This window comes from Benincasa hispida, chromosome 8, assembly GCF_027475165.1.
Source record: "Benincasa hispida cultivar pf3 chromosome 8, pf3_genome.v1.1, whole genome shotgun sequence".
Taxonomy (NCBI): domain Eukaryota; kingdom Viridiplantae; phylum Streptophyta; class Magnoliopsida; order Cucurbitales; family Cucurbitaceae; genus Benincasa; species Benincasa hispida.
Window position 1 is genome coordinate 25,684,129 of NC_143485.1, and position 72,089 is coordinate 25,756,217.

Sequence of the window (72,089 nt, forward strand, 5' to 3'; positions counted from 1 at the left end):
TGTCAAAATGTCTATTTTTTGTAGCTATCGCAGGAATCAATCGCATGCGCCGATGCCATACCATTGAAAAGTTGATCGCATGTGTTGACCTTCATGAAGAACAGTTCATCGTATAGAATGCCGCAGCTACAGATTAATAGCCATGATAAGAGGGCGATCACAAGCAGGTGGAATACGTTGATACTTCAAGAAGAAACAAGCATGAACTCATACCTTGGGAGTATCAACAAGATAAGATGATGTTGATATTGCCCATACTGCGACAAAGGTAGCAGTGAGGCAGAACGCAATCATGAACGTTGTCGGCATTTAAGCTCAATAAATAGCACCTTGGACCTTCACTTCAAAGCATCCAAGCTTCTTACTTAAGGCAGATGCTTGCGATCACAGATAAGAGCATGAGCGAGATTTTCTTTGAGGATTCTTCACCTCCACAACCCATTCCAAGTGACAATCAGAGTTTTCACTAGAGATAGAGCTCGAGAGAGACTTCTCCATCGTCCATCCATGGCACCACCAGCAGCCTTGACGCATTTCGGATGAAAAGCAAGAGATTGTTTTCATCTAGCCTTCCATTTCTCCTTTTATCTCTGTATTGTATTACATTTTGGCTTAAGACATTAATACATTTTGTAATCAATGAATATCTTAATTCCTTCAACACCATCTTCTTCATCTTTGTCATCGTTTACCTTCATTGTTTAGTTATCAAAGGCGGTCGCATACTCAATCGTGTAGCCTATGTATAGGACGCATGTAGCAACCCACCATGTGCGTTGTACGAGTATAGTGAGTTAATCCTCTTCGCTTGGTGTGAGGCTGTAGCAACGCTTGTCTATGAGCTGTTGCAATGCTTGTCTATGAGCTGATTAGCCGCAACTAATATCCTAAGAGGGTGATTAGTGGAACACACTAAAGCAAAGTATGCATTGTTCCTAGAGATAGGCACGATCTTATGCTCGACGCAACCATGCATTATAGAGATATAAGCATGCGGCTAGCCACCGAGAGGTGCGCGATGCGTTAGTGTGGCGAGCTGGGATTACTCAGGCGACCTAACATAATGAACATTAGTATATGTTAATGACTTGCATCTCTATCAATTCTCATAGTTAAACTTTCATTACTCAATCTGTTTAGTTAGGAGTAGGAGTAGCACATAATCTTTTACTTTTATCTTTTTACTTTTATTCATTGCCTCAAATGCATTAATTCACAAACATTGAGTTAAAAGTCCTTGTGTTCAACCTCCGATCACCCTGAGAAACTTGCGTTCTCGTTATACTTGGTGAGAAAGCGAGATAACTTGTGGAGGGAATGCATGGTCATCACATACATTCTTAAACGCATATTGCATATTTTCTAGTCCAACGCATGACCATCGACGCATGGAGATCAACGCATAACATAAGTTGCATATTTATTTTCCTCTCCTATTCCAATGCATCAACCATCCATCAACTGTCAAACATTCCACTAAAGACCAACAACTAAACTCTTCTTACCACAGATATATTTTTGTGTCCATCAGATATAACCAATCATGAGTACAATGACCCTTCACAGATGCTCGTAAGTACACCATGCCCAACAAGGTTCTGTTTCTCTTTTCTGATACACCATTTTGCTGAAGTGTACCTGGGGCTGAGAGTTAGGACGCAATCCCATGTACTATCATATAGTTCTAGAATTGGAGGTTCATATATTCTCCACCACAATCAGATCATAGTGTTTTTATCTTCTTACCTAACAAGTTTTCAACTTCAGGCTTATACTCCTTGAACTTGTCAAGGGCTTCAGACTTACATTTCATTAGGTAGAGATACCCGTATCTTGAATAATCATCTATGAAAAAGATGAAATATTCATGCCCACCTCGAGCCTTAACACTCATCGGACCATAGAGGTCTGAATATATAAGCTTAAAGGTTTCCTTGGCTCTATAACCTTTTCCAATAAAAGGTCATTTGGTCATCTTGCCTTCGAGGCATGATTCACACACCAAGAAGGAGTTTTCTTCTAAACTCTTTAGAAGTCCACTTTTCACCTACTGCTCAATCCTATTGAGGTTAATGTGACCTAACCTTATATGCCAAAGATGGGCACTTTCCTTAGGAGAAACCTTTGGTCTTTTAGCTGTTGTTGCCATATTAAACATTTCAGTGTTAAACAAGGCTTTTAAAGTTACTTTCCATCGAACCAAAACCAAACTCCATTCCATTCTTGAAAATAAACACTTTATTCTCAGAAAAGGAGACGATATGACCTTGTTCAATGAGACAAGAAATCGAGATTAAGTTCCTCTTAATATGAGGAACTACGAAAACATTATCCAGTAACAGATAACGTTTCTTGTCCAAAAATAACTTCAACTTGTTTACAGCAACAACTGAAACAACCTCACCAGTACTAACTCGAAGAGTCATCTCTCCCTGTGGCAACGTTTGCCAAGAACTGAATCCTTGGTAAGAGAAACTGACGTGATTAGTAGTACTCGAATCTAGGATCCAGGCAAAATCATCATTCTCTATCAAACACGTCTCCAAGACCAATAAATCCGATTTACTTTCTTTAGACATCCTCCTCTTTTGGAGAGTAGAGGATCAATATCAGAACCTAAATAAGCTCCAAGTTCCATATCAGAGAACACTTTTCTTCTATGAACCTCAACAGAGTCAGCAACATTTGTTTCCTCTTCCTAGAGTTTAACTTGAAAACTGACACTATTGGTAATGTCATCCATCCCTCCGTGCTCAAAAAATAAGAACTAACGTTCAAACAAATCTTGCAACGAGTCCATGATCTCGCATGTAATGACACTCAACCCTTTTGGCCAAAACATCAGGTATGCTAGCCAAAATTGAAGTCGGGCCAATGAATTAGCCTTGATCTAAGACTCATATGCATTATGAACACTCCACGGTGCATCACGGGTCAGAACTTTAGGACATTCCTCAACCATGACAAATTCGAGGTCGTTTACCACAAAATACGTTTTACGAGACTCTTTCCACTGTATGTAGCCTGTCAAATTAAAGGCATTACACGAAAATATAAACGAGTTGCTAAAAAAAAAAACACATTGACCTACGTTAGGTTTTAAGTAAATACCTGTTGAAAAACATTCAACATCCAATAAGGTTTAGCAAAACTAACATGAACCCCATGTGACATTTAGTTTCACAATGACGCTTCAAAGGTTTAGGACAAAAGTCGTCGAAGGGAGGTCAATTATCCCTCCCTTGATAAGAAATTCTCAACCAATCATTAATAACAAAACAAGTCTTGCTCCTATAACGACTAACCATCATTGATTTGGTCAAGAGATCATTAACTTACTTAACAATCTCCCGTAAGTGTGACCCGCTATTTTAGGCTCTAGAGATCCACCCCAAGCAGCCAATCCGAAGGGAAAAATCCGATTGGGGCAAAATCTAAAGCGACCTTATTCATTTCTGGAGTGCATCTTGATCTTGATCAACTGCACCAAACCCATTCGAAAGGGGACGCTCCAAAGGCGCCACGAAGGAGTACAGAATGATCTCAGGGTGTGAACCAATGTTAGAGACCGTAGAACAAGTTGACACACACCTTTCACCCACTTACTATAAACACTCTCTCCGTCACCTTGATATTAACTCATGCAAACACCATCCGAAGGGGGATGCTTCTAGGGCACCACGAGGCCAAGCATGAATCTCACGAAATGAACATTTAGGGAGAAACGTGAGTGGAATCATTGACATATTAGATATATTTCTTCCTCCCACTGAGCATTTTATAACCTAGGGTTTAGATGACTTAGAAAAAACACGGCTAAGAATTTTAACTAAGTGACTTTTTAGGTTTGCCCAAGAGTAACTTTTACCTTGGATAGTTAAACAACTTTTGATCATCGTCCATTAAACTCTTTGACAAAGTCTTTGACCAACTATCACATGCTTGCATAAAATCTAACTCACCTTTCAAGGTAGGTTCCCAGATAAGGGTGTTCCGTTTTCGTCAGCTTAAGTACCCCAGCCTAGATAGAACTTGCCATAGACAAAAGGTCCCTTATAGATAGATTCAATACAATTTTAATCTTTTATGCCAATCAATTTAATCCTATTAAACCGATTTAAAAAAAAATAAACTTAGGTTACTAATCCCATTAGAACCTTTGAACTTAGGTCTATCTCAATCCAATTTTAAAACCCTTTTAAAACATAAGTCCACCCTAAGTCCGCATGCAACTCTTTCTTATCGATTTTAGTTCTAATTTCTATTATAACACTTACAACAGAAACAACTAAAACCAACCACAACACATAGCAAACACTTACGAGGCATTCATAACTTTTACAAACAGCCTAAGTGTCATGCTCCATGCATCATTCATTCATTGCTACCGTTTTATATAACTCTTATACAAACAAGCAACGAACCAAGCAAAAACATGCTTCCATTCACCCTTATACTATAACGCTTATAATATAAAGATGATGCATGAATATGCTTACTGCATGCATAAATATAACTCTTATATTTTCATGATGCATGTCCATGTTTTCATGTAATTTCTTCATACCATATTACAACACTTATAATACATGATGCATTTCACAACCTAAGGTAGGTTTTAAATCTATATGTCAAACACTTTACCATATAAACCACATACATCTCATGTATAATAAACAAAATGTTGATGAACCGGGAAGAATTGCCTCAAAACCCAAAAACCAAAAGCTAACTATTACAAAATAAAGAGTCTCTGGTTCAAACAAGTGAATCAGATCTTGAACCGTCTAATCGAAGTCTGCGTGTCTATGTTGATCGTGGACCAAACAACCCCGTAATTGTCTACGTGAAAGAGTAAACACTTTACTCAATCGTTTACCTACGCTTCCAGAGCTAAACGATCATTTAGCAATGATCGTGTACCTTTTATTATGCGATGAAGCATGAGGTACGCGATCGTGCAGCATGCTCCGCAATGCAAGCCTTATATGATCGTCTAAACGACTACGATGTGATGAAGCACAATCGTCTAAATGATCGCTGAGCGAGCGCCTTCGTATCGTATACCACATGTTCGTGTAGTCAGTAACTATACGATGAACATGCTAACTACACAATCGTTTAACGCGCGCCTTTTTCTAAACGATAAGCATCATAAGCTCCCACTAAGATCGTGTACCTCCAGCATCTACATGATCAAGCAACCAACGTTATGTGATAGAGTAAACGGTTTGCCCCATTGTTTAGCAATAGCTAAACGATCGTTTAGTTAATACTACACGATCATATAGAAAAATCTACACAGTCATTTAGCCAAATACCATGACTGTACAAGAAATTCAAAACAAAAGTGAAATTTGGAATATCAGAACAACCTGGCTCTGATACCAATTGAAGGAATTCGGACATGAGGATTTTCATGAGTAGCGAAATGATCATTCAAAATTTCATTCATATACGAACATTAACAATTACAATCAAGAAACAGAAACAAACAGGCTATGCACAAAACAAAATTACAGCATGCTTTACTAAACGATCAAGGGCAAGAAACACATACCTTTGAAGACTCATCTTCAACACCCTTGATCACAAACACTCGAACAATCAGCAAGGCTGCAAACCTAAATGCTCGAACACTATGACCGCTACACTGCACGATCACAATGACCACGAACTCAGCGATCTCCAAGATCAAGAACAAATAGCAACTACCACACGAACACTGCAAACTCAACGAACGGCCTCCAATAAACCTTGACAATGTCGAGTTGAGTATGACATCACCATAATGGCTACCTTGGTATTCTCGGTGTGGGAACCAAAAGTGTGGGCTCTGTGTGGACTTGGTTAGAGGAAGAGACTAGAGGAATAATCGTGTAAACGATTGAGCAAGTGGGAGATGACAGAGGTCTATTGTATAGACGATGCCCAATCGTTTAACAGAAGTTATGCGATCGTTTAGCTAATCGGCCAGTTGAGTGACTATCGTATCGAAACACTCCACGATCGTCTAGTCTTTCTTCAACTGTTGTTTAGTAAATCTCATTTACTTGACAGCCACCGTGAGCAATTTGTCGCGAATAGCAACTTTCTCTAATCTTTTAATTTCTAAATTTAGGGGAAAAAAATTTATCTCACGGTTATCATGAAACCACCAATAACCTCCCACTCAATTGGTTATTAGAGAAAAAGAGTTAATTATCTAATAATTAATATAATTATAAATACACATGATAACTAACTTACCCTACTATATTTATAACCTATAGTTTCAATATTTCATCTCATGAAACATATAAACCATGACTCTTTTTCTATTTCATGGTACTTAATGTAAATCTCATTTACATTAATCCTTCACTTAATGTATCTCATACATCACACCGATCATATCATATATGATCGAATTACCTCTTGTCAATTTGAACATTTCAAATCAACACCAAGAACTGATCCTCAACTTGAATTCATTGAGCTACCAAGGGGACCTTATGGACCTGTAGCTCGAAGCTCCAACAGTACATGAATATCTGACTAAACTCTTTAGTCATGGGATCCACCATCCGTTAACTACCAGGCACTCCACTAAAGACCGAGAGTTGAACTCTCCTTACTGCAGATATATTATGTGTCCATATCAACCAATCAACAGTGTCATAACCTTTCACAGATCGCTCGTAGGTACAGCTGGGCCAATAATCGTTATACCCCTGTAGTTACATCTAACTCCTTAAGTACCACTGATCCCTCTAATGAACATAAGTCATAGTTCTACTATGACTGAGTTCTCTCTTCCAAAGAAAAGTTGTGGCCATTATGTTCAAGCCCCAGAATCAGCTCTTAAGGAACAATCTATCTACGTATCCCTACTTCGAGGAAGGAGTGAATTTCATCTTGTGTAACTGAGTTCCCAACTCTCAAATCAGACAAGTGCCCAAAAAGGTAGGAATTTTGAGTTGGCAATCTAGCCGCTCTCACCCATACTAATCAAAGGACCGCCCTCAAAGGCAGGAGTTCCCAAAACACTCAAAATTGATGTTATGTCACCTATGGTCGTTTAGGTGAGACGTAAGTCTCCAGTATGAACGACGTTATATACAAAGATGAATCTGTTGGGGTTAATGCCCTAAAGTCTCGTTTCCTATAGTTTGTAAATAGTTTGTACGAACACTTGGGATATATAATATATGATATTTTACTTCACTTCTTGATTTTGATCAGATGAATGTTTTATTTTCTTTACCACAAAATAATAAACTAAAATCCCTGGTTATTTTTACATAACTTAAGCATGTATGTGGTGACATACAAGTGGATCATGTCTTAAGTGATAACCAAAATGGTCTGTAGTATATGGATATAGTAGGGAAACCTTATCTTGGTAACACTACGAATGTGGCCCGCTTTGTGGAATAGTTACAAGTGTTGTAACTTGTCACAGATGGTCTGATTCTGATCATTCGTGTAGAGGACATGCGAGTGGGGGCATCTTATACAAAGAGTTTGTATAAGATCTGACCACGAAGTGTTAATGTCTCGTTATATAACGTCGTTCATGAAAAAAACTTCACTTCACTAGGATGATCATAGGTAACATGACCTCAATCCTGAGTGAGTTGGGAACTCCTGCCATTGAGGGCGGTCCTTTTATTTGCATGGGTGCGAATGGCCAGTCTATTGACTCAAACCTACCACTTTAGGGATTTGTCTGATTTGAGAGCTGGGAACTCAGCTACACGAGATGGAATTCACTCCTTCCCCAAAGCAGGGGTAAGTAGATAGATTGCTTCCTTCAGGGCTGATTCTAGGGCTTAAATGATGTGGCGCCACACCCCTTCTCTTGGCCCAAGAGGTGTTCACACATAGTTGGACTATGTTGTATTGTTCATTAGAGGGATCAGTGGTACTTAAGGAGTGAGATGTAACTACAGGGGCAAAACGATAAATTGGCCCAACTGTACTTACAAGAATCTGTGAACAGCTATCATACTCATGATTGGTTATATCCAATGGACACCGAAATATATCTATGGTAAGAAGAGTTCAACTGTCGATCTTTAGTGGAATGCCTGGCAGTTAATGGATGGTGGATCTCGTGGCTAAAGAGTTTAGTTAGCTATTCATGTATGATGCTTATATTTATGAAGTGGAAATATAGATGCTATGTGTTGATGGAATTGCATTGTGCACTCAAGTTTCCCCAGCGGAATCCAAGTGTAAATTCCTCTGAGTTTCCTGGTAAGTCTAGGGTCGAACACAGGGACTTGTGAAAACAGTATGCGTTGGTAATTTTTATGACAACTTTACGGTAATCAAGTAAATAAATAAGTGTTGGGTTTGTTGTTTGCTTTGATGAAAAAGAAATAAATAAAGGCGGCGGATTTGAGAAAATATAATTGCGTTGATAGATGCAATGAGTATGCGATGAACGGGTTGAGAAGATCTTTAGCTAGTGTTACTTGGGAATGCATCAGACTATGCGATCATGTTACTACCATACACAAAAAGTCAATTTCCAATGTAAATGTGATGCTCCTAAATCTAGGATGCATGTGTTGAATGCAAAATGTCCATAGAGCTCATCCCTAAGTCTCTACTCTTGTCTTATGCGATGATGCAAAATGCATGAAAGCAAGGTGACCGCATACAATCATATCCTATCTCTAGGATGATGCATTGATAACAAATAATGATCATTCTTAAACGCCTATCTCTTATTTATAGGTTCTAATCTGGCTCTTCCGAGTCTAGATTCTAACCTGACCTTCCCAAGTCTAGATCTTGTCCTTAGACTACCCTTCTGAGTATCTCTAATGGACGAATGAAGCATACATAAACAAGATAATCGCAAAGAATTAAGATTCCCTAGTTGTGCTAGCTAAATGCTTCTCAACCCATTCAACTGATTTAACTAGTCATGCGTGAATAATAGAGAGTGAACAGATATAGAGAAAGAAATTCCATTCTCATAAATGAGTCGAGTACAAAATATCAATGGAATTTAAAGGTAAAGAGTCTGGTAGCAATTCCTTGCTAACCGAGGCTTTTTACACTCAAATCTCTATTCTAATCTAAAGATGTTCTCGCTTCCACAGGCGTCAGCCCTCTCTCTATCCTTGGAGATTCTAGTGCTCTCCTAAGCTTACCCGAATGATCTATCGGCACAACTTTCTCCCTTGCGTCTGCCTTAAAATGAAAGAAAACTAAGAACAAAAACGTGCAAACTGATCAACTGGTTCACCCCTTCTCTGAAGAATTCCCTTGGTATTTATAGAGCATCCATAGTGAAAGGCGGCTTCTCTCTCCTAGTTGTACAGATGGGACAGCTTTAATTCCTGACTGATGCACCGCATAATTGTCACCGATAAAGCTGAATGTACTTTATGACCGTTATCGACTGTCAACTTAATTTGGATTCGACTGTCATCAGCTTTCTATCCCATCACTCTTAATTATCCTTTCCCCCGAATGCGTCCACCATGTTGCACTAACCAAGTTACGGCGATCCTTCTTGGGCGAATGTTTGCGAGCACGATCAACGCAAAGTCTTACGGTGAAGTTGCACTCGACCAATGAATTCTTATGATCGCAATCTTTGCATTGGATTAACGCATATTCTGCACAAAAATACAAAATCAATTGTTCTAATGCGTTGGATGCATGCGATCGCAATATTAAGAAACTGATGCTTAATGGACGCAAAGTAACATATTTCATCAATGCAATCCAACATTGTTTAAGAACTTAGCACTACGATAACGTGCATTTCTGCTCGTTATCACAACCCCCAAATTTAAACAATGCTTGTCCTCAAGCATAAGCTAAAGATTCCTTTAGCAAGTCAACCGCACAGTTCTTTTCCTAGACTTCTCAAGGATACTTCATTCAAATCCTATATACCAGAATTTCCTTAAGTCTTATTCAAGTCTCTTCTTAAAATATTTCTAAGACCTAGGAACTGCAAGTTTAACTTCCAAAAGGACTTTACTAAATTTTGGAACATCGTATGATTTATTTCAAAAAAATTAAATTTTTCTACCGGGGTGTCAAATGATTTTATCCTTGCACAAAAAATTTTCCTCATTGATATTTTTTTTTTCTGACCTTGTGCTGATCCGAGTGCCTTGCCTTCGTTTTGGCTTGCCCCCACGTGTGTCATGCGGACATCCAACTACGAGTAATGGACTCTTTCTCAGACTAAACTCATACCTATTTGGCAGTGGAGTTGCGATCATTTATTTATGTGTTGACCCTGGTAACTTACTTTCGTTTTGGCTTGCCCCCACGTGTGTCATGCGGACATCCAACTACGGATAAGTGCCTTTCACAACTTAACTCTTATCAACATGGGTTTCCCATTGCATTGACAGTGGAGTTGTTATTCTCGATTTTTTGTTTAGAGAAAATAGCAAGGTCGTAAATAATAACTCACCCCCAAATTTAAAATGCGGCAATGTCCTCATTGCCAAAAGATGAAAATAAGTCATGTGATGTTCTAGAATGCGTTGTAAAGAGAGTTTGAAAGAAAGCTAGCAAATTCCTAACTTCTAGAAATATTTTATGAGGTGACTATCTTAAGACTAAGTTGATTCTAGTGTATACGAAAGAAATAGAAGCATATTTTTCATCATTGAAATCATACTTGGCAAAGAACAGAATGCGGTAAACTACTAAATTTATCTATGTCAAATGATTACGGTAATTAAAGAGGATGCGGTGATAAAACTTTGAAAACTAAAATGCAATGTGATAGCACAAAATTTGAAATAAAGATAAGGAAGAATACACCCTCAAATTTTGCGTTTTCGCCCGCATTATATTGATGCATCCATCTTTGCGGCGATATCTCTTCTTTGGGTTGCGGTGATGGAGTAAGATAAGTATTTTTTTCGTGTAACATCTCCGCAATCCAGCGCCTCGATCATTGCAAGAAAAACAAAGAGAGGGTCAAATTATTTTAACCAAAATAAAACTCATTATCGCATTTGTTTTTAGAAATAAAAATAAAGATGGTGATAGTAACATAAAGATAGATCAGAATTGAAAAGATATAGTAAAAATTCCGCATAATGGATAAAAGTTGAAGAATCGATGTTTCCCAAAACTTGAGTCCCTGATAGATTGCGATCATTTGATAACGCAGGGACCACTTATTTCCGGTTCGTTTGTTCACGTCCATGGTGGCTTTTCTCTCTTTTCTTTGTCCTCTTGGATCTTTACTGCCTTAATCCTGAGTTTTTCCCCATGAATGCTCATTACAATTTCCCCTTTTCGCACATCAATTTGAGCACGACCAGTTGAAAGGAATGGTCGTCCCAATATGATGGGCGTATCTTCGTCCGCTTTATAATCCAAAATGAGGAAGTCTGCCGGCAGGATGAATTTATCGATTGAAATTGCGGCATTTTTCAACTCCCCTTCAGGTTGTATTCGAGATCTATTCGCGAGCAGGAAAGTTTCCTTTGTGGGCATAAGTGTGTCGATCTTCAATTGTTTGAAGATTGATAGCGGCATTATGTTTACACTTGCCCCAAGATTGGATAGTGCTTGGCCACTGAAGGTCCCTCTGATAGAGCATGGGATCGTGAAGATTCCTGGGTCGCCCATTTTAGGTGGGATCATAGCATTTTGCACTACAGCCACTATTGCGATATTTTCTTCCTCATTTTGTTCCTCTTTCAATCTTTGCGAAGTTACTGGTGGGTAAACTTCTTTTGTCTCAAGATCTAGAGGCTTAAGGGTGGATACAACTTCAGGGTCTATTTTCTCAGGCTTCTCCAAACTATAGGTCAACAGGCCTTTGGTTATCACCGCATTCAAGTTGGTCACAATGCGCTTCTCCTCTACTTCCGTAGTCATGTTGTCTGTTAACAAGGAGACTGCTAAGCATTGTTCCTTCTCGTTCCCCTACCATTGCGAGGGTGCTCAGTTGAGCTCAGCAATGCTCCTTGCGGTCTATTTTTCAGCTAGCCCGCAATTTGTCCCATTTGAATTTCGAGATTTGTAATGGATGTAGCTTGATTCTGAAGCACAGATTCGTTTTTCTCAATATACTGCTTTAGCAAGCTCTCTAAGGACGAAGATTGCGATGGTTGTGAGCTGCTAGCTTGACTTTGTGCTAAACCGTTGTTTTGCGGGAAAAACCGGGTGGCCCTCTTTTTGTTGCCACAGGTTGAAAGCTTTGTTGTTGATTTTTCCACGTAAATTTGGGTGGTTTTGCCACCCGGGGTTATATGTATTAGAATAGGGATTATCTCTTATGAAGCATACCGACTGCAGGTTTGTTGGGCATTCCTCCATCGGATGAGTATCACCGCAAATGACATAACTTGGGTTGTTTGAGTGATTGCTCTGACCTGTTCTTTCTTCGCTCCCGTATTATTAATTGCGATGCCTTGTATCAAACTCATCATCGCAGTCATTTGATTTTGCAGGGATGCGATAGCCCCATTGTTTGTGTCATTTTCTTTTATTCTTAATCTCTGCTCGCTTTCCCTCCAATCCTCATGAGTTTTGGAAATGCGATCAAGTATGCTCTTAGCCTCCCCATATGTTTTATCGAGAAGACCACCAGCGGCTACTGCATTGGCAGCGGTCTGCGAAGAGGGATTCAATCCTTGGTAGAAAATTTCCATTTGCAGGCAATCTGGTAAGCCATTTGTGGGCAGACTCTTACAAGCCGCTTGAACCTCGCCCAAGCATCGTTGAGCAATTCGTCATCTTCTTGTTCAAAATTTTTTATTAATTTCTTTCTCCTAGCGTTCTCAGTTGGTGGGAAATACTTCTTCATAAATTTTTCCACCACCTGTTCCCACAAAGTTATCTCCCCCAGTTCAAGAGAATATGCCCATTTCCTCGCCTGATCACACAAAGAAAAGAGAAACAGAATTAGTCGAACTTCCTCGATTGAAATATTTAGGAACACAAAAGTGTTGCAGATTTCTATGAAGCTCCGGAGGTGGGTGTGCGGGTCTTCGCCACGCCTTCCTCCAAACTACCCAGTAGCCTAGATCATCTGTAACATTACCGACTTCATTTCAAACCTCGATCCATCTAACGTCGGCCTCATGATTCTTGGAGAGTCCCGGATGGGTCTATTGCGGTCATTCACCAGAAGGATGGGGTTGGCCATTATATTATTCGCGTTAGTGGCTCTTACGTCTGGTTGCTCCGCCATTCTTGGCGTTCCTTCTTGTTGTTGGTGGAGGTCTCTTAATCTTCGTCTAAAAGTCCTCTCAATCTTCGGGTTGTAATTCGCCAGAGATTAAGAGTTCTACAAAGAAATCAAAAAAAATTATCGTTAATAAACTATTTTTCCGAAGTCCCCGGCAATGGCACTAAAAACTTGATGCTTGTATTTATGAAGTGGAAATATGGATGCTATGCGTTGATGGAATTGCATTGTGCACTCAAGTTTCCCCAGTGAAATCCAAGTGTAAATTCCTCTAAGTTTCCTGGTAAGTCCAGGGTCGAACACAGGGACTTGTGAAAATAGTATGCATTGGTAATTTTTATGACAACTTTGCAGTAACCAAGTAAATAAATAAGTGTTGGGTTTGTTGTTTGCGTTGATGAAAAAGAAATAAATAAAGGCGGTGGATTTAAGAAAAGACAGTTGCGTTGATAGATGCAATGAGTATGCGATGAATGGGTTGAGAAGATCTTTAGCTAGTGTTACTTGGGAATGCGTCAGACTATGCGATCATGTTACTACCATGCACAACAAGTCATTTTCCAATGTAAATGTGATGCTCCAAAATCTAGGACGCATGTGTTGAATGCAAAATGTCCATAGAGCTCATCCCTAAGTCTCTACTCTTGTCCTATGCGATGATGCAAAATGCATGAAAGCAAGGTGACCGTATACAATCATATCCTATCTCTAGGATGCATGTGATGCGTTGATAATAAATAGTGCTCCTTCCTAAGCACCCGATGCGTTGATAACAAATAGTGCTCCTTCCTAAGCACCTATCTCTTCTTTATGTGTTCTAATCTGGCTCTTCCGAGTCTAGATTCTAACCTGACCTTCCCAAGTCTAGATCCTGTTCTTAGACTACCCTCTCGAGTATCTCTAATGGACGAATGAAGCATACATAAACAAGATAGTCGCAAAGAATGAAGATTCCCTAGTTGTGCTAGCTAAATGCTTCTCAACCCATTCAATTGATTTAGCTACTCATGCGTGAATAACAGAGAGTGAACAGATATAGAGAAAGAAATTTCATTTTTATAAATGAGTTGAGTACAAAATGTCAATGGAAGTTAAAGGTAAAGAGTCTGGTAGCAATTCTTTGTTGACCGAGGCTTTTTACACTGAAATCTCTATTCTGATCTAAAGATGTTCCCGCTTTCGCAGGCGTTGGCCCTCTCTCTATCCTTGGAGCTTCCAGCGCTCACCTAAGCTTACCGGAACGATCTACTGACACAACTTTCTCCCTGGCGTCCGCCTTAAAATGAAAGAAAACTAAGAACAAAGTCATGCGGACTGATCAACTAGTTCACCCCTTCTTTGAAGAATGCCCTTGGTATTTATAGAGCATCCATGGTGAAAGGCGGCTTCTCTCTCTTGGTTGTACAGATGAGACAGCTTTAATTCCTGACTGATTGATGGCGGGAAATTGGAAGTCAATTTTACTCGACAACCAAAATTCCTTGGACGCGTTATGCGATGCATGTTCCTAAGATATGCATTGACAGTCATGCGTCGATGGTCATGCGTTGGACTGATATTGCATTAATGAATGTTTGCAATGATCATGCGTCCTGCCACAAGTTTTCTTACGCTGGAATCAAGTATAATTCCAATGCAAGTTTCTCAGGTAATCCGAGGTCGAACACAGGGACTTGTAGCTATATGTATGCGGTAATGTGCATGAGGCGGTTTGAATAAAAGAATGGAAGGGATGTTGCTAAGTTAATCCTACTCTTACTCCTATCTAACAGACAACGCAATGAGAATATGCATGAAAGGTAGAGATGCAACAAACCTTGACATGAAATAAATGTGTGGGAAAATAGATAAAATGTGGAGATGATTTCATTGCAACCTTCAAGAGTGACCGCAAGGGCAACCTTAATTAACACAGGCCAATACGATCATGCTACACACACTGAAAGCCTAAATCTAGGACATATGTGGTGTGTATGCATAAATGTCGAGATGACCGCATACCGCCACCATATCCTACTTCTTGGACGCATGCAAATCCATTCTGTAGGGTGCATACGCAGTGTGAAGCAAACAAAGCTTATCTCTAAGTTCTCCCTTCTTGCCTATGCATTCCAATCCGCTATCCCGAGTCTTAGATTTGTGCTTTAGACTACTCTCTCAAGTATGCCTAAATGATGAATGTTGCACTCATAGGACAAGGTACCCATATGAACTTTGCTGACCTAAGATTGTTACTATTCCTAGTGAACAACGCATACCTTGCTTAATGCGTCCAATCACTTACCCTCCCGAGCAGTTGATTGTTGTTTCCTTTACTCATAGACAAGTAATGCATTAGCCTATAGACAGGCATTGCAGTAGCTTCATACTACAAAAATAAGGTTACTCACACACTCGTGCAACGCACACCTCTCGGTGGGTTGTTACATGCTTCATATTCCTAATCCACATGACTAAGTATGCAATACCCAAGCACTCCCACTAAGTGTTTCAATGAAAGTAAAGATGCTAAGCAAAGAAGATGGAGATGGAGTCGAAGGAACAGATAAATGCATTGAAAACAAATTGTATTAATTCCTTAATTCCAAAATTTCATACAATACAATATAGGAAAAGAAAGGAAAAAGAAATGACCGGCTGGAAGCAAAGATTTGCTCCCAGCGGATGTGCATCAAGGCTGTCAGTGGTGCCATGGATGGGGAGGAGCTGACTTTCTCGAGATCTAGCTCCGGTCGAAGGCTCTGGTCGTCACTCGGAATGGATGAAGGAGGTGAAGAACTCTCAGGCGTCTTCTCACGCATTTTGTCTGGATCGCGGGGAAAATCCCCGGTTGAGGGATAATCTCTGGATAACTTGAATTTCAGCTCATTGGCCTCTATTTATAGAGCTTGGGTCGTCGACAGCATTAACTGGACTACTCTGAGTTTGACATTCGACGTATTAGTCCTTTCTAAACCTCTGCCACCAACGGCGTGGTAGGTGAAATGTCAATATCATCTTTTGGATTTTCTTGAGGTAGATGCGTTGATGCGTTCATTCTAACTACCTTGCGTTGATCCCATTAGTTTGCGTTGTCACGTAGCCGCAATCATTCAATGGCTGCATTCGTTTAATACCGCAACTCTACATGATGACCGCAATTGCTTGACGAGCACAACTCCCATGCGATGGACGCATACGGGTGATTACCGCAACATCCATGCGTTGATCGATGCATTTGACTTTGTGATGGAGTGTTTCTCTGCATGTGGTCGTCTATGCAGTGGTCCGGTTTCTACGTTTGCGTTCATTTCCTGCATTAGCTACAAAAATAGAACATTGAACGCATAATTAACGCAAAGTAATGGGTCAGCTGAGATTCGACATGCTGATAGACGTAAACTCATATTCTCGTGAATTCCTATCATGATCGACGCAATTTCTGCCTAACAACCTTCATAATTCTAAGTAAAAGGACTAAGATGGCATGCATTTCTGCATGTCATCACTGATGCGCCACATAATTGTCACCGATAAAGCTGAATGTACTTTATGATCATTATCGGCTGTCAACTTAATTTGGATTCGACTGTCATCAGCTTTCTGTCCCATCGCCTTTCACCCGGATGCGCCCACCATATTACGCTGACCAAGTTGTGGAAATCCTTCTTGGGCGAATGTTTGCGAGCATGATCAACGCAAAGCCTTGTGGTGAAGTTGCGCTCGACCAATGAATTCTTATGATCGCAATCTTTGCATTGCATTAACGCATATTCTGCACAAAAATACAAAAATCAATTGTTCTAATGCGTTGGATGCATACAACTGCAATATTAAGAAGCTGATGCTTAATGGATGCAAAGTAACATATTTCATCAATGCAATCCAACATTGTTTAAGAACTTAGCACTATGATAACGTACATTTCTGCCCATTATCAACGTACAGTTGGAGCTTCGAATCATAGGTCCATAAGGTCCCCTTGGTAGCTTGGATAAGAGTTGAGAATCAGTTTTTGGGTCAATTTGAAATGTTCAAATTGATAAGAGAGAGTTTGATTATATATGATATAATTGAACTGGTTAATTATATATGATATAATTGACTAAATGTATGAGATACATTATTTTGGAGGAAATTGTATATAAATATGATTTATATCAAGTAGAGGAGAAAACACTATAGTAGATATATAGTATCAAACTATAGGTTAAGAATATAATATGATTATATTCATTATTTAATTAGTTACGTGGTTATGAGATAATTGGCCGAGTATTTCTCCGGATTCGTTCGAAAGTGGGAAGTTATATTCAGTTCTTGTAACTGAAGAATAAAAATGAAAATTGTTTTCATTTTTGCACACTACACAAAAGATATACGCAAAAATTTGATCACGGTGTGAAAGTATACGATCGCTTAGCATTGAGAGCCTATACAATAGTGCCCGTCTTCCTAAACGATCGCACACCCACGTACTAAACGATCACTTACGTTTTCTATATGATCACTTAGCACGCCGAGTAGAATTAAACGATCGCTTAACTTTTGATAGATGGTCGCTTAGCTAAATCTACACGGTCGTGTACCCCGATCTAAACGATCAAGCACACCCAACTATACGATAGTCTTCTACTATCTCCCACTTGTTTGTTCGTTCTACACGATCACTTTTCCTCCTTCCCTCTACGAATTCCATCAAAGTCCACCCTTTGGATTCTCACTCCGAGAATACCAGGGCTTCGAGTGGTGGTGTCATTCTCGATTGCTGTTTGTTCGTGTGCTACCGATCGTGTAGACGACCGTGGTGCTGCTAGTCGACTGCTTGCTGGACGATAAGAAGTGTGAGGTGTTTGCTTCCGTTGAACTGAATTTGATTGAAGACAGTCTTCAACTGGTAAATTCTTTCGGTCTTTTGCATTTAATTGTTAAAAGCATGCCAGTAATTAGAGTTTACAATGCATATTTGTATGTTAGAATGTATGTGTGGTAATTCTATCACAATGAAATCGGAAAGATCCGCTTCCACTCATAGGTACTCTTGTTTAAAAGTTCCTTCAATTGTATCAAAGCTAGGTTTCTAATACTCCAATTTCATTGATGCAAAGAATAACATATATATTCTCGGTGGGTGCAACATATCTACTCTCTGTTTTAATGGTTAATTCATTTGTGGATGTGCGGATTAATGGAGTTTTTTTGGGATGAAACCTCGATTTGATTAATTATTTTACATTTTCAGTTAATTGTAAAAGCCCCTGCATTTTTTGGCATAATTAATTGTTATCGATTCTGTAATTTAAAGTTAGTTTGAATCTTGAGTTGTTCATGAAGAAGTTCGGAGCAAGCGTTGCTGTTCGTTGAGGAAGAAGACGATCAAGAGTTGGTCGGATCATGTAGACGATAGGGTAGGCGATCGCTGAGTATCGGATGCTCAGGTGTCATTTAGCTTAGTAAGCTTCATCGCTTAGTACCTGATTAAATGATCATGGAACAAATCGCATGGTAAATCGTTTATCTCTTTACCTGTTAAGTGATTGTCTGGACGATCAGGCTTCACACCCTCGTTGTCTTCTAAGCGATTGTTTAGCATTTTGCGCTATCATCTAGTATGCACTAAGCGATCATTTATCTGAGGCGTTTACTAAACGATGGAGCTTTGCCCGGCGGTTCAAGACCTGATTTGCTTGTGAATCGGTTTGCTCGATGAAAAGTGTAATAGATAGAACTATTTCATTTCGATTTTGTAAAGGTTCATCACGGTCCATTAATCTTTGGTTTAATACATGAGATGTATGTTTATTTATATGTCATATGGTATGCAAATATAGTAAAATTCCACCTTACGTTATGCATTAGTCATGCATCATCTCTTTATTATAAATGTTATAATTTAGAGAAGCATGATTTCGATTACGTAAGAGCATGCTCATGCATCATATAATATAAGAGTTATATTTTTGCATGCATAAAAAGCATTGACATGCATCATCTTTATATTATGATTGTTATAGTATAAGGGTGTATGTAAAGCATGTTTACTTGGTTATTACATGTATATAAAAGTTAAGTATAGTAATGACTGGACATTGCATGAAGCATGACACATAGGTTACTTTATAAGCGTAATAAATACCTAGTTATGCGCATTGTGTTTTAGTTGTTTCCTTTTAAAGGTTAAAGAGAAATTAGAGCTAAAAGCAATAAGAAATACTTGCATGCTCACTTAGGTTTAATTCATGGTTTTAAAATGATTAAAACTTGGATGTCATAGACCTATGATCACGATTCTAATAAGATTAGTAACCTTTAGGCTTTAATCTTTTAATTAGTTTAATAGGATTAATAAAAGGTTAAAGTGTAGCAAATCTATCTATAAGGGACTTTTTGTCTAAGGCAGGTTCTGTCTAGGCTGGGGTATTTAAGTTGATAGAAACATAACACCCCTACTTGGAAACCTACCTGGAAAGGTGAATTAGATAGATTTAATACATGCATGCAAGTTAAGGATAGTCCATTAAAGTGTTTAAATGTGACTACTTGAACTTGTTTAATTCATAGACAAAAGTTGTTTATGAGTGGACTTAAAAAGATGACTTAGACTAAAATCAGTAGCAGGATTGTCTAGGTTAATAAACCCCTAGGTAGAACATTCAGTGGAGATACTTGGGGCATATGATGCTTCATTTAAACCTTTCACGTTTCTCCCATATAGTCCACACCGTGAGATCTACCCTTAGCCTCATGGCATACTGGGAGTGTCCTCCTAAAGGATGGTGTTTAGGTAGGTCAATATCAAGGTGGATGGAGAGAATGTTCATAGTAAGTGGGAGCGGGAAGTGCAACAACATATCCCTCAGTCTCCCTCTATAGGATGGCAGTTTTACATGTTTCCTTATTTGATCTCCCGTAAGAGGATAAGGTTACTTAGTCTCTTGTCCTAATCTACTTCTTCCCTACGATGAGCTCATTAGGGCGGGACTCTGGCACCAAAAGTGAGGGGTCACACTTACGCGGAATTGTTAAAGGTTAATAGTTCTAAACCAAATAAATGGTGGCTATTAGGTTTAGTTCCAAGAGTTGGTTATGCCTAATGGTTAAGAATGTCTCATCCTAGTGAAGGGGCATCTGATCACCCCACCAGTGATGTTTGTCCTGCCTCACTGGGGCATCATTACAAAATAGAAGTCTTGAACACTTAGGGTACTTGAAACTGTTTTGCTAAAATAAATTGGTTAAAATGTGGTTTAGCAAAATCTTATAAGTTTGTTCGTTTTTCAATAACAAGTTTTAAAATGGCTACAGCCACGTTAGCTTTGCTTAGCGCCAAGAAACTTACTAGCGAAAATTTTTCAACATGGAAACACATGATCATGACTATTTTAATCATCGAGGATCTCATGTTTGCCCTTACGGAGGTCTGTCCTCCTATTCCAACTCCCAATGCCACTCGAAATGTTCGAGAGGCATACAAGCGATGGACACGGGAAAATGAGAAAGCTCGAGCCTATATCTTAGCCAGTCTTAATGACATGTTAGCCAAGAAGCATGAGCCCATAGTCTCAGCACATGAGATCATGGAGTCCCTACGAGGGATGTTTGGACAACCACCTAAACAGCTCAAGCATAAGGCTCTTAAACACATCTTCAACTCCAAAATGGAGGAAGACACCTCTGTTCGTGAACATGTGCTTAATATGATGGTCCACTTCAATGTGGTGGAGATGAATGGGTCTATTGATGAGGGCAGTCAGGTTAGCATAATCCTGCATTCTTTGCCTGAGAGTTTCCTGTACTTTGTTAGCAATGTGATTCTTAACAAAGTGAAATACACCCTTACAACTCTCCTCAACAGGTTGCAGACATACCAATCTTTACTAAAAAGTAAGGAGAGAAAGAGAGCTGAGGCAAATGTTGCTTCATCCTCAAGGACGTTTCATCGAGGTTCGACCTCAGGAACAAAGTTTCCACTTTCTACTTTTACCTCTGTAAAAGGGAAAAGAAGAAGGGTGGTAAGGGGAAAGGGAAGGCGCCTGCTAACCCACCATCTGTCGCTCCAAGAAGGCGTCTGCCGCCAGTTGAAAAAGGGAAAATATTTTCACTGCAATCAAAACGGGCACTAGAAGAGGAATTGTCCTCGCCGGTTAAAGAAAAGAAAGGCAGCCAAGGCAGACAAAGGTAAATATGATTTACTTGTACTAGAAACATGTTTAGAGGAGAATGATGATTCTACCTGGATAATTGATTCGAGCGCCACTAATCACGTTTATTCTTCTTTTCAGACGATTAGATCCTGGTGACAGTTGGAGGTTGGTGAGATGACGATGCGAGTAGGCACCGGGCACGTCATCTCAGCTATGGCAGTGGGAGGGATCTAGTTATCTTTACATAATAGGTTTCTAGTTTTAAACGATGTATATATTGTTCTTAAGCTTAAAAAGAACTTTATTTCTGTAAAGTGCCTGTTGCAATGTAAATATACGCTTTCTTTTAATGTGGATAAAGTGTTTATTCAAAAAGATGGTGTTCATATTTGTACAGCTTATCTGGAAAGTAACTGGCATGTGCTAAGACCGTTAGCCTTAAGTTCCCTCCAAAACACCGAGTTGTTTAAAACTATCGTAACTCAATCTAAACGTCAACGAATTTCTCCAAAAGAAAATGCCCAACTTTGGCACCTTCGATTAGGGCACATCAATCTCAATAGGATTGAGAGATTAGTGAAGAATGGACTTCTAAGTGAGTTAGAAGAAAATTCTTTACCAGTGTGCGAATCTTTCCTTGAGGGTAAGATGACTAAAAGGCCTTTTACTGGAAAAGGTTCTCGAGCCAAAGAGCCTCTTGAGTTAGTACATTTTGACCTTTGTGGTCCTATGAATGTGCGAGCCCGAGGTGGCTATGAGTATTTTATCAGTTTTACTGATGATTACTCTAGGTTTGGGTATGTTTATCTAATGCAACAGAAGTTTGAATCCTTTGAAAAGTTCAAAGAGTTCAAGGCTGAAGTTGAAAACGCATTTGAAGGATTAAAACACTTCGATCAGATCGAGGTGGAGAGTTTTTGGACTCGGCATTTCAAGACTATTTGATAGAACATGGAATCGTTTCCCAACTCTCAAAGTCGGGTACACCTCAGCAGAATGGTGTAGCGGAGAGGAGAAATAGAACCTTATTGGACATGGTTTATTCAATGATGAGTTGCGCTTCCTTACCGAACTCATTTTGAGGTTTCGCAGTGGAGACTGCAGTATACATACTCAACTGTGTTCCTTCCAAGAGTGTTGCGAGAACACCTCTGGAGTTGTGGAATGGGCGTAAAGCTAGTTTACGTTACTTCCGCATTTGGGGTTGCCCTACACATGTGCTTGAGGCAAATCCCAAGAAGTTGGAACCACGGTCGAGTATGCCTCTGTGTAGGCTACCGTAAAGGTACACGAGGGGATTATTTTTATGATCCGTCAAAAAATAGGGTGTTTGTTACCACGAATGCTACTTTTCTGGAGGAAGATCATATCAGGGAGCACAATCCACGTAGTAAAGTCGTGTTGCGTGAGCTTTCCAATGAAACTACTGAAACTTCAACAAGAGTTGTTAAAGAGCCTGCTTCATTAGCAAGAGTTGTTGATGGTAGTTCATCTAGTAGTTCGGTTCCACCTCAGGAGTTGAGGGAACCTCAACGTAGTAGGAGGGTTGCGAACCCACCCTTCGCTATCTGGGTTTCACGGAAATCCTAGCTATTGTAGCAGATGGCGAGTTGAGGATCCGTTGTCTTATCAGAAGGCAATGGAGGATGTTGACCGGAATGAATGGGTAAAAGCCATGGATTTCGAGATGAAGTCGATGTTCTTCAACTCAGTATGGGATCTTGTAAATCAGCCTGATGAGGTAAGACCTATAGGTTGTAAATGGATCTACAAACGCAAACGAGGTGCTGATGGGAAGGTGCAAACCTTCAAGGCTCGACTTGTGGCAAAGGTTTATACCCAGGTAGAGGGAGTCGACTATGAGGAGACTTTCTCACCTGTTGCCATGTTAAAGTCGATCTGCATCCTCCTGTCCATTGCAACTTATTATAATTATGAGATCTGGCAAATGGACGACAAGACGGCCTTTCTGAATGGAAATCTTGAGAAGACCATTTACATGGTGCAACCCAAAGGATTCATAGCCTAAGGTCAAGAGCAAAAGGTTTACAAGCTAAATCGAGTCCATTTATGGGCTGAAATAGGCATCTAGATCTTGGAACATACGGTTTGATACTGCGATAAAATCCTATGGCTTTGACCAGAACGTTGATGAACCTTCTGTCTATAAGAAGATCGTCAACGCTTCAGTAATTTTATTAGTGTTGTATGTAGACGATATACTACTCATTAAGAATGATATAGGTCTACTAACTGTAGTTAAGAACTGGTTAGCAACCCAATTCCAAATAAAAGATTTGGGAGAGGCTCGGTTTGTTCTAGGTATACAGATCTTTCGGGATCGTAAGAACAAAGTACTAGCACTGTCTCAGGCATCGTACATTGACAAGACGTTGCTCAAGTACTCAATGCAGGACTCCAAGAATGGCCTACTGCTATTTAGGTATGGAGTCACTTTGTCTAAGGACATGTGTCACACCCCGCCCCAGATTACCCTCTTAGCCTAGAGAAGGGCGTGACTACAGCAGTTATCAACTCTTAGGCTGACACTTATCGCCTAAAAACCCTTGCAGAATAACTCTAATACCAAATACAAATTATATGCAACAGGATGGCTGTAGGCCCATAATTTATTAACTTAGAAACTTAATATGCTTAGAGTATTTACAACATTAGATTTACAAGTCCCAAAACCCACAAACCCTAGTCCCTATATGAACAATAGCAATATGTGTACAATATTAACTGTAACCACCTAGCAAATGGTTACAAGTCTTTTGGTTCTTTAGTGGCGGAGCAGATACTGAGCTGTCTTCAGAGGATTTAACTGCTACCTGTGGGGGGGGACAAAAAACATTTGAAAACGGGGTGAGCTTACACCCAGTGAGTGACCGAGAAAACATAGTAAATTCTAATGCATAATTTCAAAAAATAGTTTTATCTGAAATATAAACTTTTACAGCATAAATATTTTCCAAGCGTAAATTATATAAAGCTATTTTAAACATAAAACAGTAAAATCATTTCTCAAATCAAAGTACTGTATAACTGGTAAAATAATCCCAACACCAACTACTAGTCCAGAGAGAACCCTTTTGCTCAATCTCTGACTTTATTCACCTGTGGCCACATTAGGTACTACTGCTCAGATACCTTCTCCTTATACTTCAGTATCGAGGTACTAGGATACCTTCTCCAACGTACTTCAGTATCCCGTTGGCTTGGTACCTTCTCAAACGTACTTCAGTACCAATAGATACCTTCTCCTTGTACTTCAGTATCTAGTTGGGTAGATGCCTTCTCCTTGTACTTCGGCATCACATTTTACCAAAACTATTTATAAAAAACTTTTCTCTTTAAAGCATGTACAGTATAACACATATAAAACATGGCTTTAAAGATGATAACACATGTTGGATAAAATCAATACATATACATATGTAAATAGTTTTTCAACAATATGCATGCGTTCAAATCACAATTCAAACTTGCTTGGAAACCACTCTATAAAACTAGTAGGCATGAGAATTATTTTCGCAAACATGCTTTCTGTAAAACGTTTATAATCAAAACAGTTTAAAAACGTTTTAGTTTGAAAACATTTTAGCCACTCACCTCGAAATCTTAGGAACTTTTCACTGTAGTAGCTCCTCGGGTCCCTTTTTCACCCCTAGAATTCAGATTCAAATTACAACTTAGATTGCTCATAGTTCCAAACCTTATTTAGAAATTATTCCTTCTACGAACTTATTCTAAAATGTCTTATGAATCTTACCCTAAACTTTCGCTGGAATTCCTCGTGGTTTGGCCGGAATCTCAAAATCTTCAAGACTAGCCCAGACTGATCCGACAGTATGACTCTTCTACCTTCTTCTCAACCTCCAGCCCAGTTCCTTTGAGCTTTTTCCTCCGGCAACCATACTCTGAAAACTAGACTTCTAGAGCTTTCAGATGGATTTGGAATCACTCCAAACACATGAGTATATTGGAAGATCATCTCGTCCAAAGTTGACACATTCCTCTGAACCCTCACTGCCCTCTACTTTCTTTACAAAATTTATGATTTTTATGTGATTTGAAAATGAAATCCCAACTCCCTATTTATAGGCTTTCAAATTGCTCATGGGATTGACAGCACCTACTTAGCTGCATGGCCAAATGTTTAATCCTCCCTTTATCAACGTAAGTTGACTTCACCTTGGTTCAATGTGTTCTTCCCAAACACATCCAACACAATTTCTTAGGGTTTAAGAATTTCTCTTAATCGGACACCTAAATTTTAATTGACGTTTGCCCTTATGTCTTCAAGCTTTGTTTTTATTCAAATTAGGGTTTTTAAATGCATAATCCACCCCAACGCGTCCAAATACATCACCCAGAAGCTTGTTTGGCCGTTCAATGCATAGGCGAGGCGTGGGCGTGACGTTCGAATGCAGCACCGGACAAGGCATGGCTGATGCACAGGCTGCTCTCGCTCTCTCCACTCTTGCTCTCTCCCACTTTCTCGCTCAAAATCTCGCTCTCTCTACTCTCGCTCTCTCCCACTTTCTCGCTCTCTCCAACTTTCTAGCTCAAAATCTTGCTCTATCTACTCTCACTCTCTTCCACTTTCTCGCTTGTCTCGCTCTCTCCCATCTTCTATCCAATCACGCTCTCTCCCATTTCCTCTCCAATCTCGCTGGTCTCGATCTCAATGATCTCGCTCTCAACGATCTCGTTGATCTCACTCTCAACGATCTCGCTCTTAGCTACTGCGAATTGTTTGTCTCCATGCAACTTCTACACAATTGTGCCACTAGTCACTTGCCTTCCAGTGCTTTGTGCACAACACGCATTTCACATAAATTTTCCATACTCAGCCAATTTTTCCCAAATTTCCCAAACTCAATGTTCATATTTTTATTTTTCAAATCCCCGTTCTTTCTTCACCATTTCACACTAACTTTCTCATCAACCTACTTATTATACAAATTTCATCACAATTTTACCAATTAAAGCTCAACTTAATTTATTCAAGGAAAATCTACTTAACACTTAGAAAATTCCCTCCCCTTAACTTAGGATTTAACTTTCACTTAGTTAATTCCTTTTATCACTTGCTTAAGTAAGGAAAATAGAAATTCGGGTTTCACAACATGTGTCTTAAGACACCTCAAGAGGTTGAGGAAATGAGACGAGTCCCATATACGTCTGTAGTTGGTATTTTGATGTACGCGATGCTCTATACTAGACCAAATATCTACTACGCTGTGAGCATAGTCAGTAGGTATTAGTTTAACCCAGGCTAGGGTCACTGGACTGCAGTGAAGAATATTCTCAAGTATCTTCAGATAACAAGGGACTACATGTTTGTGTATGGATCTAAGGACTTGATCCTTACTAGATACACTGATTCTGACTTTCAAACTTATAGGGACTCTCGCAAGTCCACGTCAGGGTCAGTCTTTACTCTTAATTGAGGAGCTTAGTGTGGTGAAGCACTAAGCAAGGGTGCATCGCCGACTCCACTATGGAGGTAGAGTATGTAGCAGCTTGCGAAGCTGCTAAGGAAGCCATCTGGCTAGGAAGTTCTTGACAGAACTGGAAGTGGTTCCAGACATGTCGAGGGCAATCACCCTCTATTGTGACAATAGTGGGGTTGTGCTGAACTCTAAGGAGCCTAGGAGTCACAGGCGCGGCAAACACATAGAGCAGAAGTATCACCTGATCTGCGAGATAGTGCATCAAGGGGACGTGATCATCACGAAGATCGCTTCGGAGCACAATGTTGCTGACTCGTTTACAAAGGCTCTCACGGTTACAGTGTTTGAGGGTCACCTTCAGAGCATGAGTCTACAGGACCGCCCATGGCTAGACCAGGGCAAATGAAAGATTTTCTTGTACTGAGCTTTTATGCCATAGTTTATTGTTTTGTACTAGTTTTGTACACCCCACTTCACTTTAGGACAAGTGGGAGATTGTTGGGGTTGATGCCCTAAAGTCTCATGTCCTGTAGTTTGTAAACAGTTTGTATGAACGCTTGTGATATATAATATATGATATTTTACTTCACTTCTTGATTGTACTCAGTTGAATGTTTTATTTACTTTACCACAAACCAATAAACTAAAATCACTAGTTATCTTTATGTAACTTAAGCATGTATGTAGTGCATACAAGTGGATCGTGCTTAAGTGATAACCAAAAATGGTCTGTAGTATATGGATATAGGAGGAAAACCTTATCCTGGTAATGTTACGGATGCGGCCCGCTTTGTGGAATGGTTACAAGTGTTGTAACTTGTCACAGATGGTCTGATCCTGATCATTCAGGTAGGGGACATGCAAGCAGGGGCGTCCTATACAAAGAGTTTGTATAAGATCTGACCACGAAGTGTTAACGTCTTGTTATATAACGCCGTTCATGACAAAGACTTCACTTCACTAGGATGACCATAGGTAACATGACCTCAATCCTGAGTGAGTTGGGAACTCCTGCCATTGAGGGCGGTCCTTTGATTTGCATGGGTGCGAGTGGCCAGGCCGCCGACTCAAACCTACCACTTTAGGGATTTTTCTGCTTTAGGAGATGAGAACTTAGCTACACAAAATGGAATTCACTCCTTCCCTTAAGAGCTGATTCCAGGGCTCTAACGATGTGGTGCCACACACCTTCTCTTAGCCTGAGAGGTGTTCACACATAGTTGGACTATATTGTATTGTTCATTAGAGAGATCAGTGGTACTTAAGAAGTGAGATGTAACTACAAGAGAAAAACGGTAAATTGGCCCAGCTGTACTTACGAACATCTGTAAAGGGTTATCGTACTCATGATTGGTTATATCCAATGGACACAAAAATATATCTATGGTAAAAAGAGTTCAACTGTGGGTCTTTAGTGGAATGCCTAGCAATTAACGGATGGTAGATCTCGTGGCTAAAGAGTTTAGTTAGCTATTCACGTACCGTTAGAGCTTCGAGCCATAGGTCCATAAAGTCCCCTTGGTAGCTTGGATAAAAGTTGAGAATCAGTTTTTGGGTCAGTTTGAAATGTTCAAATTGACAAGAGAGAATTTGATTGTATATGATATATTTGAACTGGTTAATTATATATGATATAATTGACTAAATGTATGAGATACATTATTTTGGAGGAAATTGGATATAAATATGATTTATATCAAGTAGAGAAGAAAACATTATAGTAGATATATGATATCAAACTGTAGGTTAAAAATATAATATGATTATATTCATTATTTAATTAATTAGGCGGTTATGAGATAATTGGCCAAGTATTTCTCTGGATTCGTGCGAAAGTGGGAAGTTGGATTCAGTTCTTGTAACTGAAGAATAAAAATGAAATTTTTTTTCATTTTTGCACACTACACAAAAGATATACGCAAAAATTCGCTCACGGTGTGAAAGTATAGGATTGCTTAGCGTTGAGAGCCTATACGATAGTGCCCGTCTTCCTAAACGATCGCACACCCACGTACTAAATGATCGCCCACGATTTATAAACAATCGCTTACGTTTTCTATACAATTGCTTAGCACACCAAGCAGAACTAAACGATTGCTTAACTTTTGATAGATGATTGCTTAGATAAATCTACACGATCGTGTACCCCGTTCTAAACGATCAAGCACACCCGACTATACGATAGTCTTCTACTCTCTCTCACTTGCTTGTTCGTTTTACACAATTGCTTTTCCTTCTCCCCTCTACCAATTCCATCAAAGTCCACCCTTTGGATTTTCACTCCGAGAATACCGAGGGCTTCAAGTGGTAGTGTTGTCCCCGATTGTTGTTTGCTCGTGCGTTGCTGATCGTGTAGACAACCGTGGTGCTGCTAGGTGACTGCTTGCTGGACGATAAGAAGCGTGAGGAGTTCGCTTCTGTTGGACCGAATTCGATTGAAAACAGTCTTCAACTAGTATGTTCTCTCGGTCTTTTGCATTTAATTGTTAAAGCATGCCAGTAATTAGAGTTTACAATGCATATCTCTTTGTTAGAATGTATGTGTGGTAATTCTGTCACAATGAAATTGAAAAGATCTGCTTCCGCTCATAGGTACTCTTGTTTAAGAGTTCCTTCAATTAGTATCAGAGTCAGGTTTCTGATATTCCAATTTCATTGATGCAAAGAATAGCATATACATTCTCGATGGGTGCAACATATCTACTCTCTGTTTTAATCGTTAATTCATTTATGGATGTGTGGATTAATGGAGTTTTTTGGGATGAAACCTCAGTTTGATTAATTCTTTTACATTTTCAGTTAATTGTAAAGGCCTCTGCGTTTTTGGGCATAATTAATTGTTATCAAGTCTGTAATTCAAAGTTAGTTTGAGTCTTGAGTCATTCGTGAAGAAGTTCGAAGCAAGCATTGTTGTTCGTCGAGGAAGAAGACGATCAAGAGTTGGTTAGATCGTGTAGACGATGGGGTAAGCGATCGCTAAGTATTGGATGTTCGGGTGTCATTTAACGCACGCGCAATAGACTATCATTTAGCTCAGCATGCTTCATCGTTTGTACCTGACTAAACGATCGCGGAGCAAATCGCATGGTAAATCGTTTACCTTTTCGTGTGTTAAGCGATCATCTAGATCAGGCTTCACGGTCTCATTTTCGTCTAAGCGATCGTTTAGCATTTTGCACTATCATCTAGTATGCGTTAAGCGATCATTTACCTGAGGTGTTTACTAAATGATGAAGGTTCACCCGGCGGTTCAAGACTCGATTCGTCTGTGAATCGGTTTGCTTGATGAAAAGTGTAATAGATAAAATTATTTCATTCTGGTTTTGTAAAGGTTCATCCTGGTCCATTAACCTTTGGTTTAATACATGAGTAAATGTCAAACAAAATAACTCTTATTTTATTCATAACAATCTGTATATATTACAAACTACGAGACTCCGAGAGAATTAAGACACCAATCCCAACAATCTCCCACTTGTCCTAATGCCTCGGGAAATTAATGTACAATACAAGAAAAACATGTACAATATACAATAAACTAGGGCCTACCCCAGTATCATCTCCCACTTGCCCTAGACAAGATCCCACATGTCCCGCAGACTCAGACTCTCCAGGTGACTCTCGAACACTTTAGCCGTGAGAGTTTTTGTAAAGGGATCAGCAACGTTGTGCTCTGACGCGATCTTCGTGACTATCACATCACCGTGATGCACAATCTCCCTGATCAAGTGGTATTTTTGTTCTATATGCTTGCTCTGATGATGACTCTAAGGTTCCTTTGAATTTGCCATAGCCCCGCTGTTATCACAATAGAGAGTGATAAAAAAATCCATATTTGAAACAACTTCCAAATCGTAAGGAATTTCCTCAGCCAAACAGCCTCCTTAGCTACCTCACAAGCAGCTACGTATTAGGCTTCCATAATGGAGTCAGCGATGCATCCTTGTTTGATGCTTCACCACACTACAATCCCTCCATTCAGAGTGAATACTGATCCCGATGTCAATTTGCGAGAATCTCTATCAGTCTGAAAGTCAGAGTCTATGTATCCTGTAAGGATCAAATCCTTATCTCCATACACGAGCATGTAGTCCCTCGTTCTCCGAAGATACTTGAGGATCATCTTGACCGTCATCCAGTGATCAAATTTTGGATTGGTCTGATACCGACTGAAAATCCCTACTGCATAGAAAATGTCAGGTCTTGTACACAACATTGCATACATTAAGCTTCCTACAACTGAAGCATAGGGAATCTGTCTCATCTCCTCAACCTCTTAAGGTGTCTTAGGACATTGATCCTTAGACAAAATTATTCCATGCCTGAATGGTTTCTCTTAGAATCCTGCATCCTATACCTAATCAACATTTGATCGATGTACGATGTCTGAGATAAGGCTAACCTCTTGTCTTTACGATCCCGAATGATCTGGATCCCTAGAACATACTGTGCCTCACCCAAATCTTTCATTTGGAACTGAACAGCTAGCCATTTCTTAATATCAGTTAGTTACCCTACATCATTCCCAATGAGTAAGATATCATCCACATACAGTATCAGGAAAGCTATTGAGTTATTGATGATCTTCTTGTAAACACAAGGCTCATCAACGTTCTGATCAAAGCCAAACGACTTGACCGCAGTATCAAATCTAATGTTCTATGATCTAGATGCTTGTTTTAGCCCATAAATGAACCTATTAAGCTTGCAAACTCTTTGCTCTTGATCTGGAACTACGAACCCCTCTGGTTGAGCTATGTAAATGGTCTCCTCAAGATTACCATTAAGAAAGATAGTCTTGATGTTCATTTGCCATATCTCATAATCATAAAATGTGGCTATGGACAGGAGTTTCCTGATAGATTTGAGTATGACAACAAGTGAGAAAGTTTCCTTATAGTCATCTCCCTCGACCTAGGTATAACCCTTTGCCACGAGTCGAGCCTTAACGGTTTGCACCTTTCCATCTATACCTCTTTTTCGCTTATAGATCCACTTATAACCTATAGGTCTTACCCCATCAGGTGGATCCACAAGCTCCCCCGTTATTGAAGTACATAGACTCCATCTCCTAGTTCATGGTTTTAATCCATTCATCATTGGCAACATCCTCCATCGCTTTCTTAAAAGACAATGGGTCCTCGACCCCATCATTAGAAATGACGTTCTGAGCTTCAATCAAACCCATGTAGCGATCCGGTGGGTTCATAACCCTCCACTACGTTGAGACAATCTCAACTCTTGAGCCGGTTGACTAGATGCACCGACCTCAAGAACCCTTGTTGATTTGTCGACCTATTCAACAACTCTTGTTGAACCCTCAGTAGTCTCAGTCTCACTAGAAATCTCACGTAAAACAAGCTTACTTCGTTGCGTATGATCCCTAATGTGGTCTTCTTCCAAGAAGATAGTATTTGTAGAAACAAACACTTTGTTCTCACTCGGATCATAGAAGTATCCCTCCCTCGTTTCCCTGGGGTAGCCTACAAAACTTTCGAACGCGGTTTCAACTTCTTCGGGTTAGTCACAAGCACATGTGTCGGACACCCCCAAATCCTGAAGTGGGGTAAACTACCTTTACAGCCTCTCCATAACTCAAAAGGTGTTTCAAAAACACTTTTCGAAGGAACATTGTTCAAAATGTAGCAAGCAATCTCTACTGCAAAACCCCAAAACGAGTCTGGAAGATGAGCATAACTCATCATAGACCGAACCATGTCCAACAAGGTCCTGTTTCTCTTTTCTGATACATCATTCTGCTGAAGTGTACCTGGGGCCGAGAGTTAGGATGCAATCCCATGTACTATCATATAGTTCTGAAATTGGAGGTCCATATATTCTCCACCACGATCAGATCATAGTGTTTTTATCTTTTTACCTAACAAGTTTTCAACTTCAGCCTTATACTCCTTGAACTTGTCAAGGGCTTCAGACTTACATTGCATTAGGTAGAGATACCCATACCTCGAATAATCATCTATGAAAGAGATGAAATATTCATGCCCACCTCGAGCCCTAACACTCATCGGACCATAGAGGTCTGAATGTATAAGCTTCAAGGTTTCCTTAGCTCTGTAACCTTTTCTAGTAAAAGGTCGTTTGGTCATCTTGCAAGGCATGATTCACACACCGGCAAGGAGTTTTCTTCTAAACTCTTTAGAAGTCCACTTTTCACCAACTGTTCAATCCTATTGAGGTTAATGTGACCTAACCTTATATGCCAAAGATGGGCGCTTTCCTTAAGAGAAACCTTTGGTCTTTTAGTTGTTGTTGTCATACTAAACATTTCAGTGTTAAACAAGGCTTTTATGACTAATGGCCTTAGTACATATAAGTTACTTTCCATTGAACCAAAATCAATCTCCATTCCATTCTTGAAAATAAACATTTTATTCTCAGACAAGAAATCGAGTTAGGTTCTAAAGGGGAGATATTTCTCTAATTCTGATGTGCTGCAATCTTTTATTAAAAGAAATAGTTCTTACTTTTGGAAAGTTTTTTCTTTTTTTTAGATTGAGGTGTTCTATCCACTTAGTTGAATGCACAGGGGAGGGAGAACAAATGGATCTAGCGTTATGACAAATGGGGCGAGTTCATTGTCTAGAGTGGGTATAAGCTGGTTTAGTCTGAAGTTGGAGGCTGGCAGTCATCTAGTGATGGTGGTTTGTCTTCTTGGTGGAAAAATTATGGGGAGTTGTCATTCCTGCAAAAGTGAAACATTTTATTTGGAGGGCTTTCTACAATTTCTTATCTTCCTTCTTTAATCTTTGGGTAAACGAATGATTGAGTCCCAATGGTAGTCGATTACTTATTTGGATGTAGGTGGGCTAATTCCATCCGGAAATGTTTCCTTCCAACCTAAGGTCGGATGAACTTTAGAAGTTTTAATAAAAAAAATTATGGGTTAACGAATTCCTAAATCTCTCTAAGTTTGGCTTTACTCTGGCTTGTGCGAAAATGTGGTCTATTTATGGGAATAGGAATGAGTTTGTCCATAATGAGATCGTGCCTTCTATTGCTCTTCGTGGTGAGTGGATTATTTATTACAAAGGTGAACAAGGAAGACTGGAAAAACGGAGTCGACCGATTAAAACTAGAGATGTCCATTAAACCTGCTTCGAACAGGACGAGGAATCTCCGAATACACGGAAAATGGGGGAAGGAGTGTAGATTTTTTTCCCCAATGATATTTTAGGGCTAGAGATGGGGAATATATTCCCCGTTCCCATCCTCGGCCCCGTCCCCACACCGATCCCCTTTTATATGTATGTATGTATGTTTATTTATTTATTTATTTGTAATATATATATTAAAGTTAGAAAACTCTATTTTTAAAACAACATACACAGCCACCGCCTCTTGCTCTTAGTCTCTAACCCTCACTGTCTTTTGTCTTTGTTGTTAATTCAGTGGCTTCGTCTTTTTTTCCCTTCTATTCGTCTTTCAAAGTCGTCGGAAACTTTGTTCTTCTTCGTGACTTCGTCCCATTGTTCGTTTGTCTTCATCGGAAACTTGGTTGGGACTTAGTGTTCGTTCACTTTCGTCTTTGTCTCCTACTCTTTCTGACCTCGTCTTCCTCCTATCCAAGGTATGTCTGGAGCTAGATCTGATATTTTATTGTTTTTTTTCTTATTTTCACTATAAAAGTTGAGAAATTAAGAAACTCAGATCAATTAAATGTTTTGGTTTATGGAATGTACGGTATATCCAGAGATTCCAATAGTATACTAATTTTCAATTTAGAAATTCAGATATTCAGACATACCTCATTTTCAATTTAAAAACTCAGAAACTCATTTTCAACAGTATAGTCATGTTTTGATTTCTGGAATGTTTATTCTCTATGGATCAATTGAGAAGCTTTTGGTATTTTATAGTCCTCTTTTAATTCATCAATGTAGGTTGATCTATATAATTACTAAAATATTCGATGAAAATAATATGTAAATCGTGATTCACAATTGATTTTGTTATTTTTCAAAATTCTTGCTCAATTGATTCTGCTTGTAATTGTGGAAATTTAAAAAAGAAAAAAGAAAAAAGAGGAAGACAAGCTCAATTCTGCTTGTAGTTGTGGAATGGTGATTGGAAATGGAAGGCAGTCAACAAATTCCTTCTTCTGATTAAAATAAGAATATTGAAAAAAAGTGGGAATGGAAAATGATATAGGGGACGAAGATGTCTTCGTCCCACTCCATAGACATCTCTAACTAAAATTGATCGAACCAACTATGGACAGCGGATTGGTTTAATGCATATTTGGTTGCATGTCAGACTCGGCATATAACAAAACCGACTAGTTGGCCGGCCGGCGAGCCCAAAGAAGCTCAACCCGGCCGAGGAGACCGAGTACACATACGTTTTTAAAAAAAAATTAATAACCCTTCAAGTGTGCACTGCCCAACGTGCAAACCCTACTGAAATATGGGAAAATGCATGAGAAAAGGTGAAACCATGTTATGTTTTTAAAACCACCATGGTTTCACTTTACAGGTACTCATTACCTATAAATTGGTAATTATTACATATTTTAAAAAGGTCTTTTTTCTTTTTCCAATCTTCTTTTTCGTCTCTCTCCTTTTCCCAAATAATTTGTCTTATCTTCTTTGGTTGTCTCCTTCATCACCTTCTTTTCTATTCATTGTTTTCTTCAATCTCTTCTGGTTTTTTTCTTCTTCCCTCTTATTTTCTATTTTTTGCTACTTTTTTAGCTTTCGAATTCTCCTCCTTCATTTTTCTTTTTCTAGCTAACTCGCTGAGATGCAAAATCGGAAAACATTTTCAACTTCGTTCTAACCGACGAACGTCGAAACATCAGTTGTCGACGCTGGTTTGAGCCAAAATCGACGCCAATCAACCAATGATCACCCTGTCCTAGCTGCTTTCTCTGGGTCCATGGACTCAGGGGTGGAGGTTGGGGAGGCGGTCCTAATGTTATCACCGTTTGACTTATAGGATCCCTTATAATATATGTTGACGCTTATCGGCATATATGTTGACGCTTATCGGCAGAGTGGATTGGCTGTTACAGGCTATGGTTGTTTGCTATTGGATGAGGCGACTCCGGTTAAGGCTGCCAACTAGGGGAGCCACTTGATTGGTTTATCTCCTATTTATGCAAAGGCCCACGTTGTTTTGGATGGTCTTGATTTTGCAATGCAATCTCATGTAAAAAAGCTTACTATTCTTTCGGATTGCAACATAGAGAGATACAGATACCAAAAAAAATACAATATAATAATAATAAAATATAATTTAAAATAAATGTACTAAAATCATGAAATAATTAAAATTATAAAATTGAAAAATAGAAAATTTAGTAAAATTTGAAGTGGATTTTTGACTAATGAGTGTGTGATTTTAAGATCCATTAAATATCGGAACAGACAGTAAAGGCCAATTTTAAATGATGGATATCTATTTTTTATTATAATATTCATAATATAATTAAATAAATCGAAAGTTTGAGAGCTCGAAAATTGTGAATCTTCTCAAGAGGACTTGAAATAGCGACGATATAATATAACCATCGCAGTTTCAATTTCAAGTTCGGCGGACGCGAATATTTCCGCCACCTTACAATCAATCAGTAGCTGCAACTCTCGTGAGTAAAATAGCTTCAATTTCTATCCTTTTACTTTCTTTGCAATCTTCCTCTTTCTTGCTCTTCTTTTGCAATTCTACACGATTTTGGGTGAAAATTGGTTGGTTTATGAGAATCAAAGGTGAGGGGATTGAAGCAATCTGGATTTTTAGATGCTTTGTTTTGTTTGGTAATTTTGGTTGCTGATTGACTTCGTCCTGATGTTTGTGCTACCATAGATTCCATTTGTGTTTTCTCTGTGTTCCTTTTGAGCAGTGTGTAGTGTACAGTAATGGGCCCTTGAATCTAGAGTTGGTTTCTGAAACGTCTTGGAAAAAGGATATGTTGAGCTCAGTGTATTAGGTCATTGGAAGTTGAAAAATGGTTGATTCTATGAATGCTCCCAATGGGCGGCTTTGGTTGTAATTAGGGTTGGATTTTTTAGTGGGAATTTTGTTGAAGGGTTGGGTTTAAGCCTCCGTGTGGAATGTTGTCGATTTCTAAACCAGAGAAAATTCTAACTGTTTGTTAGAGTTGATATTATGACTTGCAATGTCTTTATGTCGAGCAGCGGGCCAAATACCATGGATACAACCAAGGAAAATTTGTTAAAGAAAAGTGTTCAATTACAAATCTCATCCCATAACTTTATGGTTGTGTCTAAAGATAGTTTGAGTTCCAATTTTGTTTCTAACATGTCTTGAACTTTAAAATAGTGCTTAATAGGTTGTTAAACTTCCAATTTTTGTATTTAATAGGTACATGAAACTTTCAATTTTGTGTTTAATAGGCCCCTAACCTATTCAAGATATTTCTGAAAATTTATGGATCTATTGGACACAAAATTGAAAAATTAGGTTCCTATTATGCACAAAATTGAAAGTTGAGGGAGAAACCTGTTAGATACTTTTAAAGTTGAAGAATTTATTAAACACAAAATTGAAAGCTTAAAGACCTATTATATCCTTTTAAAAGTTTTTGGACTATAAGACAACTCTCAACTGATTAGGGGATGAGCTTGTAATTTAACAAAAGAAAGAAAAACTAATGCTAGCTATGAACAAAACACTGCAAATAATTTCTGTTGGCTATCTGAATGTCAGTTACATTCTTCTACAGAAAACATGGAAGACATTCCTAATGCACTCCAATTAGTGAAGCCCATCTCTAGTTTTTATCCCGTTATGCTGGCAGATGGCACTAAGAACCCCATAAAATTCCGTAAATTAATAATGCGACTCCTCGTTAATGTATTGCATCCAAGGGATCCAATAAGGACTCTTTATCTGTCATATGGATTTGATGACCAAGAAAAAAGAACTAACAGCAACTGGAAAATAAACCCTTCTGTTGATTCTTGAACGGGGTTAGGAACCAATTGGTATGGTTCACATACTTTCGATGTTACATTGCTGATTAGTGCTAGCTATTGTCATCAATCACCAGCTAGGAACAGTTTGGGGCTAATAAACATGGCCGGATGGGGACTGGTAATTGTGGACACTGACAGAAACAAGATTCAAGAAGGACCAACCAACTTGTCCTTTTCAACTGAATTAGGACATGGACATCATATAGAGGTTACCAAAACTATGTTTCTTTTGATACATTCAAATACGTTTCTGCAAATTATTGGTTTGCCAATTTGAAAATTTAAAATTTGATTTTAGGGTATATTTGAGAGTGATTTTGAAATGATTTAAATCACTTTTGTCATATTCAAAATCAATCTGATATTTGGTTTTAATCGTTCAAAATTAATTAAATATTTAGTTTAATCTAACACTTTTAAAGCCCATTTTCATACTGTCAAAATTGATTTTCAAGGATTAACAGTATATTTTGTGGTGATTTTGAACATGACAAAAAAGATTTTAACGATTTCAAAATTGCTCCTAAACATGCCCTTACATAAGACATGATGGATTAATCTGGTTCAAGATTGATATGCTATCCATTACCCCCCTCATTTAGCGCATAGTTTTATCTTGATCTTCCTCAAAACTCACTGATGATGGATTGGTCAATATTTGGAAAGTTGCAATGATTAGACTTTTTGTAAAACAAAAGAACTTCCATTTCTTTCAAGTCTATGTAATTATCCCTGTGAAAGTTTCTACACATTATTTTCAATGGGCGAATCTGTATTTCTTTTCAAGGATCTAGTCTTGTAACGTGTTTCAGTTAACTTTTGAAGTTGCATGTTTGAGAAAAGTTAGATTTTGATAACTTAACATGCACGTGTAAATCTCTGTGTTCAACTCCCTTCACACACTGGGGACATTTCACATTTCAGGCTTTGATAATTTGTTTGCAATTCCTATCTATAATTCCGGAACTTGTTAATTCTTTGTTATCTGAACTGATGATGGAATTTGTTCGTTTCAGCTTTTGTAAACATGCAAAGCATCAGAAATTCAATCCTGAAGCACATGAAAATCAGAGGACCTAATACTACAACACAGTTGTTGATGAAGGATGAGAATGTCATGGAGAAACTAACTCGTCATTTGTGCACATCAACAGGTAGAAGCTCCGACGAAATAGTTGATCGAGTGATTGGATTGGTTAAGAAGTTTGATAGAATTGACGCCTGTAAGGTAATTAGTCCAGAGCCACCATATCATCTCATCTTTGAATTCTTATATAACTTTAGTCAGGATTTCTGTGGATTCCCTCCTAATTATTGGATTCCATTAAATGCAATACAATATATTTGTTGAAATAAATATATTCCTTAATGTTAAATGTCGTGTTGAGCTGAGCAGGTTACTGAAACGGCTGATTTCCAGAAAGATTTAAGCCTGGACAGCTTAGACAGGGTGGAGCTTGTTATGGCTTTTGAACAAGAATTCTCCATTGAAATCCCAGATGAAAAGGCAGATAAGCTTACCTGCTGTGCTGATGTAGCACGATACATAACTTCTCAAGTAGAGGAAAAGAAAGAGGAGAAACTCTGAGAGCAACTTCAGTTTTTTCATCTTTTATCATCTTGTAATGCCCATTAGCCTGATCTTTTAATGTTAGTTCATTTTTTGTGTGGGATTTGATCATCCATCAGGCTATGCAATGATTGTAAGAGAACACATGAGATATCTTTGGCTCCCAATTGATTTTTGATGAGTACAATTACAACCACCTTGCGAGTAAATTCAATTGTGTGGAAGACTCGATGCAGTCAATGCATCTGTCATGTATGGTATGAAATAGATTGGTGTATTACATAATCTAGATGTTTCTATACACAAACAACACATATCAATCCAAACCCAATTTATCGTGCTAACTACAAACAAATAACTCATCGTTGTGACTTCAGCGCCATCTACATGAGCCATATATTATGATCTCTGCAACCATTTCATTCACTTTATTAGGCTTCTGTCTACCATGAGGTCTGACGATCACCCCTCCCCTCATTTGTACAAGCTTGCAGGGGTCGAGATGTTTGGTGCTGCAGCCTGAGGACTCCAGAAGTATATGTACGGATGCCACCTCCGAACGATGATAATTGCAGCTGCTTCATTCCAGCTAAATGAGCAGGTCGGCAGTGTGTGTTCTTTGGTGTCTTAAGAATCTTGATGGAACAGACATTTTCAAAGCTTCGGGTTGCATGAAGATGGGATGGAATATCAATAATGAAGTCTCCAAATTCATCGGTGACTCCATGTACCCAATCAGAAGATTTGCTGTTCTTTCCATTGTTGTGGCAATTCACACCTACCATGGCACCTGCAGTAATTGATTTGGCTTGTATAAAATCATCAGAGGTAAAAACCAACCTTGATTTCATAGGTGTTTTTTCTTTTCTCAAATAAAAAGTTAGCTGCAATTGTATTACCTTTAATAGGCCATGCATGAACTTGAGGTTCATCACCATGCAAACAAGCTTCACAAAGAACAGAGCCTGTGACCAAAACTGTGGACAGTCTCTCCTCACCATATCCAGCTATCTGCCTCCAATCATCTCGACTCAAAAGATCGGATACTGGCGTCTCTTCTTCGGCAGTTTCGACTCCCAACGGAAATCCATGGCCGAAAAGGAAGAAGAAGAAGAAGATACAAACCCAAAATAGGTTGACAGAACTGTGTAAGCTCCAAACTCTGTTCATCTTATTGGTTTGGTTTTGGGAAAATGAAACTTTATCAATATGATCACACAAATCAACCTGACACCATTTCTAAATACATATTGATTGGTTTATATAACGTATACCAAAAGAGATTACTTGCAGTTTCTCTACATGTCGAATTTACAGAAATACCCCTTCTGGGTTTGACATTGACTAATGACTTGGCAGTTGGCAGTTTCTCTCTATGTTGGATTTTCCCCATCTTCCCCTCTTAAGTTGGCATTTTACCAAATGAAAGAGATCCTTTGTTTTTAAAACTATTTTATGTGAATTTGACCACATGGGGCTGCCTTGTTGAGATGAGAGGAAATTGACCCTCCTTAACTTTTTAAAAATAATTACAAAAAAAATATTGGATTCAGATATCTTTGTCCCCCTTGGTAGTGTTGTTGGTAGGAAAACAATATTTAGGGAATGGGCAAAAGGGTCTTTTCCCACACATACATAAAGAAGTTGGTAGTTGGATGGGGAAGTTGATAAAGTAGGTCAATATCCCATATGCTTTGTTTAAGCTTTAACATGAGAGAGAAATCTAAGATAGAGATACAAGAATTGTGAAGTTGGTGTACCAAGCTTTAAGAAAAAAAAATTTCTGGTAGAAGAGCACACAAGGTTTCCTATCCACATCCAAAATTTCAAAGCTACCTCAACAATATGATCATATATATCTTAAGGCTGAGCAATTACAATATCTTTCTTTGCAAAAACTTTCCATTGGTGGCTTACCTATGCATTTGATTGTGTGGTAACCCATACAAGTACATAGAAAAACAAACTAGCCTTACAAAGTTAGGGCAACTTCTACCCAAATGATTTCAAGTGAACACACTAATTTTATTTACATTGTAATTGCATCCCAATAACCCTCATGAATAAAAGGTTTATCTCCTCAAATAGTTATTCATCTATACAATTTCATCCATATCGAGAACTTGCTTTTATACAGACCAGCTCTTCTCTTTAAAGTATGCCACTTTTTTAATACATAGAAATTCATGACTAATTTGTTTTTTTCCTCTCCAAAGAATGCCTTAACGAAACTTCAACTTCAATTTTTGAATCTTAAATAAATAATGATCCCACATTAGCTAAATAAGTGAAAGATCGTGGATATATAAATAAAGATAATTATCTTAATTGATGTGAGATTGGGTGAAACAAAAAAGTCGTCAAGATTTATATCCTAAATAGACAATATCACACCTTTTTTAGATTCCTTGTAATATTTTCAAGGTTACATGCAATTATGAAATGAAAAGCATGTAAGAGCAAATTATTTACTTTGACTTTAAGTAATGTCTAAGCAAGGAAGTAAAACAAACAATAATTGTCAAATTCAAGTGACTAACATATATTATATGCAGTATATTGATTGTCAAAATATTGTTTACGACTTAAGGATGCACATCAGTTCTTACTTAAGACCAATCACAAGATTTCAAGCTATGAAGCTTTAATAGGGGAATGATAAAGAAGGAAAAGAATTTTTTTTTTTTTTTACTTGGTATTTAAGGTTCCTTTCTTAGGAGTCCTTTCTTTTTCTCTTCTATTTAGGGTTGGCAAAAATCCCCGCGGGTCCTCGCCCCGATCCCCTATTTGATCGGAGATGGGGTCAAATCGAGGATTCTAATTGGGTCTCTGGTCCCCTCCCCGTCCCCGATTAAATTTTTTATTTTTTAATATATATATATAAATTAAAAATATGTATTAATTACAAATATTTATATATTTATATAAAAAAAATGGAGATGGGTCCCGTGGGAGTCTGTTTCCTCGGCGGAGAATCTCCGTCCCCGTCCTCGCCTTCAATTGGCAGGGACGGGAGTGGGGATGGGGGAAATGCCCCCTAGGGAGACGGGGATGGGGAGTCCCCCCACCCCACCTTGGTCTCATTGCCAACTCTACTTCTATTTCTAGAGGCAGGGACGGGAGTGGGGATGGGGGAAATACCCCCGCCCCACCTTGGTCCCGTTGCCAACCTTACTTCTATTTCTAGTTTCTTATCAGGAATTTAAGGTTAAGGTATTCGTTTGACCTGCGCATGTTCAACGATGAATTTGTGATGGTAGAACTTAGTGAGGGTGCCAAATCTTTCTCTGGCCATAAAATAAAATTTATAATTCTAATCAATACAACTTATACTACTAAGTAGTATAAGTGGCAAGATCGAATCAATCCGCAAAGAAGCATGAAGATTAGTTTCACAAAGCCAACTCTTTAGTTAAAGAGATAAATGGGTGGAAGGGAGAATTGGTGTGGAATTGGAGATATGCATAAAAGTAAAAGTATGAAAATAAAAGGATAATAGTGTAATCTAACAAAACATTCTAGCTTGGAGGAACGAAATCACCCAATGCAATATTGATCATGGGCTATTTAACTCAGTCACCTCAAACACATGGTCAACTTAATTAATAATGCCGCATTAAGCATCCTAGGTTATTAATTAAGACTCACATCCTAATTAAACTATATGTCTATTAATTAAGAATGAAACACATCCAAGAATTGACCTAAATATACGCATTAAGTTCTAGGATTAAACCATGACGATTAGCTAACGATATTGCTGAATAATTAATCTATTACTCTTCATCTCTAAGCCACTTAAGACAAACTATGGGAGTTTAAAAACGCCGCAACTCACTCACCCATGAGATGACTCTTGCTACTTTGACAACTAACACATAACTATTACGAATTACATATTAAGTTGTAGTGATTAGCATGCACAATGATTTGGGTTGTCAGCTCTAACCATTCAACAAGCTAAAGAATTAAATCAAGAGAAAGAGATGCTTGAGAGATAGAAATATATACATTAAGCACAAAATCCTCCCAACATTACATATGGGTTCTTCCAATACCTCTAAAACTAGAAAATCAACAAATCTTATCTTCCCATGACGACGAGGAAGCTAAAATCCGACATCGTTTCAATCGATTACAACAAGAAACTAAGAAAAAACTAAAACTAATAACGCATAAGTCTTTGTGGTGGTTGTGACAATGCTCGCCTCTTCAATTAATACTCTTTCTCTTCTAGGGTCACCTACAAAAAAAAAACATGAAGTTAAGTTAGAAAGTAATAAAAAAAAACAGTAAAGGAAGGCAAGTAAATTTTAGTCTTGTTGCCTCTGCGAAGTACACATTTTTAACGTCGGTTGCTTGACGTAACCTGCCCTCATAAAGGTACCAAGAAATTCTCATATATCTTCGGTCCCTTTTTACTTGAGTTAATATAATGCTCCACGTTCAACATGAACTTCGTCTTCTAAAGGGAGTCTAACAAGTAAAATTAACATTTTTCTATATCAGAGAAAAAAGATAGAAAGAAAGAACAAAAAAATCAAACAACTCTAAATATTCTAAAGAAAGAAAAGACACAACATATAAAGAAGAAAACTCATGAATAAGTGAAATCTCAAATGGTAGAATAGACAAAGGATTTTTTACAACTTTATCACCTGAGATTCTTCGGGTTTTAGCATACGTTTTTTTCGGTTTTACCAACTAGCTCTAGGCATGACATGCTATCTTCCAACGCATCCTTAGTGTCGATATGGATTATCTCACCGTTGCGCGCCTAGATAATGTCGGAAGATGGTTGTAGTAGGGGTTCATATCACCTCCCAATTGATTCAGCAACTTGAGTGACAAGGTCAATCAAGCTCTAAAAGCCAGTTCTTGTTGGGGTTGATGCCCTAAATCTTGTTAGTTTCATAGTTTGTAATTGTATTGTACAAACACTTTATTTATCGAATAAAATAAAGAGGTATTTTATGTAACTTTTAGTAGCATTAACCCACAAAACCAATAAACTAAGATCTAGGATTATCCTTTGTAACTTAAACATGTATGTAGAGACATATAGTTGGATCATGTTTAAGTGATAACCTAAACGATCTATAGTAGATGTTTAAGGTTGAGTACCTTATCTTGGTGACACTATAAATACGACCCGTTTTGTAGTCATTACAATTGTTATGAAGTGCTAAGAATGATCTGATCCTGATAATTCATGTGGAGATATGTGAACGGGGGTATTTTATACAAAAAGTTTGTATAAGATCGGACCATGAAATGAATAATATTTCTATATAACACCATTGTAGAAGTGACATACATTTCACCAGGATGACCATAAATGAGTTGATCTGAATCTTGAGTGAGTTGTGAACTTCTACATATGAAGGTGGTCCTTTAATTTTCAGGGGTAAGAGTGGCCAGTTTCATTGACTCAATATATCTACCATTTTGGGGATTTATCTGATTAGGGAGCTAGAAATACAGCTACACAATAAGGAATTCACTTCTTCTAAACACACTACACAAGAAGGAATTCACTTCTTCTCTATAGTTAGATAATGTAGATAAATTGCTCTCTTAAGGGCTGATTCCGAGGCTTCAACAATTTAACTCACACCCTCTCCTGGCTCGAGAGAGGTTAGGTTATAGTTGGACTATAACTTATTGTTCATTAGAGGGACTAAAGATACTTAAGGAGTTGGATGTAACTATAGAGGCAAAACGGTAATTTTGACTTGGTTGTACTTATGAGCAATTTGTGAAGGGTCAACACATTGTTTGGCTATATCCAATGGACACAAGAATATATTTATAGTATGAAAAGTGTAGTTGTTGGTCTTTAGTGGAGTGATCAACCGTTAATGGAAGTTGATTAATTTAATCAAAGAGTTTGATTAATTAATCAATCACCATTGGAGCTTCAATTTGTAGGTCTATAAGGTCCCCTTATTAGCTCAATTGAGATTTATGAAAATCGAATTAATTTGGATTAGTTTGAATTATTCAAATTAATAAAGGGAATTGATCCTATAAGATATAATTATGAGATATAATATAATGTATATGATACATTATAATATAAAGTTTTTTAATATGATTCAAATATTAGTATGAATTTGATTCATATTAATTAATATAAATTATGTGAGAAAATATTAGAATATAGGCTATATTATATGTGATATAATATAAACTATAGGTTATATGTTATATTAAGATATAATATATGGTTTTAATATATGTATTAAATTAGTCATTATATAAATGTGTGTGTATATAAACTTAATTAATTAAAATTGAGAAGTATGTTTTAATTAATTATATGACTTAATTATTTGAGAGAGATTTATTTTGAATAACTCCCTCATTATTTTCTCATATTGAATTTATGGAATTGGAAATGCAAGAGTTGTAGAAGATGGATCATCTTCCTTTCGCCTATATAAGAACACATTGTGAGGTTGTTGGACATGTGCTTTTGGTATTCTATTAAGTCAAGTTATTTCCTCAAATCCTTTCTCCAAATTAATCTTAATGCCCACAACTCTCATCGATTCTCTGCCTCGAGAATAACGAGGTTTCCACATGGTAGTGTTCGATTGATTGCTGCATTTTTTACAATCAAAGTGTTCGTTGTGTTCGAGTTCCGGAGAGGAATTAAGAAGAGATTAGTCTTCAAGGGTATGTGACTCTTAAATCTCTTTTTTCTATTTATTATATATATATATATATATATATATATATTTGTATATAGATCTTATATATCCTGTTTCCCCATTTTTTTTATGTTTTTTGTATATTATGTAAAATTAGAATTAGGGCGTAATTGCTTTCGTTACGAGTACTCGCATATCCTTTCAATTGGTATCAGAACAAGTGTTTTCGTCCTAATTTTAATTTTAGTACGAATTACAGAGTTAATAGTGGGACTTAGATTCTGCATAAAAGTATGTTTAATATGGTTTGCTCATTTGGATGTTTTCGTGATTGATTTTAGTTTTTCTGTCGTTTTTTAATTTGATGTTTAAAGGACCCGTTGTCTGGGATTTTTTTCATTTTCTATCGAGTCTATATATCTAGTTCGGGTCGTTTGTGACAATTTTTCGATTTTGATTTGATGGAAAATGGAGCAAGAATCGAGAATTACGGATGAACAGGCAAAAAACTGCAAGCATTTTTCCTTATAACATCGGTGTTTAGCGTTGCAATGCTGGCCCAATGCTATAAGGTAGAAGCCTCAATATCGCAACACTCCAGCTGTAGCATTGCAACACTGCATGGAGCATCACGACTCTGCGAGCAACATAACGATAAGCACTGAAAGGATGTCAACATTGCAACAATGACAAAGAACGTATTGACGCTCTAAATTTGAAGAGGCACATATGTTTCAACCTTCAGTCCGACGATTTGGCTCCCTGGCGGTTCGGTTCAAGCGATTTTCTTCAGTTATTTTTTGTAATAATTTAGTTTTTTTTTTTTTGTTTAATTAAATCAATATAATGGTTATAATAATTTAATTAAAGGCTTGGAAAGCCAATCCCAATCCAAATTGCTGCTTTTATTTATGCATTTTATGTATGATTATTTTATTTTTATATATATGTCATAATATATGTCACATAGAAAAATCCCACCATAGAATATACATATATTCATAAATAGTTTTTTTTTTAATATTATTGTTATATTATAAGATTGCATGATATATTAAGCATGTTCATGCATTATTTATATTATAGTTGTTATAATATATAGTTTAGATGTATGAATATATATATTTTTAATTACTTTTATATATAATAGTTATGTATGTAATGTAATGGAATAAAAGGAGCTGCATACTAACTTTTAAATCAATTTTAAATATTTTAAAATTGATTTCATATTAGACCTATGTTTAATAATTTTCTAATTCAATTAGGAATAGGTTTAATATTTTATTTCAGTTTAATATGATTAAATTGATTTCCAATAAGAGATTAAATTTGTAACAAATGTATTTATAAGGAACCATTGTCTAAAGGCAGTTCTGCCTAGACTGGGGTATTTAAGCTGATGAAAACGGAACACCCCTATCTGGGAACTGACCTAAATGGTAAATTGATAGATTTGTTACAAGTATGCAATGAGTGACTCATGTTTGTTAAATGGTTAACGAACAAAAATCAATATTATTAAACTATCCAATGTAAATGTTACTTTGGGAAAATTTAACACACACTTGGTAAAATTATTAGTCGAATTTTCTATGTTTATCAATACTAGGTAAACTACTCTGTTGGAGGAAAATGGAGTATACAATACTTCATTTTACCTTTCACGTTTCTCCTTAAAAGTTCACACAGCGAGATCTATGCTCAACCTCGAGGCACCTTTGCTTGTGTCCCCCTATAAGTGGTGTTTGCATAGATCCATAACAAGATGAATGGAGAGAGTGTTTATAGTAAGTGGAAGAGAGAAGTGTGTCAACATATCCCACGGTCTCCTTCATTAGTTTGAAGTAAACTTTCATGCTTGGCTTCAAGCACCTTTGCTTGTGTCTCCCCACGGATGACATTTGCATGAATTTTTACTCAAACTCCATAAATGGATAGGATTGCTTAGTTTTTGCCCCAATCAGTTTTTCCCTACGATTGGCTTATTAGGGTAGAACTCTGGAATCTAAAATGAGGGGTTACACTTACAAGAAAATGTTAAGCAAGTTAATATTTTCTAGACCAAACAATGGTGACTAATAATTATAGGATTAAGAGTTATTCTGGTGTAATTATTAGTTGAGATTGTCTCAACTAAATGAAAGGGTAACTGATCACCCTATGACGACTTTTACCCTATCCACAGAAGCATCATTGCAAAATAGATGTCATATAGGGTACATTAGATTTTTTTTTGCTAAATTGATTGGTTGTTTAATTGGGTAATGCGTCAAATAACTAATATAAATAAATTGTTTGATTTCAGCAATTTTTACAATGATGAGCACTACTTTAAACCTTCTTTCCGCTAATAAACTAAATGACGATAACTATACAAGCTGGAAAAACACTATTGACACTGTTCTCATTATTGATGACCGCTGATTCATCCTTGTTGAGGAATGTCCTTAAGCCTTAACTGCCCATGCAACTCGAAATGTTCGGAAGGCATATGAATGATGGGTCAAGGCGAATGAAAATGCCCGAGCGTATATCCTGGCTAGCTTGTTTGAAGTTTTGATCAAGAAACATGAGCTTATGCTCACTGCCTGTGAGATCATGGAGTCCCTGAGTGGAATATTTGGACAACCGTCCTCACAACTCAAGCATGACGCTCTTAAGTATATCTTTAATGCCTGATGAAAGAAGGGACATCTATTCATGGACATGTTCTGAATGTGATGATCCACTTTAATGTGGTAGAGATGAATGAGTTTGTCATTGATGAGGCTAGTCAGGTTATCTTCATCTTAGAAACTTTACCTAAAAGTTTCCCATAGTTTCGTAATAACGCTATTATGAACAAGCTTGACTACAACCTAACCATTCTACTTAATGAGCTGCAGATACACCAATCCTTGATGAAAGTTAAGGAATAGAAGGGTGAGGTAAATGTTGCCTCAGACTCTAAAAGTTCAACAGAGGTTCGACCTCTAGAACAAAGTCTCCACGTTCTTCCTCTAGCACCAAAAAGTAGAAGAAGAAGAAGAAACAAGGCTAGGGGAAAGCTAAACCCGTTGTTGCCCAAAAGTGCAAGAAGACCAACGCTGCAAAGAGAATTTGTTTCCATTTCAACGAGGAGGGACACTGTAAGAGGAATTATCCCAAATATTTGGTAGAAAAGAAGAAGGTCAAACAAGATAAATATGATTTTCTAGTGTTGAAAACCTATATAGTGGAGAATGATAATTCAGCTTGGATAATTGATTCAGGCGCCACTAACCATGTTTATTCTTCATTCAGAGAATTAGTTCCTGGCAGTAGCTGAAGAATGGTGAGATGACGATGCGGGTTGGAACTGGGCACGTTGTCTCACTTGTGGTAGTGGAAGGACTCCAACTTTGTTTACAGAAATCTTATCTTTTATTAGAAAATGTTTATGTAGTTCCTGATTAAAAAGGAATTTGATTTCTGTAAAATGCTTATTGGAACAATCCTACACTCTGAATTTTAAAGTGAATATGTGTTTATTTACAAAAATGGTGTTGAGATTTGTTCTACAAAGTTAGAGAATAATCTTTATGTGCTAAAGTCGTTAGCATCAAAAGGCCTACTTAATACTGAATTATTTAGAACTGCAGTAACTCAAAACAAAAGACAAAATGTCTCTCATAAAGAAAATGCCCAACTTTGGCACCTAATATTAGATCACATAAATCTCAATAGGATTGAGAGGTTGGTTAAGAATGGACTTCTAAGTGAGTTAGAAGAAAATTCTCTACCAGTATGTGAGTCATGCCTTGAAGGTAAAATGACTAAGAGACCTTTTATTGGTAAAGGTCACAGAGCCAAAGAACCCTTAGAACTTGTACATTCAAACCTCTGTGGTCCTATGAATGTTAAGGCAAAAGAAGACTTTAAATATTTCATCACCTTTATAGATGATTATTCAAGGTACGTGTATGTTTACTTAATGCAACAAAAGTCTGAAGCCTTTGAAAAGTTAAAAAAGTATAAGGTTGAAGTTGAAAATGCACTAAGTAAAATAATAAAGACACTTCGATCTAATCGAGGTGGAGAGTATATGGATTTAAATTTCTAGGACTATTTGATGGAACATGAAATTGTATCCCAACTCTCGGCATCTGGTGTTCCTCAGTAGAATGGTGTATCAAAAAGGAGAAATTGAATCTTGTTGAACATGGTAAGGTCTACCATGAGTACGCTCCCTTACCTGACTCATTTTAAAGATATGCAGTACAGACTGCAATCTATATTTTGAATTGTGTTCCATCCAAAAGTGTTTTTTAAACATCTTTAGAATTATGGAATTGTCATAAAGGTAGTTTATGCCATTTCATAATCTAGGGTTGTCCAGCATATGTGCTTGAGGCAAATCCTGAGAAATCAGAACCTTGTTAGAAATTATGCCTATTTGTAGGCTACCCTAAAGGAATGAGAGATGGTTACTTTTATGATCCAAAAGATAATAAAGTATTTGTATTGACAAACATTACATTTTTAGAAGAGGACCACATCATAGAGCACAAACCACGCAGTAAAATAGTATTAAATGAGCTTTCCAGTGAAACTATTGAACCATCAACAAGAGTTGTTGAAGAGCCAAGTACACCAATAAGAGTTGTTGATGTCAGTTCATCTAGTAAGTCACATCCACCTTAACCGTTAAGGGAACTCGACGTAGTGGGAGGGTTTCGAACCCACCTATTCGTTTTATGGGTTTAAATGAAACCCTAACCATCATATCTGATGGTGATGTTGAGGATCCATTATCATATAAGAACGCAATGGAGGATGTAGACAAAGATGAATGGATCAAAATTATGAATCTCGAAATGGAGTCTATGTACTTCAATTCAGTATAGGATCTTGTAGATCAACCTAATGGGGTAAAACCTATAGGTTGAAAATGTATATACAAAAGGGAAAATGGGTGTAGATGGGAAGGAGCAAACTTTTAAGGCTGGACTAATGGCAAAGGGTTATACCCTCAGGTTAAGGTGTTTGAGGGTCACCTGGAGAGTTTAGGTCTACAAGACATGCCTCATTTAGTCTAGGACAAGTGGGAGAAATTTCTGGGTGTGTATTGTATGCCTTAGTTTCTAATTTTCATACATTGTATTTATTCTTAATTTTATTTTTTTATAACCCACTAGCTTTAGGACAAGTGGGAGATTGTTGGGATTGATGCCTTAAATCTCATGGATCTCATAGTTCGTAATTATATTGTACAAACACTTTATTTATCTAATAAAATAAAGAGGTATTTTATTTAACTTTTAGTAGCATTAACCCACAAAAACCAATAAACTATGATCCAGAGTTATAATTTATAACTTAAACATGTATGTAGAGATATACAGGTGGATCATATTTAAATGATAACCTAAACGGTCTGTAGTAGATGGATAAGGCTAGATACCTTATCCTGGTGACACTACGATAACGACTCGTTTTGAAGTTGTTACAATTGTTGTAAACTGCTAAAAATGATCTGATCCTGATCATTCATGTAGAGACATGTGAACGGAGGTATTTTATACAAAGAGTTTGTATAAGACTGGACCACGAAACGAATAGTCCTTAGATAAAACCGTTGTTAGAAGAGACTTACATTTCACCAGGATGACCATAGGTGACTTGACTTGAATCCTGAGTGAGTTGTAAACTCCTGCATGACGGCGGTCCTTTGATTTGAATGGGTGAGAGTTGTCAGTTTCGTCGATTCAATATGTCTACCATTTTGAGGATTTATCTGATTAAAGAGTTGGGAACATAACTACAAAAGAAGAAATTCACTCTTTCTCTATAGTCAGAGAATGTAGAGAAATTGCTACCTTAAAGGCTGATTCTTAGGCTCGAACAATGTGGCACCATACCCTCTCTTGGCCCGAGAGGGGTTAGGTTATAGTTGAACTATAACTTGTTGTTCATTAGAGGGATTAGTGGCACTTAAGGAGTTAGATGTAACTATAGGGGCAAAATGATAATTTTTGCATAGCTGTACTTACGAGCAATTTGTGAAGGGTCAATGCACCATTGATTGGTTATATCCAATGGACACAAAAATATGTCTAAAGTGTGAATAGTGCAGTTGTCGATCTTTAGTGGACTGACCGAAAATTAATGGAAGTTGTTAATTTAATCAAAGAGTTTGATTAATTAATCAAGTACCATTGGAGCTTCAATCTCTAGGTCTATAAGGTCCCCTTGTTAGCTCAATTGGGATTTATGAGAACGAATTAATTTGGATTTGAATTGTTCAAATTAATAAAGGGAATTGGTTATATAAGATATAATTATGAGATATAATATAATGTATATGATACATTATAATATAAAGTTTTATTTTAGAGAAAGTTAATTATTTTGAATATAGTTCAAATATTAATATGAAATTGATTCATATTAATTAATATCAATTAAATGAGAAACTATTAGACTATAGATTATATTATATGTGATATAATATAAACTATAGGTTATATGTTATATTAAGATATAACATATGGTTTTAATATTATATATATATATTAATTTAATTAATTAAAATTAAGAAGTTTGTTTTAATTAATTATATGATTTAATTATTTGGGAGAGAGTTATTTGAATAACTCCCCCCGTTATTTTCTCATATTGAATTTATAGAATTAAAAGTGCAAGAGGTGTGGAAGATGGATCATCTTCCTCTTGCCTATATAAGAACACATTGTGAGGTTGTTGGACAAGTGCTTTTGGTATTCTACTCTCTCAAATTATTTCCTCAAGTCCTTTCTCCAAATTAATCTTGAAGCTCACAACTCTCATCGATTCTCTACCTTGAGAATAATGAGATTTCCATGTGGTGGTGTTCGATTGATTGCTGCATTTTTTAAGATCAAAGTGTTCATTGTGTTCGAGTTCTAGAGAGGAATTGAGATGAGATTAGTCTTCAAGGGTATGTGACTCTTGTATATCCTGTTTCTGTTTTTTTTTTTTTTTTAATGTTTTATGTATGTTTGTGAAATTTGAACTAGGATGGGGTTACTTCCGCAATGGGTACTCGCGCATCCTGAATTTTAGCTTCCGTTCGAAAACAAAGATTCTTTCACTAGAAGTGACAGTTCTCCAGCTCAATAAGAAGATTGTTATTTGAAATCTCTCTCACCATTTCTTCTAATGACGTACCTGAAGTGGTGGTGTAAGCTAGCATCGACATGTCAGATATGACTAGATATGAATTGTAGTAGCTCTGAAATCTCATCCTCAATTTCCATAGTCAAAGAACTTCTTCCATATTGGTTGATGGAAATCGTCATCCAATTGACTTGGATATCCTCCAATGGAGTAGTCTTGTGGCATCAGGCTCTGTTGCAACTTAGGGCACGCTTTCACTGGATAGCCCACGAATGAGAAAATCCTAGATGCTTGCACTTGCTGCGATCTTCTTGCAAATTTGACTAACCAAAGAAGTTAACTCAGAAAGTTGATGTTTAAGGTCACTATCCTCGTTACTTGGTTGAGATGCTCATTAGATTGTCTCGAACCTTGATAATGATATTATGCCATGCTAAGAACACTAACACAAAGAAAAGCAAAATCAAATCAAAAGAGTACTTTAACTAAAAACTCAACTAAGCAAAACTAATTGACTTCCCGGGCAATGACGCCAATTTGATATTAAACTGAAATGATGGTGTCAAATCCTACTCTGACCATCAAATAATATTTATAATTACAATCAGTACAACCTATACTACCGAGTGGTACAAGTGGCATGACTGATTCTGTCCGAAGGGAAGCACGAAGATTAGTTTCACGAAGTCAACTTTTTAGTTTAAGTGGTATTTGGGGGGGGGGGGGGGGAAGCGTTGGTGTGGAATTGGAGATATGCATAAAATTAAAGACATGAAAAAAAAAAAAAAAAAAAAAAAAAGATAGCAGTGCAATCTAATGAAACATTCTAGCTTAGAGGAATGGAATCACCCAATGCAATATTAATCCTAGGATATTTTACTCAATCACCTCAAACACATGGTCAACTTAATTGGTAATGCCACATTAAGCGTTCTAGGTTATTAATTAAGACTTGCTTCCTATTAAACTATATGTCGATTAACCAAGAATTAAACACATCCAAGAACTAACCTAAACATAAGCATTAAGCTCTAGGGTTAAACCATGGTGATGAGTAATGGTAATGTCAAATAATTATTGATTATTCTCTATCTCTAAGCCACTCAAATCAACTATGGGAGTCCTGAAATGTTGCAACTCACTCTTACCCATGAGATGACTCTTACTACTTTGGCAACCAACACATAATAATTACAAATTACATATTAAGTTTTAGTGATTAGCATGCATAACGATTTGGGTTGCAGTCCTAACCATTCAACAAGCTAAATGATTAAATCAAGGGAAAGAGATGCTTGAGATATATATATATTAATTATAAAATCCTCCCAACATTACATATGGGTTCCTCCAAAACCTCTAAAATTAGAAAATAAAAAAAATCTTAACTTCCCTTGATGATAAAGATGTTGGATTTAGTGTCCTAAATCTCGATCATCTTGTAGTTTATAATTTTGTAAATACAAATGATTTATTCAATAAAATAAGAAGTATTTTATTTGACTTCTAGATAGCATTAACTTGATCCAATAAACTAAAATTCGAGGTCATTTTATGAAACTTGAACAGTATGTGGTAGACATACGAGGGGATCGTGTTCAAGCTAAGGCACAGATACAGATATGGATACAAGATACGGATACGAATACGATATGATACGACGATACACCAATTTCTAAAATACTAAGACACAATATGTTGAAGATTCGTTTCTTCTTCGATTTGGGCCTCGTTTTCACCATAAAAATATCGAGAACAGCACGAACAACTCAAACAACAAATTACAGACTCGATAGCTTTAATTATGCCTAAAAACAAAGGGCCCTTACAAACCAAATTTGTAAATTTAAAGCAGTAAATCTAAAGCCCAATGTAACATCCCACACCTTTTTATTTATTTATTAATAATGTAAAACTTTTCCCTTTTCAGTAATTGTCCTTAGTTGAAGGACATGTTTGGAATTCTGAATTTAAAGTATAAATGCGAGGATTAAGTGTTGTCGTGGAAATTATTAAAAAATTATTCAATTTTCAAATTCAATTGGAAAGTTATGGCAGGAATTAATTATTTTTTTGAAAAAGGAAAGGAATTAAATAGTATAAAGTGGGTTAAGGAAATGATCTAATTAGAGTTATACTATTTTCCTTTTATTATTATTATTTTTATTATTTTTATTATTATCATTATTATTATTATTAGTATTAGTATTTTTTTAAAAAATAAAAAGGACCCCCCCGCTCCGTTTTCTGCTTCCTCGCCGCCGTTCATGGGTTCCGGCTGGGCAGATCCCGCCGGTCAGACACGCTCTCAATCCGCCTAGATCGAACGCTGAACGTCCGCCGCCAGCCACGAATCTCAGCCGCTCGCATCTCTTTCTCTTTCGGCAACCCTCGCCCTTCGCTCCCGTCTCGCCAACCGGTCAAGACGCGCCACCTCCGATCGACGTCTCAGACCTAGCCGCGCGCATGCTGCTTGTTCTCGTGCACCGCTGCGTCTCCCCAAAGTCATCCGTGTCGGATCTAGGGATTTGACCGTACTGCTTCCCTTGCCCTTCGCTCATGACGATTCTCACCAACCGGTCAAGTCACGCCGCCTCCGATCGACGTCTCGGATCCAGCTCCCCCGCGTCCGCCACCCTAGCCGCTTCGCTACCGGCTGTCGTCGTCCTGCACGTCGGGTCCGTTTTGGTCTTCATCAGATCTATTGAGGTAAGGTTGTGTCGGTTCGTTTCGTTCTCTTGGCCATTAATATTATGTTTCAGTGTTATGACTCGTCTTTATTGAATTTTGTTTCAAGCTTAAGTCGTCAAGGAGTTTGGAAGTCAAAGAAGGCACCGTCGTGGAAGGTGGAAGTGTTTTTCTTTCTTTGAATAAGTTTTTGATAGTTTGGACTTGGACCTGTCTTACAATTATGGCTTCAACTGAAATTTGAGACTTGTTTTGTTGTTAGGACCGCTACTTTGGATTGTCGTTATAGTTTGGTGGTCTAAAATTTTTATCTGTAGAGTATCGACTCGAGGTAAGTAATCTTATCACTAGAACTGCCCACAGGCCAGGCTCTAGTTGTATGCTAGCATGATAAGTGTATGTTATGGTAAATGTTAGCATGTTGATTAACAATATGACTTGAATCAAAGTATGTTCTGGCACAAATTCTGATTTATTTACATACACACCTAAGTGCTTGATCGTTAGTATGTGATAGTATGTGTTTTCATATGTCGATGTCTGATCTGCTGGCGTTGAGGCATACTTGTATGTTGTGGATTTATGATATAAGTTATACATGGATGATGTATAATATGTTGTTAAGAATTATAGGTATGTGATGCAGCCATGGTATTAAGGATTTTTATGTATGCTTTAGAACCGTACAATGTTGAATCTTAGCACATTAAGACTGTGTGATTATCCTCATTGATTAGTTAGATGCTCACCAGTTTGTGTTTCCTTCGGGATTTACCAGTTTGTGTTTTCTTCGGGATTCACCAGTTTGTGTTTCCTTCGGGATTCACCAGTTTGTGTTTCCTTCGGGATTCACCAGTTTTGTGTTTCCTTCGGGATTCACCAGTTTTGTGTTTCCTTCGGGATTCACCAGTTTTGTGTTTCCTTCGGGATTCACAGTTTTGTGTTTCCTTTGGGATTCACCAGTTTTGTGTTTTCTTCGGGATTCACCAGTTTTGTGTTTCCTTCGGGATTCACAGTTTTGTGTTTCCTTTGGGATTCACCAGTTTTGTGTTTTCTTCGGGATTCACCAGTTTTGTGTTTCTTTCGGGATTCACCAGTTTTGTGGGCATACTTAACTACAATAGAATAGGACTCAGTCTCTTATATGTTACATGTATTTATGTGCCATATGTGGGTATCTAGAGGACATAGATGCCTAGCCTGACCCCAGTGGTGGGGTTACTTACTGAGTATTTTATACTCATTCTTTCTTATGTTGATGTTTTAGGTAAGGGTAGGGATGCATCAGTGATGGCGTAGCGGAATTCATGATCGAGTCACTGGGACTAGTTTTTTTTTTACGCTTCTGCATCATGAGATTTAGAGTTCTTTTCATGTTTCCCTTAATGTTTAGTTTTGATGTTTGAAACTTATTATTAAGAATTGTTTTTCATATGTACTTATTAACCTTTATGATTTATGGGTACCCTATTATTGTTTTTAACAATTGTATTTAATAAACGTCTTTTGAACTTCTCTTGTTTTTAATTAGCATTTACTTCAAATGACTGAGCGTCATTTTAAATTCTTTTCATGCATTTATTTTAGTAACGGCCTTACCTAGGTCCTAGGGGTCGGGTCGTTACACCCAATCCCAAAAACATCCATAAATCACAAACCATTCAACATTCATTAATGTTAATAGAATTCAAAATGCAACCCACCATAATCTGTAAATTAATTATGGAAAAATAAAATTGGGACCAAAAACGCCGCTCTGATACTAATTGAAGGAACCATGAGGTCCATTGCAGAAGCAGGATCGTCTCAATTTCAATATTTCATATAATTAAAAGTTGCAGAACATAGAAATTATGCATAAACATATAATTTACAGCATGCTAAAACAGAAGAGGAAGAAGGGATAGAAATTGACTTATCCTTGAAGAAACCAATGTCTTCTAAAAAATCCTCCCAAATGGTGACGAACACTTCGAAACACCGATCTTCCAAAAATACAGCAAACCAAAAAGAAGGACACCATCAAAAGGTAATCCTTTGTATTCTCTGTAAGGGTTGAGAATTACAGGAGGTGTGGGCTCTATATATTTGGGAAGAGGGAGAGAAGAATTGAGAGAAAGAAGAGAGATCTAAACTACACCCACAGACCGTCTTTGTATAACTTTGTGAAGAAGATGAAGATCGTTAAATTGAAAAATCTCAAAATTGATTGAGGAGTGAATTATATAATAAATAATTATATATATATATATATATACATGATAACTACCTTATCATATAATATATATTAAACTATATGTTATATCAAATATAACACATAACCTATAGTTTTTATATTGTATCAAATACAATATAACCTATAGTTTGAATTCTCTCAATCATTTGTGGTATTTAATATAAATACATTTATACTAAATTTATTATATGAATCCAATCCATATAATTAGTATTTGAATCATATTCAAATATTTAATTCCTCTCAAAATAAACTTTATATTATAATGTATCCAATACATTATACTAATTATATCACATAAATTAATTTAAATTAATTATATCATATATAATTAATTTGAACAATTCAAATTAATCCAAAATTGATTCTCAATATTCTCAATAAACTTTTCCTCCTCCTTCTACCAATTCCATCAAAGTCCACTCTTTGGAATCTCATTCCGAGAATACCGAGGATTTTGAGTGGTGGTGTCGTCCCATATTGCTGTTTGTTCGTGTGCTGTCGTTCGTGTAGACAACCGTTGTGCTGCTAGGCGACTGTTTGCTGGGCAATAGGACTGTAGAGGAGTCGCTTCCGTTGGATTGAATGCGATTGAAGATTGTCTTCAACTAGTACGTTTACTCAATCTGTTGTATTTTAATTGTTAAAGCATGCCTATAATTAGTGTTACAATGCATATATGTTTGTTAGAATGTATGTGTGGAAATTCGGTCACAATGAAATCGAAAAGATCCGAACCCATTCATGGATACTCTTGTTCAAGAATTCCTTCAAGATATATTATGTGTCCATCTTAACCAACCAACATTGCAACAACCCTTCACAGATCGCTCGTAAGTATAATTCGGCCAATAACCGTTATGCCCCTATAGTTACATCTAACTCCTTAAGTACCATTGAATCCTCTAATGAATATAAGTCATAGTCCTACTATGACTGAGTCCTCTTTTCCAAAGAGAAGTTGTGGCCACTATGTTCAAACCTCAGAATCAGCCTTTAAGGGAACAATCTCTCTACTTACCCCTGCTTCAAGGAAGGAGTAAATTCTATCTTGTGTAAATGAGTTCCCAACTCCCAGATCAGACAAGTCCCCAAAAAGGTAGGCATGTCGAGTTGACAATCTGGCCACTCTCACCCATACTAATCAAAGGACCGCCCTCAAAGGCAAGAGTTTCCAAAACACTCAGGATTGAGGTCATGTCACCTATGGTCATCTAGGTGAGATGTCAGTCTCCAGTATCAACGACATTATATACAGAGTCTAGTCATCTCGTGGTCCGATCTTATACAAACTCTTTGTATAAGACACCTCCGCTCGCATGTCTCCACATGAATAGTCAGGATCTACCATCTGTAGTAGTTTACAACACTTGAAAACCTCTACAAAGCAGGCCGTATTCGTAGTGTCACCAGGATTAGGTATCACTTAAGGCATGATCCATTTGTATATCACATATACATGCTTAAGTTTACATAAGATAACCATGGAGCTTTATTTATTGGATATGAGTAAATGCCAGAATGAAATAACAGTTATTTTATTCATAAAACAATATGTATAATTTACAAACAATAAGACTCCGGGAGAATTAGGACACCAATCCCAACAGCCACATTGAAGTGGACCATCATATTAAGGACATGCTCCCTAACATATGATCTCTTATTCATCCTGGTGTTGAAGATGAACTTTAGAGTTTCATGCCTGAGTTGTGTGGTCGGTTGCTCAAACATCTCAGGCAATGACTCCATGATCTCTCATGCAATCATCATGGACTCATGCTTTTTGGCCAAGGCTTTAGTTAAGCTTGACAAAATGCAAACTTTGGCTTTATCGTTAGCCTTAGTCCACTTGTGATAGGCATCATAACATTTTGTGATGCTACGGATCCAGGGATTAGACGATATTCCTCCGTTAAGATGAATTTGAGATCATCGATGACCAAGACAATGTTAATCATATTTTTTTCAAGATGCATAATTTTTACCAGTCAATTATTCGCATAAAGTAAATTGATTGCAATGCTAGTCATTATAGATTACTGAAAGAATACAAATTATTTTCATTAGATATATTTGCAAAGACTCATTTAACCCAATCAAAATTAGCAAAACATTAATAAACCCTAATATCATTTAATTTTGCAATGATACTTCAGTGACTTAGAATAAATGTTATCTCAGGGTGTACAGTTACCCCTTCACTAAATTGAGACATTCTCAATTAAATATTACACCAAAATAACTCTTATTTCTACAATACTTAATTACTATTGTTTTGGTCAAGAAATTATTAACTTCCTTAATGTTTTCCTATCGGTATAACCCTTCATTTTTAACCTTATAGCCCGACCCTAATTAGCCTACCTCGGGGAAGAACATAATTGGTGCAATTAACTATATTGATCTTATTCATTTCTGGAGTATGTTTTGTCCCTTTCCATGCAAGTACCTTCCTAAGGGGATATTCCCAGGGTGTCACGAGGCCGAGCATGGAAAAACATTACAAACTAATGAAGGAAACCGTAGGATATGTTGACACACATCCTTCTCCCATTTACTATAAATACTTTCTCTTCGGTTTTATGCTTTAAAACTCATAGATAGTAAGTGTTATTAATTGACCATCATCAATAAAGAGTTATAGATGCTAATTCAATAAATGTTATTGATTTTTTTATATTTTTGTCTTAATAGCCCTAAATCAAATAAACTAACATCCCTTATGAGTCTTGAACTATATGTGGAGACATACAGAGATCAATGTTCAAGATACAGCCTAAAAGGTCTATAGTATAAGGATAAGGCTGGGTACCTTATCTTGGTGACACTGTGGATAGACCCACTTTGCATTTGATACAAACGCAATGATCCAATGCATTCGAGTAGGTGACATACAAGTGGGAGTATCCTATGCAATGAATTTTCATAAGACCGAACCACGAAATAGTAACCACCACTAGATGTAACACCGTTAACTAGTTAGGTTCCTATTTCAATAGGATAACCTAAGCAACTTAGTCTTAATCCTGAGTATATTATGAACTTCTGTTCACGAGGCATTGTCTTTTGAGTTGTTTGGGTGAGAATGGCTAGTTCATCGACTCAATATACCAACCATTTTGGAGACATGACCGAGTGAAGGGTTGGAAACATAACAATATAAGTTGGAATTCACTTTTTCCCATCTTCAAGGTAAGTGGATGAGTGTTTCCTTAAGTGGTCTCTCTGAGACTTGAACAAAGGGTCTTACCCTCTCATTGGCCCGAGAGGGGTTTCTATTTATTGGTGGACCATAAACAAGTTGTTAAAGGAGCACTAGTATTTAAGAAGTCAGAGGTAACTCAAGGGTAAAATGGTAATTTGACCCAGTTGGAGTTACGAACACTCATGAAGGACTAACTTGTTATTATTGGTTTATATCCGTGGCATAGAAATATATTCATAGCGAGAAAAGTGAAGTTGTGAGTCTTTAGTGGAGTGTATCTACAGTGAACAAATATTGATTAACTTGGTTAATGATTTTAGCCAATTAATCTAATCGTTGGAGCTTCTAATCTACAGGTCCACCAGGTCCCCTTGTTAGCTCACTAAAGGATATTAAAGATGGATGATTTGAATTGTTCAAATCAATTTGAGAAAATTGTATATTAATATGATTAATATGTAATTGATTATGGATGGGATATATAATTCAAATTAAGTTGGAAAGAAACATTTGAATGAGATTCAAATAATTAATTCAAGTGAATTATATTCACATAGAATTAATTAATAGAGAGGTGTTACACATATACGTATGATGTTTATGATAATTAAATATATATACAATAAATTGGATTTAATGTATAAATATTTATTTAATTATTGTGCTAATCAATTAAATAAGTGTTATTTAATTAATTATACTAATTAATTAAATAAATGCTATTTAATTAATTGTGCACAATGAAAAATTAGAAAAAGACTAGGAGAAGGGGTTGACCCTTCTCTATATAAAGTCTTTCTTATGGCCATTTTGGGAACACACAGAACACAACAAAATTGTGAGCATTCATTTTACAATTTTTCCCCTAAGCCACAAAAGAAATCCTTTCTACTTTCTCAAAAAGTTTTCCTCCTCGCCCTCTTCCAATAGTTGGATATCACTTATCCTTCTATTGGAATACTTGAGAATAACAAGGTTACTCTCATAGTCGTGTTCAAGATTGTTCGAGGAAACATCTGTGTTCAAGATTGTTGGAGAAGTTGTTCGTTGGAACTTCGAGAGGACCGTTCTAGGAGCATGGGAATCTACAAATGTGATAATGGTTCTAACCTTTCCCTACAACATGCTATTTACATGTTTATTCTACATTTATTATGTTTTAGTTTATTGTTTTTTTTTATGTAAAGATCGATTTATAGGATGCAAGTCATTCACAATGCTTTCGTTACGAGATCTGATCCCATCACTTTCACCATTCACTTGATATTGACCCATGCAAACACCTTCCTAAGGGAGGACGCATCAAGGGCATCACAGGTCGAGCATGAATCTCACGATGTGAATTTCATGGAAGATCGTGAGTAGAAAAAATGACATATCATACATCTTTGTCCTTCCACTAATTGTTCTAGAATCTAGGGTTTATTAACTTAGATAAATCTGGCTAATTAATTTAATTAGGTCATTGTTAATTTGCTCAATATAACGTTTATATTGAATAATTTAACAATATATGATTATTATTTATTAAACACTTTAATAAATCTAATCATTTATTGTATGCATATAAAATGTTTGACAAATTCACCTCACAGGTAGAGGCATTTCCTTTCGATCAACTTAAGTATCTCAATCCTAGACAGAACTTTCCTTAGACAAGGTCCCTTATAGGCAAACATTGTATAAACTTATCTTTTATTTTGTTCATTTTAATCCTATTAAAAGAGAATAAAAGATTATCCTATTTCTAATCATATTAGAAATATTTTAACATAAAGTCTATTTTTTTCAAATTCAAATAATTTAAAATTAATAATTTGAACCTTATGTTTGCATGCAACTCTGTATTATAGATTTTAATGTTTAATTCATTAAACATGTAACTTTTATATCTTAATGATTTAAAACCTATAACATGCATTTGAGTGACATAATAAATACAACTATTATATTTATTTAAGTAATGTCATGCTCAATACATCATTAGTTTTTATTAACATACATAATATAACATTTATATTATTATTAATGAAAACTATATAGCATACATGCTTTTAATCAAATATTGAAGCATTATAATAGACAAACTATATTATAATCATACAAACTATATAGAAGACATCATGCATGTACATACTTTAGGAATAAACCTAAACTTCAAATATAACATTTATATTTAAATATGATGCATGATTATGCATAACCTATGGTGGGATTTTAAACTATAGGTCACACAAAAACATATAATTAACATAATTTAAACGTACATCTCATGCATATTAAACTATACTATAGAGCAATAATAGACCGAAATTTGGTACCCTAATTAAAATAATTGAATTAATATAATCAAATTTTATTAATTTAATTATAAAACAAAAAACAAAGGAAATGCTGCAATTGGTCCTCGAACTGACGATCTGGAACTCCCGCACACGACTCTTGAAGTTCGGAGCATCGCGACATTATACCCTAGCACCACGACGATATGAAAAATAATTTCGTTCGGCCTTGCCTCGGACCATCGCGACACTAGGGCATAGTGCTACAACACTGTTATCGAGAATGCCCATATTGCTTCAATTTCTGCCATTTTTCTGTGTTTCAGTATTATTTTTGACAAAGCCAGCAACAAGAATGACCCAGACTTAAAAATACATACTCGATTTACAGAATTAAGTGAACAAAAAACAACCGGGCCCTTACAATTGATCAAATCAAATAAGAAAGCTATAAATCTAAGTGTCAAATTCCAAAACCATCTATTACGCAAATCCCAAAATACAAAATTCCATAGCATGATCATATAAATTTTACAGAATTTGTACCCATCATAACATTTCAGAATTTTCTAAACCAAAAGTAAAAACAAATCCATTGGCTCTGATACCAATTAAGGGATTAAATCCCAATGCGAAAGCATTTTATCATCTTTTGTCTTTCAATTGGGATAAGAAAAAATTACATAATTGAAAAAAGAACTAAGATAACATATAAAAGAGAATTGAGAAAAAAAAAACCTTTTCTTAAGAATGAATCTTCACGAAATCCTTAAGTCTTCCTCTCTGTGAAAATTCTCAAGATCACAAACAGACACCACCAATTGGCTAACTAACTATTCTCAGGGAGAATCAATGGAATTGTGGGATCCTTTCACTTTGCAGGAATTGAAAAATTTGTGAGAGAGATTTAGAGAGAATTGAGAAAGAAAGGGAAATTCAACTTTCTAAGAGTAAAAATTAGATTCTTTATTCTGTAATTTTGTTTTGTATCAATATACAGAAAAAAAATATTATGTGAGGGAAGTTATCTTTCACCCCACTCTTCACTCCCCTGCAAATTGTAGGGGAGCTATTTCAATTTTTTATTTAAATTATTATTATTTATTAAATCAAATATATATATATAATATAATATAATATATATAATAAAACTTAATATATATAATAAATAATTAAATACACAATAATAATTAACTATTTGTTAATTAATTAATTAATATATAACTATCACATATTTATTAATTATGCATTTAAATCATATAAAAATACATATCTCTCTTAACCCATAGTTTTAATATAAATCTCATTCACATTGATTTTACTCTATAGTTTTAATAAGAATCCAATTCATATTTACTTTAATATTTGAATCTTATTCAAATGTTATTCTCGCATATCATATATTTTTAATTACAAATCATATTTATAATTAACTATATACTATAATATATCAATATACAGTATACTTTATATTCATCCTTATTAATGTAAAATTCCCTTAAATAATTTGAACAACTCAAATTATTCTAAAAAATTAATTGATCTTTGTTTTACCCTTAGTAAGCTAGCAGGAGACCTTATGAACCTATAGATTAGAAGTTTCAATGATTCAATATTAAATTAATTAAATTCTTTAATAAAATTAATCAGCATTCATTAACTGTGGATCACTCCATTAAAGACCCACGTCTGCACTCTTCATACTGTGGATATATATTTGTGTCCATAGATATAACTAATCATCAATAAGTAGATCCTTCATGAATTATTCATAATTACAGTTGGGCCAAATTACCATTTTACCCCTGTAATGACATCTTTCTCCTTAAGCTCCACTGATTCTCTAATGAACAATCTATTTATAGTCCTACTATAAACAAATCTCTCTCGAACTAATGAAAGGGAGGGCTCATTGTTCAAGACTCAAAGTCAGTACTTAAGAGGGAAAATCATCTACTTTCCTTGAAAGCGAGAAGAAGCGAACTCTATCTTGTGCAACTATGTTCCCAACTCCCTACTTGCACAAATCCCAAAATGGTAGGCTTGTTGAGTCAGCGGCACGGGTCACTCTCACCCATACAGATTAAATGATTGTCTTCATAGACACGAGTCCATAACTCACTCAAGATTGAGAGCAAGTTACCTATGGTCATCTTATGAAATGTTAGTTTCTTCAATGAACGGTGTCATAAAGAGAGACCAAACATTTCGTGGTCCGGTCTTATACAAAATTTTTGTACAGGATACCTCCACTCACATGTCTCTACATGAACGATTTGGATCAAATCGTTTGTAACACTTACAAAGTGGTTGTATCCAGTGTTATCAAGATAAGACACCCAACCTTATCCATATACTACATACCTTCTAAGTTATTATCTGAACATAATCCACTTGTATGTCTACCACATACTGTTCAAGTTGCTGTGAAAGATATATTTGAAGGAACTCTTATACAAGAGTACCTCTGAGCGGAAGCGGATCGTTCCAAATATATTGTGACAGAATTACCACATTTACATTCAAACCAGACAAGATATGCATTATACAATAAGTTACCGACATGCTTTTAGAACTAAACAACAAAGAGAAGAGATGCGCACCAGTTGAAGAACACTTCTCCATAGAAAATCTCGTTCTCTCTAAAGGGACTGCTTCTCTCGCTCTCGCTAGAACGTCCACGTAATCGTTCACTAAAACACCGGTCGTCTACCCACGGACGGCCTCCACACGAACACAAGAATGGGGATGACACCACCACTTAGAACCCTCGGTATTCTCGGTGTGAGAGTCTAGAAGTGTGGGCTCTGTTAGATTTGGTAGAGGGAAGGAGGAATCGAAGATTGTATAGCACAACAAAGCAAGTGGGAGAAGGCAGGTCTATCATATAGACAATGCTTGATCATTTAAAAGAAAGTACATGATCATGTAGTAAATAAGCTGTGATCGTATAGATGATCGTTTAGTAAACGCTCGGGCGCTAGACGATCGTTTAGAAAAAGGCGCGCGTGTATACGATCGTGTAGCAACGATGAGCTATCGTATAGTCTCTCAGTTTGCTGTGCGATAGGTTGTATACAACTCGTAAGTGAATTATGTGATCTCTTGTAAAATGAAAACGATGTTCATTTTATTCTTCAATTATGAAAACTGAATGAAACCTCCCATTAACACACGGTTACGGAGAAAACACCGGCACAATTATCCTATAATTGTTCAATTAAAAAATAATAAATATAATCATATTATATTCATTAACCTATAGTTTAATATCACATATAAACCATAGTGTTTTCTCCTCCACTAGATATAAATCATATTTATATCCATTTTCCTCCAATTAATGTATCTCATACATAAAGTCAATCATATCATATATAATTAACCAGTTCAATCCTATCATATATAATCGAACTCCCTCTTGTCAATTTGAACACTTCAAACTGACCCAAAAACTGATTCTCAACTTGAATCCATTGAGCTACCAAGGGGACCTTATGAACCTATGGCTCGAAGCTCCAACGGTACATGAATAGCTAACTAAACTCTTTAGCCACGAGATCCACCATCTGTTAACTGTCAGGCATTCCACTAAAGACCAGCAGCTGAACTCTTCTTACCACAGATATATTTCTGTGTCCATCGGATATAACCAATCAACAGTACGATAACCCTTCACAAATGCTCGTAAGTACAGTAGGGCCAATTTACCATTTTTCCCCTGTAGTTACATCTAACTCCTTAAGTACCACTGATCCCTCTAATGAACAATACAACATAGTCCTACTATGTGTGGACACCTCTCGGGCCATGAGAAGGTGTGTGGTGCCACATCGTTTAAGCCCCGGGATTAGCCCTTAAGGGAGCAATCTATCTACTTACCCCTGTTTCAGAGAAGGAGTGAATTTCATCTTGTGTAGCTGAGTTCCCAGCTCTCAAATTAGTCGAATCTCCAAAGTGGTAGGTTTGAGTCGGCGAACTGGCCACTCGCACCCATGCAAATCAAAGAACTGCCCTCAAAGGTAGGAATTCCCAACTCACTCAGGATTGAGGTCATGTTACCTACGGTCATCCTAGTAAAGTGAAGTCTCGGTCATGAACGACGTTATATAATAAGACATTAACACTTCGTGGTTAGGTCTTATACAAACTCTTTGTATAGAATGCCCCCGCTTGCATGTCCCTACATGAATGATCAGGATCAGACCATCTGTAGCAAGTCACAACACTTGTAACTATTCTACAAAGTGAGTCGCATCCGTAGCATTACCAGGATAAGGTTTTCCTCCTATATCCATATACTACAGGCCATTTTGGTTATCACTTAAGACATGATCCACTTGTATGTCTCCACATACATGCATGCTTAAGTTACATAATGACAACCAGGGATTTTAGTTTATTGGTTTATGGTAAAGCAAATAAAATATCCAATATTCATTGACAATAAGTGAAGAAAATATCATATATTATACATCACAAGCGTTTGTTCAAAACTATGTTTACAAACTATAGAACACGAGAGTTTAGGGCATCATCCCCAACAGTATTTATCAAGTATATCTTCACAAGGAACTGTACAGGGGTATAAATCCTGTATTAACAACCTAAGAATAGAACCTAACCAAATTAACCAAATCCTAAAGAGTCTCCAAAGGAGACCTAGTATACAAGAGACTTAGTATACATTCATACCCTCCCTCAAACTCAAGGTGGTAAGGTAGGAATCAACTTGAGTTTGTTAAGTAGTTAGAGAAAACGACCAGGAGGCAAAGCTTTGGTGAGAATGTCGGCGAGTTACTCAGCAGTGGAAACAGAGCGTAACATCAGAGTTTCGTTTAAGAGATGATGAAGAACAAAGTGACAATCATTCTCAATATACTTGGTACATTTATGAAAAACATCATTATAAGCAATCTGAATGGCACTACGATTGTCACAGTGAAGCATAGTGGTAAACGATTGAGGGACTCCCATATCAGTAAGAAGCCAACAAATCCACAGGAGTTCTGATGTAGCATCAGCCAGAGCACGATATTCAGACTCCATACTAGAACGGGAAACAACACTTTATTTCTTATTGCGCTAAGAAATGAGAGAATCACCAAGGTAGAAACAATAACCGGAGGTAGAATGCCAGTCGGTAGGATCACCAACCCAATAGCATCAGAATAGCCTGAAAAAACTGATGAAAGACTGGGAAGAAAACTGAAATCCATGCCCTAAAGTACCTTTGACATAATGGAGGATACGAAGAATAGCAGTAAAATGAATGGTCCGAGGGACAGCCATGAACTGACTAACAATGTGAGCATCATGTGCAATGTTAAGATGAGTGACTGTCAGATAAATAAGACTGTCGACAAGCTGACAATAGAGACTGGCATCCTCAAGTGAAATTCCATCAAACGGAGTCAAACAAACATTGGGATCGAGTGGTGTTGGAGCTATAGTAGAGTCAGTAATACCGGAGTGCACTAAAAGATCTTGAGGCATACTTTACTTGAGATAACGAATAACTAGCAGACCTCAATGATACTTCAAGGCTAAGAAAGTAACTGAGTGAACCCAAGTCCTTCATCTCAAAGTGTTTGCCAAGATAGCATTGTAGATCAAAGATAGCTTAAAGATCATCCCCAGTAATAATCATATCATCGACATACAGGAGAAGAAGAACAATACCATGAGTTTTCTGCCGCATAAATAGTGTCGTGTCATGAGAACTAGATGTATATCCAAGTTGAATGATAGTGGAACTAAAAGTTGCAAACCAAGCTCGAGGGCTTGCTTCAAACCATACAATGCTCGTGGAGGAGGCATACTTTCTGGGATGGACAAAAGACACCTGGGGGTGGTTGTATGTATACTTCCTCAGATAAGACCCCATTAAGGAAAGCGTTCTTGACATTCATTTGAAAAAGTGGCCACTATTGAGTTGCAGCAACTTCTAAGAGACACCGAACAGATGTCATTCATGCCACAGGTGCGAAGGTCTCTTCCTGATCGATCCCATACTCTTGAGAATATCCTTTTGCTACCAACCAAGCTTCATAACGCTCAACATAACCATCAGAGTGAGTCTTGATCTTGTAGACTCACTTGCAACCAATGGGTTTCTTTCTGGGGAGTAAGTGTGAAGGAACTCTAACGAGAGAGAACCTTGAGCAGAAGCGGATTGACCAAATTCCATTTTTATTGAATATAAATTTTACAGTAAATAATAAACAAGATATACATTTAATTCTAAATTACAGCATGCTTTAGAAAGGATTTCAAGAAACCTCACCTTTGAAGATCTTTCTTCACGTTTTCCCTCGAATAGTTCATGAACAACTTGAAGACTTTCTTCAAGATTAACCTCGAACAAACTGAACACTACCATGAATGTTACTTTGGTATTCTCAGGGTGAGAACCCAGGAGTGGTGGGCTCTGGCTATTTTGGATTTTTTAGGGAAAACTTAATGTATTTTAGGAAGGTTAGAGAACTCTCTCAAAGACTTAAAACCACAAAACTCTTCTATTGTTTACACTATCTCTTTTCTCAATCGATTAACCAACCTTGAAGAAGAAGAAAATATTTTTCTTTTATTCTCCTTGCCAAAAATAACCACCACCCACTGAGAAAAGAAGGGGAAGGGAGTTGTAACTCCCTTCCTTATTATTAAGATAATAATAATATAAATATAAATCTGATAACTAACTTATCATATTATATATATATATATTAAATTATATGTTATATCAAATATAACATATAACCTATAGTTTTAATATTGTATCATATACAATATCAACTATAGTTTCTTTTCTCTTTTATATGACATTTAATATAAATCTTGTTTATATTAAATTTAACAACTATGAATCCAATTCATAGAAACTATATTTGAATCTCGTTCAAATATTTATTTCCTCTCATTAAACTATAATGTATCAAATACAATATGACAATTATATCACATATAATTGAAACAACTTAATTATATCATATATAATTAATCCCTCTATTAATTTGAACAATTCAAATTAATCCAAAAACTGATTCTCAATTAATCTTATTGAGCTACCAAGGAGACCTCATGGACTTGTAGCTTGAAGCTCCAACAGTACATGAATAATTAATTAAACTCTTTAATTACATTATTCACCATCCGTTAACTGTCGGGCACTTCACTAAAAATCGGCAGCAACACTCTTCGCACTACAGATATGTTTTTGTGTCCATTGGATATAATAAATCAATAGTATGATGACCCTTCACAAATTACTCGTAAGTACAGCTAGGCTAAATTACCGTTTTGCCCGTGTAGTTACATCTACATCCTTAAGTACCACTGATCCCTCTAATGAATAATAGATCATAGTTCAACTATGACTAAACCCCTCTCGGGCCAGGAGAGGGTGTGGCGCCACATTGTTTATCACCTAGAATCAGCCCTTAAGGGAGCAATTTATCCACTTATCCCTGCCTCGAGGAAGAAGTGTATTCCATCTTGTATAGTTGTGTTCCCAACTCCCCAATCAGACGAATCCCCAAAATGGTAGGCTTGTTGAGTCGGCGATCTAGCCACTCTCACCCATAGAAATCAAAGGACCGCCCTCATAAGCAGGAGTTCACAACTCACTCAGGATTCAGGCCATGTTATCTATGGTCATTCTAGTGAAATGTAAGTCTCTATTATGAATAGAGTTATATAATGAAACTAAAAATTTCATGGTCTGGTCTTATATAAACTCCTTTGTATAGAATATCCCCGCTCGCATGTATATACATGAATGATCAAAATCAGATCATTTGTAGTACTTTACTACAATTGTAACACCTACAAAGTGGGTCATATTCGTAGTGTCACCAGGATAAGGTACCCAACCTTATCCATCTACTACAGACCATCAGGTTATCACTTAAACATGATCCACCCGTATGTCTCTATATACATGTTTAAGTTACAAAGATAACCTTGGAGGTTAGTTTATTGGTTTGTGGTTAATGCAACTAAAATATCATATATTCTATAGACAATGAATAAAATATCATATATTTTGTTAAATACATAATGAGTTTGTTCAATAATATTTACAAACTATGAGACTCTACGAGATTTAGAGCATCAACCCCAACAATCTTTCATTTGACCTAAATCTAGTGGGGTGTACAATATAATCAAAATACAAAGTACACAAATAATAAACTAGGGCATAACATGCACAGTCGCCCAGTACAAATCCTCCACTTGCCCTAGTCCAGATGAGCCTATCCCATAGACCCATACTCTATAGGTGACCTTCAAACACTGTAGCCATGAGGGCCTTTGTAAATAGATCAGCAACGTTATGCTCTGAAGCTATCTGCATGACAATCACGTTCTCTCAATGCACAATCTCTCAGATGAAATAATACTTCCGCTCTATATGCTTGTCACGCTTGTGACTCCTAGGCTCTCGGGAATTAGCCACAACACCACTATTATCACAATAAAATGTGATGGGCTTTGACATATCTGGAACAACTTTTAGATAAGTCAAGAATTTCCTAAGTTAAATGGCTTCCTTAGTAGCTTCACAAGCCACTACATACTCAGCCTCCATGGTGGAGTCAGCGATGCACCCTT

General features: G+C 36.9%; 2 protein-coding genes across 5 annotated transcripts; one reads left to right on the plus strand and one right to left on the minus strand.

The window, feature by feature from the left end:
* Nucleotides 1–34,095: 34,095 nt before the first annotated feature.
* On the plus strand, nucleotides 34,096–40,566 carry MTACP3 (mitochondrial acyl carrier protein 3). 4 transcript variants are annotated; one of them, XM_039039767.2, is made up of 5 exons: nucleotides 36,212–36,366; nucleotides 38,734–38,945; nucleotides 39,114–39,544; nucleotides 39,775–40,115; nucleotides 40,196–40,566. In XM_039039767.2, the coding sequence occupies exons 2-3, from the start codon at nucleotides 38,745–38,747 to the stop codon at nucleotides 39,303–39,305; spliced, it is 393 nt and encodes a 130-aa protein (XP_038895695.1). In that variant the 5' UTR covers nucleotides 36,212–36,366; nucleotides 38,734–38,744; the 3' UTR covers nucleotides 39,306–39,544; nucleotides 39,775–40,115; nucleotides 40,196–40,566. The 4 variants fall into 4 exon arrangements, with proteins under 4 accessions (XP_038895696.1, XP_090173030.1, XP_038895695.1 ...); XM_090316905.1 differs by having other exon boundaries at nucleotides 39,782–40,115; XM_039039768.2 differs by lacking the exon at nucleotides 36,212–36,366 and adding an exon at nucleotides 34,096–34,350 and having other exon boundaries at nucleotides 39,114–40,115.
* LOC120083866 (Pollen Ole e 1 allergen and extensin family protein) lies at nucleotides 39,419–40,457 on the minus strand. Its single transcript, XM_039039766.2, has 2 exons — nucleotides 40,187–40,457; nucleotides 39,419–40,077 (listed from the first exon to the last, which is right to left on the minus strand). The coding sequence occupies exons 1-2, from the start codon at nucleotides 40,455–40,457 to the stop codon at nucleotides 39,731–39,733; spliced, it is 618 nt and encodes a 205-aa protein (XP_038895694.1). The 3' UTR covers nucleotides 39,419–39,730.
* Nucleotides 40,567–72,089: the final 31,523 nt, after the last annotated feature.

Coding starts and splice junctions, on each gene's coding strand:
- MTACP3 (XM_039039768.2), top strand. CDS start 38,745: ATGCAAAGCATCAGAAATTCAATCCTGAAGCACATGAAAATCAGAGGA. Junction 38,946..39,113: donor ATAGAATTGACGCCTGTAAG/GTAATTAGTCCA, acceptor TGAGCTGAGCAG/GTTACTGAAACGGCTGATTT.
- LOC120083866 (XM_039039766.2), bottom strand. CDS start 40,457: ATGAACAGAGTTTGGAGCTTACACAGTTCTGTCAACCTATTTTGGGTT. Junction 40,078..40,186: donor TCATGCATGGCCTATTAAAG/GTAATACAATTG, acceptor CAATTACTGCAG/GTGCCATGGTAGGTGTGAAT.